The 71,507-nt window shown below is 41.5% G+C and overlaps 3 protein-coding genes across 6 annotated transcripts; 1 reads left to right on the top strand and 2 right to left on the bottom strand.

Annotated features, from left to right (window-relative positions):
* Positions 1-7,625: 7,625 nt before the first annotated feature.
* LOC103720261 (protein NRT1/ PTR FAMILY 7.2) lies at positions 7,626-14,989 on the bottom strand. Of its 2 annotated transcripts, XM_008809878.2 has the most exons (7): positions 14,246-14,989; positions 12,741-12,819; positions 11,254-11,304; positions 10,614-10,755; positions 9,738-9,955; positions 8,979-9,541; positions 7,626-8,720 (listed from the first exon to the last, which is right to left on the bottom strand). In XM_008809878.2, exons 3-7 carry the CDS (start codon positions 11,287-11,289, stop codon positions 7,874-7,876), a joined length of 1,806 nt encoding a protein of 601 aa, XP_008808100.1. In that variant the 5' UTR covers positions 11,290-11,304; positions 12,741-12,819; positions 14,246-14,989; the 3' UTR covers positions 7,626-7,873. The 2 variants fall into 2 exon arrangements, with proteins under 2 accessions (XP_008808100.1, XP_026665477.1); XM_026809676.2 differs by lacking the exons at positions 12,741-12,819; positions 14,246-14,989 and adding an exon at positions 12,166-12,361.
* A 12,174-nt stretch (positions 14,990-27,163) lies between these two features.
* LOC103720260 (enoyl-[acyl-carrier-protein] reductase [NADH] 1, chloroplastic-like) lies at positions 27,164-34,845 on the top strand. 2 transcript variants are annotated; one of them, XM_008809876.4, is made up of 13 exons: positions 27,164-27,392; positions 28,333-28,647; positions 32,139-32,248; positions 32,341-32,396; positions 32,525-32,609; positions 32,762-32,809; positions 32,990-33,064; positions 33,142-33,253; positions 33,572-33,623; positions 33,716-33,767; positions 33,880-33,937; positions 34,187-34,285; positions 34,379-34,845. In XM_008809876.4, the coding sequence occupies exons 2-13, from the start codon at positions 28,371-28,373 to the stop codon at positions 34,507-34,509; spliced, it is 1,155 nt and encodes a 384-aa protein (XP_008808098.1). In that variant the 5' UTR covers positions 27,164-27,392; positions 28,333-28,370; the 3' UTR covers positions 34,510-34,845. The 2 variants fall into 2 exon arrangements, with proteins under 2 accessions (XP_008808098.1, XP_008808099.1); XM_008809877.4 differs by having other exon boundaries at positions 27,205-27,392; positions 28,321-28,647.
* A 3,826-nt stretch (positions 34,846-38,671) lies between these two features.
* On the bottom strand, positions 38,672-50,203 carry LOC103720259 (non-structural maintenance of chromosomes element 4 homolog A). 2 transcript variants are annotated; one of them, XM_008809872.3, is made up of 8 exons: positions 49,957-50,203; positions 49,681-49,848; positions 49,470-49,550; positions 43,229-43,478; positions 42,938-43,028; positions 40,054-40,267; positions 39,873-39,964; positions 38,672-39,275 (listed from the first exon to the last, which is right to left on the bottom strand). In XM_008809872.3, the coding sequence occupies exons 2-8, from the start codon at positions 49,835-49,837 to the stop codon at positions 39,015-39,017; spliced, it is 1,146 nt and encodes a 381-aa protein (XP_008808094.1). In that variant the 5' UTR covers positions 49,838-49,848; positions 49,957-50,203; the 3' UTR covers positions 38,672-39,014. The 2 variants fall into 2 exon arrangements, with proteins under 2 accessions (XP_008808094.1, XP_008808095.1); XM_008809873.3 differs by having other exon boundaries at positions 49,681-49,880; positions 49,957-50,196.
* Positions 50,204-71,507: the final 21,304 nt, after the last annotated feature.

Raw genomic sequence — 71,507 nt, forward strand, 5'->3', positions numbered from 1 at the left:
CCAAAAACCGGTGTATTACACCAGCCGGGTCTTGAGGGATGCTGAGACCCGATACTCTAAACTGGAGAAGACTGTCTATGCCTTGGTCATCTCAGCACGAAGACTCCGGCCTTACTTCCAGGCCCACACAACGGCCGTGCTGACCGACCAGCCAGTAAAGCAGATCTTGCAGAGATCAGACCGCGCTGGCCGGATTACTAAATGGGCCATCGAGCTTAGGGAATTTGATCTCGAGTACCGACCCAGACCGGCGATCAAAGCGCAAGCACTCGCCGACTTCATAGTCGAATGCACCATACCAGACGAAGTCGAGCTTAAACCTGAGCTTACACCAACAAAGCAGACCCCTAGTCCGGCATGGGCCTTACATGTCGATGGCTCTTCAAACTCGGGGGGTAGCGGAGCGGGTCTCATCCTCACCAGCCCGGAGGGGGTGGTCGCTGAACAAGCCCTACGCCTCGAGTTTTCTGCTTCCAACAACATGACGGAATATGAAGCACTAGTCGCCGGGCTCAAGCTAGCCAAAGAGCTAGAAGTAAAAGACTTGGAGGCCTTCAGTGATTCTCAGCTCGTCGTCAACCAAATCCTGGGTGACTTCGAAGCCAGAGATCCTACAATGCAAAAGTATCTTCAGAAGGTACGGGATCTCACCTCGTCCTTGAATTCTTTTCACATCCAACATGTTGCCAGGTCGGAGAATCTCAGGGCCAATCGGCTGTCAAAACTGGCGTCCTCCCGCATGAGCGAGTTCCCCAAGACAACGGCACTGGAGTACCTCCAAAAACCCAGTACGGAGGAGCCCGAGCAGACCCTCTGCGTTGAGTCCGAGCCAAGTTGGATGGACGAGCTCATTAGCTACCTGCAAGATGAAGTCCTCCCCGACGATGAACGGGAAGCTCGCCGAGTGAAGCGCTCCGCCACCCGGTACGTATTGTACGAGGGAAAGCTTTATCGGAGATCTTTCACCTCTCCCCTCCTCAGATGCATCCGCCCAACAGAGGCTGACTATGCAATGAGCGAAGTCCATGAAGGGATTTGCGGAAGTCACCAAGGGGGACGAGCATTGGCCCATAAAATTTTGCGTCGAGGATATTATTGGCCGACACTCCAGAAGGATACAATGGACTTCGTCCGGAGATGCGACCGATGCCAGAGAAACGCCAATATCCAACGCCGACCCTCGGCTTCCTTAACCTCTATCAGCTCCCCTTGGCCTTTTGCCCAGTGGGGAATTGACATTCTAGGGCCATTCCCTCTGGCTACCGGGCAAAGAAAATTCCTGGTCGTCTCCATCGACTATTTTACAAAATGGGTGGAGGCCGAGCCACTTGCCTGGATCACCGAGCAGAAGATGCGGAATTTTATCTGGAAGTCAATAATCTGCAGATTCGGACTCCCCCGCATCCTCATATCCGACAACGGCCGCCAGTTCGACAACCTCCGTTTCAGAGAATTCTGCTTCGAGCTTGGCATCGACCACCGCTTCACCTCGGTCGCGCATCCCCAGACGAATGGAGAAACCGAGGTAACAAATCGTACTATTTTGCAGGGGCTCAAAGCCAGGCTCGACAAATCCAAAGGACAATGGGTCGAAGACCTATACAATGTCCTGTGGGCTTACCGGACTACATTCCATGTCCCCACCGGCGAAACTCCCTTCAATCTGACATACGGAATGGAAGCTGTCATCCCGTTGGAGATCGGACTCCCATCTCCGAGGGTAGAGCATCATGACGCCAGCTCCAACTCCTCGCAGCTAAGGAACAATCTCGACCTGATCGAAGAAACAAGGGAAGCCGCCCGTGTTCGCATGGCAAGGTACCAGCAAAAGACCGCCCAGTACTACAACGCCTGGGCTAAAATCAAGTCCTTCAAAGCAGGAGACCTTGTCCTCAGAAGAGCCGAGGCCTCCCGACCAACCGAGCAAGGAAAACTGGCTCCAAACTGGGAAGGACCTTACCGAGTCACACGCATCCGTCGGCCCGGAACTTATAAGCTAGAGTCTCTAGATGGGACTTCCATCCCACGAAGCTGGAGTTCTGAAAATCTCCGCGTATACTACCAATAGAATCCCAAGGGATCTCCCACTGTAACCATAAATTTTATTTGTAAACGGCTTGTGCTTGTTCAAACTCACCGATTCTCCTGTGTTGTCTCATGGTGCCAGGCTCGTTCTCCATCGACCAACGAGCTCGGCTCGTTCTCCATCGACCAACGAGCTCGGCTCGTTCTCCATCGACCAACGAGCTCAGCTCGTTCTCCTACCTTGACCATGGTCGGGATGCCCCCATACAGCGGGATGCGTCCACCACCGACCAACGAGCTCGGCTCGTTCTCCTACCCCGACCATGGTCAGGATGCCCCCATACAACGGGACGTATTCAACGAGCTCGGCTCGTTCTCCTACCCCGACCACGGTCGGGATGCCCCGATATTTCGGGATGATGTCCGTGAGATCGTGACGTGTTCTCCACCGACCAACGAGCTCGGCTCGTTCTCCATCGGCCAACGAGCTCGGCTCGTTCTCCTACCCCGACCACGGTCGGGATGCCCCGATATTTCGGGATGATGTCCGTGAGATCGTGACGCGTTCTCCACCGACCAACGAGCTCGGCTCGTTCTCCATCGGCCAACGAGCTCGGCTCGTTCTCCATCGGCCAACGAGCTCGGCTCGTCCTCCATCGATCACGGAACCTGATTCAGCTTGCTGTTCGTGATCAGCAAAATGCCCGCGACTGAATCGGATTTTTCTATCTTATCGGCGTCCCCAAAAAACGGACCCCGAGCAGAGGAGCGTCTTCAAGTAGCCAGGTGAAGTTCATAGCCTTGGCACAAGAGCGCTCACGGTACCAGGTACCCATTCGATTAATGTCTACATTATCTCATTTATTTTCATTCTTGGTTAATTAATCCGATCATCCGCTTCGGCAACCCGAGGTCCGGGCTCAAAGTTCGCCAAGGAATTTTAAGTCTAGTGGCCTTATCCTAGGGCTCGGTCGAATTCCGAGCTAAACTCGGAGAGCCCCCGAGCCCAAGCACGTCCTAGACATAAGCACCGCTATATTACTGGTCTTGGGACCCTAGTTCAGCTGTGCCGAGCCGTAACGCAAGTTCGGTTATATAGCGGACGAAGTTGGAGCCGTAGAACCTAATTCCTTAATATAAAAACGGATTCAAACGAAAGATCTTTAGTCAGCCAAAAATGGAATCAAAGCATAAGTCATAACAAATGTATATTCATTTCAAAAAGCCCATAGGCCAAGTACAAGAGTCCGGACTCGGCCTTAACAAGTATAGAGGCCATTCCGGCTTACAAAAAAAAAAAAAAAAAAAAAAAAGAAAGAGAGCAGAAAGAAAAGGAGAAAACTATACAAAGGGCTCAGGCCCGGCGACTTCAGCAGCGGTCGGCTCCTCTGCGGTCGAGGCCTCCACGATAGCCTCGGGAACCGCTCCGGTGACCTCAGGGGCAATCTCGCCCTCTCCAGCTGAACCCTCCTGGTCGGCCCCGCCAGAAGGTGGAGCCTCAGCCTCCGCCTCCGCCTCCGGGTCTTCGACCCCAGCTCCTGGTTGAAGCAGACTAAGGTCGAAGTCTGGAAGAAGTCGCCGCAGCTGGTTGCGGAAGTCCTTGAAGCCCTGGATCAATCCGTTGACGCCCTCCTCTTCCATTAAGTCGCGAAACTCTTCCGATTCACGGAAGAGTTTGACGGCGTCCTGGGCCTGTTCCCGGGCCTCCTTCTCCCGAGCCTCGTGGTAGGTGGCCTTCCGCTCCAAATTTCTTATTTCTCGTTCGTGCTCCGCGACCAGACATTGCGCGTCGAGCAAACGGATTTCGAGATCTTGGGCCTTTAGGTGAGCCTCCCTCACCTCCTGCTCGCGTGTAGCGAGCAACAACTCGGCCTCCGACCAGCGAGCCTCCGCAGCACGCACTTCAGATCTAGCCAAAGTGTGCGCGCCTTTCTCCTCTTTAAGTTCGGCGACTAGAGCCCGAACCTCGTCCTCGGCCGCTTCTAACTTCGATTGAAGCACTTTCCGTTCGGCCTCGGACGCGAGGAACTTTGCTTCGGCCTCCTCACGCCCCTTCTGATGCCTTCGGGCCCGGTCCCGATAGTCCTGGATGATGTGTATCATCGTCTCGGTTTCGTGGAGGCGCTGCAAGAGGGACATGTAAGAAATAAGTCTAATTCGAGACACAAACTTGACACAAAAATGAAAGTTGACTTACCCGGATGGAAGAGCAAATAGCGGAGTCCATGAACTCGCCGTAGTTCATGGACCGAATTTTGGCCTGGTCGGCCGGGAGCAGCGCGACCCGGAGAACTTCGCGCGCTACTTGTACATTATCGAGGGCCGAGTCGCCCTCGAAAACAGCCCATCCAGGAGCGTAAGGCACCCGCTCCTGAGGACCCGAAGAACCCGCCAGACCAGCCTCAGCTGGCCTGGGTGCGGCCGACCCCGTTGCTTCTTGGCTATTCCCCGGCTCGGAACTGGGGAATTGGGGGCGAGTAGACGGCCGACCTGACCGCTTCGTGGTAGAGGTGGGGCGTGCGAGCGCCAGATCTGTTGAGGTCCTCCCTCCCTGGTCGGAATTTGGAACTTCCCGCCGACCAGGGACTTGCGAAATCGGCACCGGACATGGAAGTGCCATCGTGGCTCCGCCAGAGCCTACGCCCTCTCCCCGACCAGCCTCAGGGCGCACGGGGCGAGGAGCGCGCGCCTCAACTGTTGTGGTCGTCGAGGTCTTCGCCGAGGTCTTTGCTTTCTTCCTCGGCTCGGTCGGTTCTCCTGAGAGTTCGGCCGCCCTCTTCTGAAACCGGGCGTATAGGACCTCGCTCTTGGTCACCATCTTTGCGATATCTGCAAGGACGAGCAGGATTAAAACTTAGAAACTGTAACAAAATGAAAAAAAACACCCTACTGCTACTCTTACCATGGGGACGCGCCGAGCTCAGCCCAACATTCACTAGAGCATCCTCACTGATGAGGCCGCTCAGTAAGATGCCGCCCCCAAGGCTGCGAATGGTGTCGAGGACCCCTTGCTCGCGCGAAGAAAGCTTAGGGACTTTGTTGACAGACTTGAGTTGGGTTGGCCCCCACCTAGGGTTAAATCCCCATGTCTGTTCAGACCCCAGGAAGAAGAACTTCTTCTTCCAGTCATGAATGGACGAGGGGGCACCCTGAAAAAGTGGCCGACCCGCCCGAAGGGCGATATAGAGCCACTCTCCGTCTCCCGGATTCGACTTTAACACAAAAAGTCGCCGGAAAACGTTAACAGAGGTCGGAATCCCGTGCAGTAAGCACAGCGACAGGAAACCGATCACTGTTCTCCAGGCATTCGGAGCGAGTTGCGCCGGAACCAACTGGTATTCCGTTAGCAACTCATTCACGAAGCCGTGAAGAGGAAACCATAGGCCAGCCCAGAGTGATTCCAGATACACTCCAATCCGGCCTACCGGAGGGTCGGTCACCCGATCCCCCTGCCTGGCGGGCTCCAACCGGAACCCTTGGAGAGGAAAGAACCATTCCTCGGTCATTTCCACCTCCAGTACACCCATGGTGGACTCGACTTCACTTGGACCGGAACCCATTAGGAAAAAGGAAAAGGGATTTTGGGAGAAAAAGAAGAAAAGGAAAAGGGATTTTGGGAGAAAAAGAAGAAAAGGGAAAGGGACCTGTGAGACGCCGGGAATAAAAACCTCGGACTGAGAAAAACTGGAGGAAGAAGACAATAAGAAAGGAGAAGGAAGCCAGGTGAGGGTTTATATAAATCCCTCCAACGGCCCAGATCAGCGAGAAAAAACGCTGCTCCCCATTCGGGTTACGACGCGTGTCAATCCAAAAGATAAAACGCCGCATTTATTCCGGGCTGACGCTTCGAACACAGAAGCGCCCTATCGAATCATACGGCCCCATCATGAGCCCACGACGCGAGGACGCTTCGGAGAAGGCGTCCCGATAATGAGGTATTCTCGGAAAAAAAGAAACGCCGCCTATTAAAGGCGTCTCAAAGCGCCCGATAATTCGTAAACGCGCAATAATTTTAAAATTTTCCATAATAACCCAACTAAAACTACTTCCCGCGCTCAAGCTGGTAGCCAGCTAGAACTAGGAAGTCGGGGCGTAGTGTTGGGAGATTACCCAAGTCACGACACCTCGGAGGTGCTCGACCGAAGAGCGCCGACCAGAGAGGCGCTCGACCGAAGAGCACCGACCAGAGAGGCGCTCGATTAGAAAGCGTCGACCAGGAGCAATCCCGCCACAGGACATTCCGCTAAGCGACCTGCTCGGCTCGGCACCTCCGCTAGGCCCATGCCTTAGCTGAATACCCAATCACTGCCTAATCCTCCAACAGGTCTGACAACCAAGTACGTAACTCCACTACAATCTGCCACCGTCCCTAAGTCATCAAGGCACGGGATCTCCACAGGAACTCGGCATGAACTGTCATTAATGCATAAGACCCCCTCGGGCCTCCGATGCACTCAGTCATTAAATGAACACAGCTCAAGACGATCTCCGGATCACTGAACCATCACAGCATATGGCTCACTCTGACCACCGGTTCACTCAGCAATTAATGCACTTACCATCTACGAACCTCCGGGCCTACCATAACCGGCGGTTCAACACACCCCAATGGGCCTAACCGACCGTGACAGCTCCCTGACTCCGGTCTGATCCGGCCTTATTCTCCACAACGTCATTAATGAGCGTGATCGCGTCCAATTATTGCAAAAGGAGACAAACTCCCCTGTCACCTCCCAGGTAACGCTATATCCCTCTATAAAAGGGGGGCAGGCTCTCCTCCACTACTTCACCCACAGATTAGCCCCTTCTGACTTAAGCTTCGGAGGGCCGGCGCCGGAGAATCCGGCCACCGGCTTTTTTTGCAGGACTACCCAGGAGGACACCGCCAGTCGGCGCACCGCCGCCCACCATCCCGGCAGCGGAGCTCCTCCCCCTCCTTGGTCCGCGGCAGCCCCCGGGTCCAATTTCCAGCAACAATTATATTCCCTCACTTTGGCATACGGTAATGCACGTCATGCATGCAGGTAGATCAGCCAGGTAGCTAAACTCCATGTATAGACGTGGCAATAGGAAATTAGAGAAGAACAATGTCTTAGACAGCCATTGTTCATCAATGCAACGATTGCAACTTTAAAAAGAAGAGATTGTACTGGCGTCCCATAAGTCATTCTATCACTCATCAAAGCTGTAGATGAGAGGGTGCTGCAATTGTTCGTAGAGCTGATGTTGCAACCATAAGTCGTTATATGGTCTCTAGATCACTGAGAACTTGATCACATCCATACCCTGTTGCTACCACTTGGGAGGTAAGCCTTTTTTCGTTTTGGGGGTTACATCAGAGGTAGAAGCATTCAGCATAGTGAAGTAAAAAGTGATGAAAAAAAATGAAGGCTAGAGATCTAGTGAGAAACATTTTAAACTATTTTCAACAAAAAAATAGTTTTTGGCTAAAAAACATTATTAAAATTGTTAATATGGCAAGCCAAAAGAATAGTCAAGAACATAATGCTGCTGCTGATTGCTGCATTCTAGCAATGTACAATTTTTTTCTTTAAAAAAAAAATGATAAACAGTACAAGAAGGTGCATAGAGACGGTGCATGCAAGAAGATCGTCCAATTTATTCAAGCTACTTGAAAGTTTCTCATGTAACAGCAAGCATAAAAAGTAGACTGAAAGAGCATCAATGAGCTTATTGCTCTTAATTGTTCTGAAAGAAACTCAAAACACCTAAAGCCACCAACTGAACTAAGCATTGATTAAAAGAAACAGCCCAATATCCAAATAGGCTTAAAAGGGATCCTTCTAAGCTTTCTGGTGCTTAAAAGGGATCCTTATTCAAGTTTTCTCTAGACCTTCGCAATCATCTCCTCTCCATCGTCATTGCTCTCCAGCTTGATGCACTTGTACCACTTAGCGCACACCACGTACAAAATGAAATCTACCGCCGTCAGAATGACAAGCAGGAAGTAGAACCTGTCAAGATGCCCGTGATTGAGGTTTCCTGGGATCCAACCAGGATTCTTGTCCCCAGAAGTCACAGTTGTAACCAAGTTAACGATCATGATGCTGACATAATTTCCAAGCGAAATGGAAGCCATGCTGAGGGAGCTCCCAAAACTCTTGATGCCATCCGGGGCCTGCCCATTGAAAAATTCCAGCTGCCCAACATACATGAAGACCTCCGATGCTCCAATTAATGCATACTGAGGGATTTGGCAGAAGATGCTGAGCGAGCTTGGCTCGTCGGGCACACTGACTCCTTTAAGCCTCTCGACTTCCACTAATCCTGCAGCAACCATGGCCAGCATCCCAATCACCAGGCCCAACCCCATACGTTGGAGCTCGGTAAGCCCCTTGGGGTTGTTGGAGAGTCTGGACAGAACTGGTGTAAGGACCCGGCGATATATAACAATGAAGACAAGAACACTCAGGATATCAAACACAGACATGCTTGCAGGTGGGATGTGGAAGGTTCCAATTTTGGTGTTCATGGAAGCTCCTTGCTCAACAAATAGAGAGGCCATTTGGGTGAAGACCACAGAGTAAATGATGGTGCAAAGCCATATGGGGAGCACTTTTAGCACACACTTCACCTCTTCCACCTGAGTCACTGTGCACAGCTTCCATGGATTATTCATCTTTGCTCGCATACAATAGTCGTCAGCCGTGAGGGTTGCAGCCTTGTCCAAAAACCTGAAAATTAATAATAGAAGACATGGTTTTAGATCTTTCGATCATAAGCCTCCAAATAGCAACTAAAACACCCTAACATACATGTTCATGTGTCATTCAACTTAAGAATATAAGAAAACGGTCAAAAAAGCAAGATAGAAATAAAAACATGAAGATAAAAATTCAGAGAAATGGACTATGGCGAATACATATTTCAGAGAACCTGGAAAAGCGATATATCAGACCTGGTCATACAACACATTCCTTTTTAAAGCTTACCTAAACTCATTGCTATGGAGGATCTTCCTACTCCCAGCAACGGCAGACTCCTTTCCCTCCACTTCATAGAGCATTATTTCATTGCTAGGGACCTCAACCTCCCATTTGCTAAAAGCAGCAAAAATGACCTGAGCTATCCGTGTCAATGGATTGCCAGATGGCTTGAAGTGCCTGTAACTTGGAGTACCTAGCAGGAAGAGCAAAAGGGCTAGCACAGCTGAACCAGATGAAGTCCAGAACCCGATCGCCCACTTACCCAAATCCTCATAGTACACCAAGACAGTGTTGGAGAAGAGAGAGCCAACATTGAGAGCCAGATAAAAGTAGCTAAAGAAAGCTATTTTGGAGTTCCTTTCATAAGGATCCATTACATCAAATTGGTCTGATCCAAAAGTAGCGATGCTGGGTTGGTACCCACCATATCCAAAGGCGATCAAGTAGATCGATAAGTAAAAAATGGCAGTTCCCGTCGTTGTTGGGGGATTGCATTCTAGTTCTCCATCTCCACATCCGGATGGCTTCACCAACAAGAACCATGATGCAGATGATAAAAGCATTAAACCCTGTTTATAACCCAACGAAATTACTATAAATCTGATGTCATGAAGATGTTAAACTGCTTATTCCTATTTAATCAATGTTCGAGCACAAGCATGCAGTCGAATGGAAGAAGGGAGTTACATAAGGAAGGTAGATATTTTCTCAATTGATGGAGCTATTATCATGTCATTTTAATGAATTTAAGTTTGTATATCATACCACCACGTAGATCAACTGAAATATTGCACAGGTTAGGTACCGCCCCCAATAAGAATCGCTTAGGAATGCCCCTATGAGTGAAAATATATAAACGGTGCCTGTCCATTTGCTGACATTATTTGCTGCATCGGCATTCTCTTGCTCCAGTACCCTCGTTAAGAACAGAACCAGATTCACACCAACTCCAAAGAATGCTAGTGTTGCAAGCCCGTAGTTCACTGAATCAGAAGACTTGAGTTACATCAAGATTAAATTTGCTTTGCAAAAAAGGGAAATACATGAGCAACTTAAAACATCATCCTATAGGAAAGATTAATGCAGTTGTGTAGGATCATTCCTTCAAAAGTTGAAGGATCAGAATAGATATACTGCCTGGACAACCAAGATCACATGGCCAGACTTGGTTTCCACTATGAAAGAAAGGTAACGATGATATAGGGAGAAGTCATGGTATTGATAGAGCTTGGAACAACAATAAAGCCTCCCAATTTCCCATTCAATCTTAAGCAGTGCTTCACATGCCGCTGAAAACATCCACCCTGGGTCCTCCGTCCCCGCCCTCCCCCACCCCACCCAAAAAAAAACCGAGAAAAGAGTTATGATAGCTGAATTCCAAGATAACCATCAGGACGTGACACTTCTATACTTCGTTTGACCCATCATATGCTGACAAGACGAGGAGTGCCACATTTAGAGTTGCATGTTTTGGAGTTAAGTCTTTTTGTTTGCGTGTGCATACGTGCATGCATGCGGTGCACGCACGTGGGCGTGCAGTTGTTGTGGGGGAAAAAGAAGAGGGTGGAAATTAATAGAGTTGATTTAAAAAATCTTTGTTTCTTATAAAAAAAGCTATGTTAACAGTTGATATCTACTTACCTAGCAAAAGAACTGCTGATTTCCACCTTCCTGTTCTTGCTTTCACTGCAGGGTTCCCACTTCGATCTACAGAGCCATCTTCAGTTATGGGAGAGATCACCTTATCTTCAGTGTTTTTAGAGTCGTTGGCAGCTTCTTCCACCTGCATCGCAGAAGGGAAGGAAATGAAAAGATAAAATGGAAAAAGTTCAAGGGTGCCACCTGGTATCTATTCCGCAATTAAATCACAAAACAAATCAGAATAATCAGCAATCAGGATGCGAATGGATCTCAGATCAAGCTTTTCTGATCCAATGTTAATCTGATCCTAACTTGACAACAGACTTGCCATTGATTAAATCAAAGCAATCAAGTTCATCCAGGACATACTCATGACTAACCTAATCCACTATAAGTGGGTCTGGCTTATAATTAGGTTCGATGCCTGGAAAATTAGAAGAACTAGCCGGCTCGGACATGAAGCAAATTGCATCCAGATTTGACCAAACCACTTGCATCCTAATTAATGGGGGATTTGATGTGTGAAAATCTTATTAACCTTAAGAAGAGCCTGCTCTTAGATCATATTGGTGCATCAACGACTCCACTGTTTAGCTATTTTGCTCTGTAATGAGTGGGTATAATTCTGCTTTCTACTCACCTTTGAAGGAATGCTCCTGATCTCTGAAGAAGCCATCGTCCAAAAACAAGACTGAAGAAAAAACAGAAGAAAAACGCAGTTAGAGAAAAATTCAAAACTGAGCTGAGACAAATGATAAGTAATTTTTCTGAGGAAGAAGACTGTAAACAATTCTAAATATCTGGGAAAAGGAACTAAATCGCTATCTTATTGGACCCAGAAATGGGCCTTTTATTTTTAGAATTAACAAACAACAGAAAACGAAAGGCAGGTAGAATTTGTAATCATATCATTGGAAAGAGTTTGAGATGCCTCTTTGTGTGTGAATGTTCTTAATGTGAGAGTGTTACGACTGGATGGCTTAACAACAAAATCAAGCCAAATGGCAGGAAGTATCATTATCACATGCAATAACCAAAAGATGGAAAGCGCTGCAGGGATGGTGTCTCTCAAGGCTAATTATTTGACTAGTCGCCCTTGTAGTCTAACTTGATTCGAAGGAATTTGCCATTATGACCAAGAAAATACAAATATCGTTATACAAGAACTAATGTACGTTTTGTGCTTTCTGATTTGTGATCACTTATCAATCACAATGAGCTGTGCATCTAAGCAAATAGGTTAAGTAGATAGCCTTTCTTTGTGCTTATATATATATATAATACAACCAGAAAGAATGACCAAATAAGAACAAGGAACAAGTAAGCAACGTAAGAAGGTTGTCAACATCATAATCACTAATCTTATGAGGAGTTTTCCTTGTTAAAATGTTTCCCAGGTGATGCTTACTTTTCATGTCATAGCCTCTCCACTGTTAGAACTGAAAGCAATATATAACCAAACCAGAAAAAGTCTGTATACCCCGAATATAAAGGAAAAATCAACAAGCTTAATGGTGATTGATTGTAACATGATAGATCCATTTCTCATCACCTCCATAAGTGCCGAACCTCAAGTGGGCTCTCCTCCAATACATGGGGAAGGCCTCCAAATATGTCAATCTAGCACTTCTCTCTGTAAAAATTACTTTGACTTGCACTTAGTAACTCTAACAAAGTCCTATTTATACAGAGAGAAGTGTTATACTACTAAAACCTGGAGAGCTTGTAGCCAAAATTAAGCTTTTAAAAGAAGATAAAAAATTTACTTTCTTAGATCTTATAACGCATTAGAAATAACAATCCTGAAAAGGGGTGTAGTATAGTAAGTAGAATCTATTGGAGAAACAAGAAACCACAAATTTCTACTATTTCCAGTATGAGAGGTCAAATGAATGTTCTTTCCCCTCCAGCAGGTAGCAAAGGAGTTTCTGATAGTCAGTGAAGATGAAAATGTGAACTTTCCTCTTGTTTATGAGCAAAGACATATCATGGCATATATAAATTATTATATTTATGGTTATAGTTTTCCTCCAAAAATTATGAAAGTTTATCCGTAAAATAATTCAAAAAAAAAAAAACATAGATACTACTGAATTCAGTTATGTTATAAATGGAAACAGTGCAAACCTGGCTTTTCTTCTTGTCCTCTTCCTTGTTCCTATTATCCGCTCTCTTATGATAACCAGTGGTTTGTAAAGTTTCCTCCCTGCTCAAAACCAGAGCATTACCTTGAAATTCATCTTCTCTATTGTAAATAAACAAAACCACAGATAGAAAAGTTCACTAAATCAGCCAAAACTTTCTTTCATGCATTTCCTTCTAGTGAAAGATATTTCGACTGCAAAGAAAGGTATATATATTAACTACAAACATTTCACTCTATCAACAAAAAGATGATAAATCACTTACTGTAAACTCAAACAAATACTCCAGCAAAACAGAGGATATTTAAAAACTTCAGCACTTGACTTAAGAAAGCAGGAACGCTGGTTATACGTCACATATATAGAAGCTAGAAGGTACAGGTTCTTTTGAAAATTTGATTCCTTGTGGTGACCAACAATTTTTTTCTAGAACTTACATGGCTAATATAGATGGATAGCTCCTCTTGGAATTGCCTTACCCACAAGTTAGCTTATCTATTATGAGCTCATTAAGTTCGAAAAGCTGATAATAGATTTATATCATTTTTCTCAGATTGATGCTCGATGACTTGATGGCATGCAAGAGGGCTTGAATGAATAGAAGTGCAGTCTAAATATTACAAATAGAAATTAGATAAATTACAATAGTAGCATATAAAGGCAGAAGATTGATTGGTTAACAGATATAGTGTGAATAATACCAATACCATAGCTGGGTAAAAGTATAATGAACTCTTTCGGCTCTTTTCACGCAGCTCATAATTAGTAAAACATTATAAGCTAAGGAGAATAGGTAAACAAAGTGACGTAACAACAGATCATTACAAATTAATCTTTGATTGAGCTCTCATTGTAATACAAAATATAACAGACACGGGAGTATGACTCCATTATACAAACAAAGGATTCATACAGTTCCTTTTTGATTTGTCCTATCAAACAAGAATTTCTTCTCTCCATCAAGAAAAATTGGCAAACAATGACAACCTGTTTTTCAAATGGAAAGAATAATAATAGCTGCATCCTATCTGCATTGTTTTCAAAACTATATATGCAAACCACCTTTGGCATGGGTAGAATTTTCTCTCTCTCCCCTACAAAAGTTCTACACAATATTCAATTCAAATAATTAGCAACGTTGTTATCAACTTAGGGTACTTTTCTATGACTGACATGCATCAATATCATCAGCAACAGGTCGTATGACTATCTTGAAACGTCTCAATTATTATTGGCGTCGTTACTTTTATGATAACCTTCAAATAATTAGCTTTCTTTATATCACATTAATATAAAATTCATCATCTTCTTAACAGAATTGAGTCAACATCAGATTGACAACCAGCTGCAAAATTTGTTAATTGGTTCAATCCTTCTATATATATAGTCTCCTTGACTTAGAGCAATGCTGCATAGCGCTAACAAAAAAAGTATGCCTTTTTATCATTATAGCCAATCCCACCACAACTTATAATGATATTATATTACCTCTTTCTGTTTATGGTGGCCTGTCGGATTCCGGCGAGGGGAAGGAGAGAGACGTCAGGAAGGAGGAGGCCGCCGCGGGAGCCAGTCGTGGAACGATCGGAGATGCCAACGTTGCAGCGCGTGGCTCCAGCAAACCTGTAGACATTTACGGCTCCCGACGTTTGATCGCCCGGGGGACGGAGAAGCTTTCTACGATCACCACCTCCCTCTCTCGGCTCTCTCTTATTGCTCTCTCTCTCTCTTCCTCCCTTCTTCGAGAAATATAATCTCTTACAGATTTGGTTTTGGATGGAGATTTCTGGCAGGAGTCGTCGTCTCGTTGCAGGAAAAGCGAGGTTGGCTCGGATTTGGATTGGGAGAGAGAGTACGGGAGGGGAGAGAGGGAGAAGGAGATGGTATTTGATTCGGAAGAGGAGAGGGAGGAGAGGAAGAAGAGGGGGCTCGGAGGTGACCGATTGAGGAGAAAATGGGGGTTTTTATCAACCCCCTCGTGACGGCTCTTCGCCGCAAAAAATCGCGGCGGTCAAGCGCGATCCGCGGCCGCGATTGGCCGCGGTGTGACCGGAGGGGGGATGCCGCGCGATGCCCGCGGTGCCTTGCCCCAAATGTCCCCGGAGGAGCCGGAGAGGATCGCCATCGCGATCCTCTGTCCGGTTCCTCCCATATCAGGATCGGGGCTGAAGTCGGCTGCCGCAGCCGACTTCAGCCCTGTATCTCACAAAAGAATAATAACAGCTGCATCCTATCTGCATTGTTTTCAAAACCATATATGCAAACCACCTTTGGCATGGGTAGAATTTTCTCTCTCTCCCCTACAAAAGTTTTACACAATATTCAATTCGAATAATTAGCAACGTTGTTATCAACTTAGTGTACTTTTCTATGACTGACATGCATCAATATCATCAGCAACATGTCGTATGACTATCTTGAAACGTCTCAATTATTATTGGCGTCGTTACTTTTATGATAACCTTCAAATAATTAGCTTTCTTTATATCACATTAATACAAAATTCATCATCTTCTTAACAGAATTGAGTCAACATCAGATTGACAACCAGCTGCAAAATTTGTTAATTGATTCAATCCATCTATATGTATATAATCTTCTTGACTTAGAGCAATGCCGTGTTAGATAAAAAATATGAGAAAAAACACCCAAGAAGAAAGTTTTGAAAGAAAATTTTCATTTAACTCACATCAAAACACAATTAGAATATATGGATATCTATAGAAACTTTAGATAGTCTTTTAACCTCTCTAATTGAATTAATCATTACACAATTCATAATCCAAAATAAATCTCAAATAACTCCCTCTAAATAAATTCCTTATAACTCCATGTAACTTCCACATGACCAAAAATCCAAAAGATATGTAACTCCTCACCATACTAATATGCAATTATTGAAATAAAATCATAAGTTACTAAATATTAAAAATTAAGTTTAGTAACCAACATGCTATATGCCATGGAGCTAACAAAAAAAAGTATATTTTTTTATCATTATAGCCAATCCCACCACAACTTATAATGATGTTATATTACCTCTTTCTGTTTATGGTGGCCTGTCGGATTCCGGCGAGGGGAAGGAGAGAGACGCCAGGAAGGAGGCGGCCGCCGCGGGAGCCAGTCGTGGAACGATCGGAGACGCCAACGTTGCAGCGCGTGGCTCCAGCAAACCTGTAGACATTTACGGCTCCCGGAGTTTGATCGCCTGGTGGACGGAGACGCTTTCTACGATCACCACCTCCCTTTCTTGGCTCTCTCTTATTGCTCTCTCTCTCTCTCTCTTCCTCCCTTCTTCGAGAATAATAATCTCTTACAGCTTTGGTTTTGGATGGAGATTTCTGGCAGGAGTCGTCGTCTCGTTGCAGGAAAAGCGAGGTTGGCTCGGATTTGGATTGGGAGAGAGAGTACGGGAGGGGAGAGAGGGAGAAGGAGATGGTATTTGATTCGGAGGAGGAGGTGTTGGGATGCTCTACGTCTCTGGCGAGTCCGAGGGGGCTTGCGACACGTAGAGGGGAGGAGCCGCCACCTGTATTTTGGCAACCGAACACTTGCCGGAAGATCTGGGCCGCCGTGAGGATTCGTTCCTAAGAGCATGAGGCTTGTGACCTGGATTAATTGAGGGGTTGGCTATTCATTGATCTGCCCAACTACCTTCTTGACCATGTTTCCAACCAGTTCAGCTGCAGATCTCTTCTTACTTGTTTAATTTGGAAGTGTAGTATTTCTCCTCCGCAAAGAAAATAATTAAAGACCTTGCCTACGTGGTGTAAGCAAGAGAGTATATTTCCTACTTCATCTTGCATTAGGACAACGTTACCTCCACGGAGGATTTTGCTCATACCTCACCGGAAAATTGGTGAAAAAAATGCCACGGATATGATGTGTATAAGCATAATGTTAATCCCTTGATTAAACATTAGGATTAGAGTTGGGCAACGGGCCGTGCCGGGCCGGCCCGGCCCAGGCCCACCGGGCCCGAGGTCTAAACGGGCCGTGCCGGGCACGGCCCGTTCAGCACGAAACGGCAGCCCGGCCCGGCCCCAGGCCCGTCTATTGACGGGCCGGGCCGGGCATGGCACGAGACGGGCCGGGCACGGCACGAGACGGGCCGGGCACGGCACGAGGCACGGCCCGTTTGGAACCGTTGCGGGCCGTGCCTGGCACGGCCCGTCTGGTGAGGGGGGAGAAAAATAGCCATTTCCAACGGCTATTTTGGGAAAATTCCAATTTTACCCCTCCCAACAATCCAAAAACGGCTAAATTGAGGGGTATTTTGGAAGAAAAAAAATTTGGGCTTCTATAAATAGCCCTTTCCTCCCTCATTCTCACCACACCAAACCAACTATTCTCTCCTTCTCTACTACTATTATTTCTCTCTTCTAAAGTGCTCTTCTAGCAATTTAATTTTTAGTTTGCATTTAGCAAGTGTTCAAGTGCTACACAAGAGGAGGTTCCTGTTGAGAAGAGAAGGTCACTCCTGTTGAGAGCACAAGAGGAAGCTCAGAATCTCGGCTCTGCCTCTGCCCTCCGACCCTCTACTCAATTCCTCCTTGTGGTTAGTTTTTATTTTTTGAATTCATCAATTTAGATATGTCATCTTTTGAGGAAAGTCAGTTTGGCATTCTTCCTGTTTCTGAGGGAGAAGAAACTAATCCCCAACCCCATATTTCTAGTTCCTCTAGAACTAGTGAACCGAGTGAAGATCAAACCTCTTCTCGTAAGAGGACTAGTGCTGTATGGAATGAATTTGATAGAGTTATGGTTGATGGAGTCTGGAAAGCTAAATATAAAAAATGTGCCAAACTTTATAGTTGTAGTAGTAGTGGGAGAACAGGGCATTTAAAAAGACATCAAGAGAGTCATAGGATGCATGATTCTCATGCTCAAACTCAAAGTACCCTTAATATACAAGGAGGATTACTTGTAGGTAATTTTGCATATAATCATGAAAATCAAAGAAAAGCACTTGTAAAATGGATAGTTAAGGATGAATTACCTTTTAGTTTATGTGAATCTTTTAATTTTGAAGAATATGTTCAATTAAACCTACAACCTGCTTACAAAAGAACTAGTAGGCGTACATTTAGAAGAGTAGCTATGACTAACTTTTTAGCAATGAAACAAAGTTTAATTGAAACACTTTCTACTTTAAATATAAAAATTTCATTAACTTCTGATATTTGGTCAGCATCTGTAGGTAGTAATTGTTTTATTGCCAACTGCTCATTATATTGATAATGATTGGCAATTAAATAAACGTATTCTTGCTTTTCGTGCTTTTAATTTTCCATATTCTGGGCAACAAATTTCAAATATCATTTATCAAACTGCATGTTCATATTATAAAATTATGTCTATTACTTTTGATAATGCATCTAATAATAATTCTGCTGTTGCATTATTAAAAGACTCATTGCATCCCATGTTAGATGGAAATTTATTGCATATTAGATGTGCATGTCATATCTTAAATCTTTCTGTTCAAGCTGGCATGGGCATGATTCAAGATGTGATTGGTAAAATTAGAAATGCAGTTTCTTTTATTCATGCTTCAAGATCAAGACTTCAAGAATTTAAGGAACTATGTATAAATCATGGTAAACATTTTAAAAAATTTAAACTTGATGTAATTACTCGTTGGAACTCAACATATAGCATGATACATGATGCATACCCATATAAAAACTTATTAAGTGCATATATTAATGATCGTGGATTAGGCTTTACATTGACTGAAACTGATTGGAATAAAGGAAAAATTTTGGAAGATTTTTTGCTTAGTTTTTATAATGCTACCAATGTTCTTTCTGGTATTTATTATCCAACTTCATGTTCATTTTTACAACAAGCATATATAATTAGTCAAAAATTTGCAGAACATAGATATGATGATGTTTTAATGCCTATTATTGACCTAATGGAATCTAAATGGAATGAGTATTGGGACAAGATATGTCCTATGCATAACTTAGCTTTTGTATTTGATCCTAGAGTTAAATTGAATGGCGTGCTAATTTTACTTGATGCATACTATGAAAATATGATTAAAGATCCTGAACCTGCTAAAAATGTGGTAAAACAACTTCTTTATGATATTTATGCTATATATGATGAAAAAATTCGTGGATCTAGAACACAAATACAAACCTCTATTTCTTCTTCTAGTAGTTCTCGTTCGTCATCTATTTTTTCATTCATTGCACAGAGAAGACACACACATGCTTCAAGTTTATCTTCATTTTCTTCATCTTTAAGTAGTGAACTAGAATTTTATTTACGAAATGATCTTCAGTCTGCATATGATGAAAATCAAATAGAGAATCTAGATGTATTATCTTGGTGGAAGAGTGTTAGAAATCAATATCCTGTTATGTCTGCAATTGCACGCGATATTTTAGCTGTGCCGATGTCCACGGTAGCATCGGAATCCGCTTTTAGTGCAGGTCGGCGTGTTCTTGACGAAAAGAGAAGTAGGATGACGGGCGAAACGGTGGAGATGCTTCTCTGCTTCAAAGATTGGTTGGATGCTGAGGCAAGACTTCAAGATAAAGGTGGACATAATACAACATCCTCTGATGATGATGATACAAACACTACTGAAGACTGAAGAGTGAATACTGATTCACTGAATCACTGATGATTAGTAAGATTTCTTAATTTTTTATAATTGTATATTTTTATTGTATTCTGGAGGTCAGACCAAGGTCCAAACCTCGGCCCTTTCTTATTGTATTCTGGAGGTCAGACCAAGGTCCAAACCTCCCTTCATGTACCATTTTGATTTAAATTAATAAACTGGTAGGGGTCTATGCCAAACCCCCCACCATTAAGGTGGCTTTATATTCATAAATCCTTAGTTTTCAATATTTATTAATTTATTAAAAAAATTTATGAAGCATTAATTTTTATCGGGCCGGGCCGGGCCCAGGCCCGGACCGTGCCAGGCCCGCGGGCCAGCCCGGCCCAGGCCCTTATGGGCCGTGCCGGGCTAGCCTGCGGGCCGTGCCGTGCTTGGCCCGCGGGCCTAGAGCGGGCCGTGCCGGCCCAGGCCCGAAGCGGGCCGTGCCGGGCTCGGCCCGCGGGCCAGTAACCTGTGACCCAGCACGGCCCCCTTAAATGGGCCGTGCCAGGCACGGCCCGGCACTGTAGCTAGCGGGCCGTGCCAGGCACGGCCCGCTTCGTGCCGGGCTGTGCCGGGCCATGGGCGGCCCGGCCCAGTGCCCAACTCTAATTAGGATGCAGGACCTTTGGGGATTGAGCTAAATTCTCTGTTGGATTCATGGTTAACCAGCTTATTTGAGCATGTCCGTACTAATCCAGCACTCTCCGAGCCCGGATCCTATAGGAGTAAAAAAAAAAATTTAACCTGCTGAGATTTTTTTTCTCTCTATGAATTACAAGCCAGCTCACTCTAAAATTATTTCTGTATATTTATAAATATAGGCTTATCCTAACTTCTAATCCTAATATTTTAGTTGTACTAACCCAATCCACAAATTCTATAGGATTTTCAGCCCAATCATCCAAACATGTTCTTAAGGATTTTACCAATAACCTATAGAAAAGTGTAGGCTAGGCGAGCCAACAATCCCGATTCTTGCATAATATTTATGCAAGAATATTTAAACATATCATAAAGTGATTCTTTTCAAGTTTTTCAACTTTCTATATCGGCTAACTTATCAAATTTGTCGACTAGTATAGAACTAATTTCTTATTATTTCCATTCAAATTCCCGATCTTTTTTATGCATCTGAAATTTTAATTTTTGGAAGTTAAGATATCTACCATCACAATGCCAAAAAACCTTTATATTCACAAATCTTGCACTAAACAGCCCTTTCATATATTCTCTTTCAAAAAGAAATATCATGCTTTTTTTTTTGAACATTTGTTTTCTGTTTCCATAGGAAGGAATTTCTAAGAAATTCTTTGTTGCTCCCACAACAGAAAAAACTGTTATTTCCGACATTCAACTGCCGACGCTAGGAAGAAGCGTCGGCAATTTAAAAGGCGTGCCAAAATTTGCCGACACTTGTAAATAACGTCGGAAGATATCTGACTTAGATGACACTAAAAAGCATTGTCGGAAACTAAAATGCCTTCGGACGCTAATTCCCCCAACGACGCTTTCTAAAGCCTCATCGGAAGGCCATATCCCCTTTTTTTTCCTTCTAACGACGCTTTAGAAAGCGTCGTCGGAGGCCATTATCTCCCCCCCCCTCTCCTCCTCCTTACAAATCTCTAACCCCCTGCCTCCCGATCCCTAACCCCTCCAGTCGCCCCCCTTCCCTTCTCTCTCCGTCGCTTGCCTCCCGCAAGCTTGCCATGAAGTGGCACCCCGACAAGAACTCCAACAACAAGAAGGACGCTGAGGCCAAGTTCAAGTAAATCTCTGAAGCCTACGATGTCCGTCTCTCTCTCTCTCTCTCTTCAAGCCGTTGCTCTTCTCTCCTTGACCAAAAACCCTATATTAAACCCTGGAGTTCAACTCGCTTTTCTCTTGGTCCTTCTTGAACCATTTAGGGACGCTTTCCAAGAGCGTTGGCAATTTTTTTTCCACTCCTACCTAGCCGACTTTTTTTGCGATGCTTTCTAAAGCGTCGACGGAAAAATTACCAAAGCTTATAAGCATCGGTATAGGTTTTAAAAAGCGTCGAGAGAGGCAAGTTTTTTTGTAGTGTCCAATATCACTACTATGTGTTAATGCATCAAACCCAAGTTGAGGCTACATATTGCTTATGCTTCTTAATATAGTGTATATTTGTCAATCTGACCTTGATGTAAATCAACATATCTGACCTTAGTATTGTCCAAAAGGTTGGTACCTTAGTGCTAGTGGAAGTCTCATTCTCGCCCAACCAAGCAACGGAGAAGAGCCATATGTCTCTCATTGAAGACCGTTTATGGGCAGTTAATGCCTATTAAGAGCATGGCTACGATTTAAGTGGCAGTTATGCCAACTCAGCCATTATTGCATGATTGAAATGGTTGTCACCACATGCATAACATAGGAGTCGTTATCCAGCAATTATCTCGATAACAGACATCGACCCATCCTATATAAAATAGGGACTAAAGGACCTTCAAGTAAGTTTTTCTCCTCTATGCTCTCTCTCTCTCTCTCTAAAACTCCACCTCTCTCTCTTCCACTATTTTTCTAGAATCTGACTAACTTAAGCATTGGAGGATACCCCGCCGAACAAACTCCGGTAAGAGGACTTCTTTTTCTGAATTTAGGTCAGTCTGGGATCACCAAAGTCCAGTTAAAGTCGTCGCCAATTCTCCATTCATCGGGGAGCTTGGAGCGCAACTGACCTCAAGTTTTCACCTTGGTCACCTACCGATACTTCGGTTTGAATTCTAGTGGCAACAGATTTGCACTAGAGGAAGGGCATCTTTGATCCCTATTTAGAAATTCGAGAGAGATTAAGATTCCAATCATGAAATCAAGAAGGACTCGAGGCGTGTCAAGTGCTTCACACCAACAGGTTCACCCTGAATCAAATGCCTTCCAACAAAGTCCTTACCGAGCTCTCCTACCTCAGCAATCGTCACTAGTACATATTACAATTGAGCAATTTAACCTACTCGTGCAGTAGGTGCAAACATTTATAGTGGTTATCCAAGGGCTGTAGCAGGTGACAACCAACCATCAACAACCGAATGAGCTGAATCCAACTCCATCTCTAGCTGCTCCTAGCCACCATTATCATCCATGAAGCCTCGGACGAGCATAAGAAAGCCAGCATTCCTATCCGAGGAGCTTGAACGGAGTAACATGTATCATTCATCTAGCTCGCACTTCAGCAAAAACGCTACTCCAAGTCATTCCTCTCCCCACTTATCAGAAAGAATTTCTAGGTAAGAAACCGACCTTGAACAGAAGATCGAGGAGATCGATCCTAGGACTGAAGCCCTGAGGGGAAGGGCATCAGGGCTTTGAGATGATTTGGAGTTCACCTCAAAGCTTTCTTTTTCACAGAAGCTGGAGGAAGTGCTTCCACCTTGGTTCAAAATGCCTTAACTAAAATCCTACAATGACATTTCGGATCTCATGGATTACTTAGAGAGCTTCAAAGCTCTCATGTTGCTCCAAAACACCACCGATGCCATTACCCAAGGAGAGCTTCGAAGGCAGTTACATCATCTTGGCCAATATTGCACGATTGAAATAGTGGTCACCATATGCGTAATGTGGGAGATATCACCCAGCAATTATTGCATGTCCTGTTAGTCTCGGTAGCGGACGCCAACACCATCCTATATAAAGAAGGGACGGAGAATCCTTAGGTAAGTTTTTCTCCTCTCCACTCTCTTTCTAAAACTTTGTCCCTCTCTCTTCCACTGTTTTCCCAGAATCCAACTAGCTTAAGCATTAGAGGGTCCCCCACCGGATAAACTTCGACAAGAGACTTTCTTTTTTGATTTCAGGTTGGTTCGGGATCACCAAAGTCTAATTAAAGTCGTCGTCGGTGCTCCATTCGTCAGGCCAACTCTTTAGCTTGGAGTTAAAGTGACCTCATCTTTTTACCTCGGTCACCTAGAGACCTTAATACTACGGTTTAGATTCTAGCGGCAAACTTCTCTTATATTTGTAGATGTATTTTTATTGTTTAGGTGATGCTTAGAAAGAAATATAATGTTAACTTATTCGAAAGGATATATACTTAGACCTAATGACCCATTTGTCATTCAAAACAAAAGGAATATAAACTCGAAAAGAGAATCTTTGAAATTGCACGAGCTTTGGACTCTCAACACTTCATTGTCCTGAAATGACTAATTGACGAGGAAAGATTATTAGTTTCAAATCACTGTTGGTTTTTAATACAAACATGGCACAAATTCTATAGTTTTAACTAGTTAATATATTTCTTTATTATGTAAAATTAATGCATTTTATTGTTGTTGTCTCTCCATTTATCCTATCAACTATTTTCTCAAAAAAAATATAATGCTATCGACTAATAATGGTGTTGTCAATAATATAATATGTAAACTAGAGATCTTAGTGCACTAAATAAAATATTAAATTATAATATATATCCTATATAAAAATATCAATAAATTCTATCTAGAGACAATTCAGCCCTTGGATCTAAAAGAAGAAATATTGACAACTAACTTATCATAAAAAATTCTATCTAAATTAATAAGAGAATCCTACTTTATAAGCCATATGTTGTATCAATAACTGATCATTTGATTTCCTAATCTAATTTGGCTCTTTGAGTCGTATCTCAGAGGCTCCCAATTTCACTAAATAAGTCCACTTAATTCTCATTTGAAAATCATAATTTACAACCTATCCTTTCTTAGTCGGTGAGTCCCATTGGAAGTCTATAGGATAGGGAGTAAATATTTTATATGGACTCAAATTTTTCTCTAGCCCAAGTAGGATTATGATAAATTTTATGCATTATATATGACCAAAATATTATTTCATGCTTGGGTTATAGCTTAGAAATTATCTTTAAAATTTCCAAAGTGCTTTAGTTAAGATTTATAAGTCTAATTACTTCGGATCTATTAGGGAAATCCAACTAGATTGGATTGGATTTCTTGTTGGATTCATGGATTCGGCAATCTACTTAGGTAGGAGAGAAATTCTATAGGAGAGAAAAAAATGATCTTGATGGTTCATTATTTCTTTCTGCAGAACAGTAGGCTCCAAAATAAGATTTAGGCTAAGATTAGGATGGACATTAAGAAGAATACAGGTTTAGCAGGCTACTTCCGATCTCTGTAGAATATTTTTGTGGAAATTTTCAAACAAATCCTTAATGTTATTTCAAGTAAGGAAGAAAAATAAAGTCAGCATACAATTTTTTTTTTTAAGAATGCATTTCTTTAGCATTGCAATTGTTAAACTCTAATTTGCACTTAGTCTCCATCTTTACATAATAAAAAGGAAAATACATAAAAATCTTAAAAAGGATGAGAAACAAGTAGTTAATTGCATTTAATGAAATCTCTCAATTAAAATTTCATTCTAGTGATTACTGGGGATCGTTCACGAGTATCACACAAATTCATTTGTATTCAGTTGGTCTAATATAATGCTCACGAATTTGAAATCATTTCCAATTAAAAAGCCTTACTCTATTGTCGCATCCAAGGCTCCAGCCAATACCGACCTCGACAGTCAACCAAGCTGCCAACCTCGACAGTCAACCAAACTGCTAACCTCAATATTAACGAAACTACCAACTTGAGTTGTCATGCTGATATGGGTAGATCGATTGACCAGCAGCAATGAGTCACATATCTTTGGACTAAAACATATTTAAGATGGTTAAAGCCCATTTAAGGGACGATTATGATTCCGTGCATTTATGAGGCACATTGTGGGACAATTACAACACGTGGCAGGATAGTTACAGCTTATCACACACATGGAGCAGTTAGTACACGTTCTAAGCAATTAAGCCCACGACGTGGCTCACCGAACAGTTAAAACGCATGCCTGCTTTTTCTGATAACCGACATCAACCTCATCCTATATAAAGGATATTCGAAGGATCTCTAGATATGCTCAATCTTATACTGATACTTTTTTACTATTCTCTAGTCTCCATTGTCTCTTCAAAAATTTTGCCTGACCAGGCCGTTGGACAAAATCTGGTGACTTTGATATTGCCTTCTATTATTTTCAGGTTGGATATAAAGCTCCGAGCCGATCAGACCTCACCCTATTCTTCAGCTCGTTCCGTCTTCTTCTTCTGATTTTGGCGGCAACACCACCCATTCTATTCACGCGCTATTCATTCAAGTGGCCCACTGGAATGGCCAGAGGGTGATTGGACCATATTAGATCCAGAGAGAGTCTAAATCAAAGAAAGGATGTGAAGTTGTGAAGACTTTATCGGACACGGCTTATGCATCCATTGCATAATTTGCGCCCACTGCAGCACTTGATGGGAAGCAACTTTTCAAGATTCAAATCACCAGATTACGAATTTTCTTTTTTTTTAATCCAATCATGTTTTGCAAAATAAATATTTAAAACAGTTGGTAAGCAAACGTTAATATGTAGCATAAAAGTACAAAAAGAGTCATTAAGCAAACATTATTTTATATAATACATTATCAGTACAAAAATAACTACAAATATTTCTTTTAAGGGGTTATATAAGATCTGTAGGCGATTGGACAAACTCAAATGATCTTTTCCTTTTCTTTGAGCCAAAGTAGCCTCTTCCTACACCTCCAAACCTGTTCCATCTTAATGGTAGTATATTAGAGCATATTATTTTCTATAGCAAACCGTATCTCTCTTTTTTTCTCCTCCTCCTAAATACATCTCTGTCTCTTCCCTTTTCCATCCTCAATCGATGCCATTGAAAGCTATATATTGATACACATCTTCAGGTAAATTGATATATAATTTCTAAAATATAATATTTACGATTACACCATCCATGATCAGCCGATATAATCGGATCAAATTTAACCCACTTTAAAACTCATTTTTTCGTACATGGCGAATTTGTCATCTGGCGACCTAATACACATGTTTTGACAAATCGATGCATAATTTCTAAAATATATTATCCATCAGTACACAATGCATGACTAGCTAACATACACTTAGCAAGTTAGTTATCCACTGACTTTATATACACCTCTAGTGCTATTGATACATAGTTTTCAGAATACGGTGTTTACTAATATACAGTATATAGTCAGTCAATACACATATATCAAATTAGTCGTCTAATAACTCAATACATACATCGACTGAGAAAGATTCTAGAGGAGGAGAAAGAGGAGAGATGTGACGAGATAGACAAATAGATTTTTTTAAAAAAATAATCGGACAGAGGGACTCCATTAGTAGGAGTCCCCTCCTGTCTTTCCTTTTTATTTTCCACTGAAAAACCCGTGCCAAGGGTTACATGGCAAGAAAATAAACGGTCCCAAGTGCTGGTACACGCACTAAAAGATTTTTGTTCGTTGCATAACGAGACAAGGTTAGTCCATGCAATAGGGCTACATGGGCCTTCTACGAGATGCAATGCGATCGCGTGCTGGCCCATGAGCATATAGCCTTGTGCCCACGAAAGCACAATGACATTTATTCACCAAATTTTACTCGGAAAAGAAAAACACGTGTCAATCAGTAACACAACAACTACGAGTTTCGTTATTGGTAGCCGTCATCAAATCTCACGCTCTGATCCCCAGTCCTTGCAGTAGCTGAGCAACCCCCTAACCGTGACTCACCTCTCTCTCTCTCTCTCTCTCTCTCTCTCTCTCTCTCTCTCTCTTGAGTTCTGGCTGTAGTTTTCCACGTGACACCCACGTAGAGCGAGCCAGAGTGAGCTCAGCCCAATTCGGCTATTCGAATCCAAATCCCTCGCTGAGCCCTAACCCTAGCCACGGACATGGGCTCGCTCGCTAGCCCGCGCCCTCGATATCTCCGAACCGCCGAGCCTCGGTCTCATCGAAACCGATTTCGGCCGTTGCTTAAATCCTCCCTGTCGTTGCTCCCCTGGCTTTTAGATCTCGGAGAACTTCGAAGGAGCTTGGCGTCGACAGCAACGAGGAGGGGAGGGCGTTCTCTCTAGTTCTAGAACAGATCGGAGGAGAGAAACCCCGCTTGGGGCGGCGCGGCTTCGTTCGAGAGGTAAAGTCTCACCCATGTTGGAATGGAGAAGTTTTATTTACGTATATATGTTTATGGTGATGGTTTATATTTGGTCTTTTTCGTTCTTTGGATTGACGAGAAAAATGCGGTTTTGAGTTAATCCGTAGCTTTAAATACTGGTTAATTTGGCCTTTTTGTGTTATTCGGGGTTTCTTGGGGGCACTTGGTTTCTGTTTGGCAAACGGATTCGCGCGAATTCTTACTCCTTGTCAAGTGTTCTTGTTCTTTTATCTCTGTCATGTTTTATACTGTATTATTTTAGAGTTTGGATTACTTTGGAGCAAGTCTGAGGAAAAAGTTCTTGAAAGCCGTAAGCTCGTGTTTTTTAATGTGGAAGATGTTGGTTACGTGGTAACTTAATCCATTATTTGCGAACAAATGAGAATTTCTTGAATCTGCTGAACTTCCAGGTTTTTTTGTCTATTACTAAAGTGATGCTTAGTCTGGCATTTAAATAATTTTCACATTCTACGTAATTTCACTTGCGGTACGCTTACAATTTCTATGGCGAATCATGTTTTTTTTTTTTCCTTCCAAATTTATTTCAACCTTAAACAATTTTATTATGGTGATAAGTTATATCGTGGTTTAGCATTTTCCTTGGACATTAGGAATTGGTGTTTCGGGTAAAGTGATACGTTCAACTTAACGTGAATATTCCAATATGTAACATTAGTTAATCCATGGATGTAGTATGTTATTTTTCTTTATAATATGTTCTTTATGGTGTGATCTAGATTTTGATATAATATGTTTGCATACATTTTTTTCCCTCATAATTAGTTTTTTTTTCTTTTGTTCATAATGGATGCTGTTTTCTTTTTCTACTGATGTTTCTCCAGCATGCATCATTTTTGTTGAGTTGGCAGGGAAACAAATATATTGTGCTTACTATTCCTTACGGCAGGGTTTTGTGCAGATTCACAATTTTGTAATCAGAACCTTATCTGATAGAAAATGGCGACAGTGGCAGCTGGGGGCCTGCAAATGGCAGCCACAAGGCCTTGCATCTCTTCTTCCAGTAGAATGTTCATGTCAGGTGCCACAATTTTAGGGGTGGATGTAAAAGGAATGTGCCAGGCTAAATTTGCAAGCTCTTCTCATGTCTCCTCTGTTAAACCGCTTTGCCAAAGCTTCACGTCTGCTCCTCTGAAGTTCACTAGCATTGTTACAAGGGCTATGTCTGGTGAAACTGAGAAAGGGGTTGCTTTGGGATTGCCTATTGATCTGAGAGGTAAAAGATCTATTGGTTATTTACTTATTTTCTTATACTCAAGTAGATTTTTGTGTTGTTCTTTTACTTACTTTACTGTTGTAACAACCCAGGACCTCACCCAAAATAGCTAGCTAATAAGTATTTTTTAGATTCCTTAGTCTTATATAAGTATCCAAGTTTTTCTCGATGAATAATCGATATGGAACTAAACACACGCCCGCACGAGTCCTCACATACTTCCCCTATTTAATCTCTAACGTCCTCGTTAAATTAAGGGTCCAAATCCATTCAAATCTAATTACAAACACCATGATCAGCCCATGGCAGTCTCAATAAGCTCGTGCTGCAATGGCTCCTAGTTCACATGGACCATAGACCGAGTCCGCTCTGATATCATTTGTCACAATCTAGGACATTACTCAAAATAGCTAGCCGGAAGGTATTTTTTTGGATTTCTTGGTCCTATATAAATACCCAAGATCTTTCAGACGAATAGTAATATGGGAATAAATAAGTGCCCACACAGATCCTCACAACTGCATGGCTTAATTTACATTGGGTCACCTTTCCTTAGCAGAGACTTTAATTTTTTTATGGATATTTGGTTTATTCTTGACTGAAAGAGACTTTTGGAATTAAACTTGTAATGCTTGCTCCAAATTGGATTTTCCAAGCAGTTTCATGTAAATAATTTAATGTGAACATTTAGCAGTATTTAATTGAAAGCTGCAACCAGTGGGGAAAAAGGCTTGATTTTTATGGTTACATTTTAAATGAAACCATACAATGTGGCTTTCTGTTATTCCTCTTTCCCCTTTATTAATTAACAAATAAGATGATAATTCAGTGAATGTGTTGTGTGCCATGCTGAATCTTTAATGTTTACATGACCCAAATCATATAAAAGTCAAAATGGGTCTCAATCCAACCTTACATGCCTAGTTAAGAATCCATTATCTCTATCACCAAAAAATAATCTGTCATCTTTTCTGTCTCTTGCTGCTCTTAATTTGTTGTCCCACTCTCCTAAATCCTTGTCATCACATCATTGTTTATTCTTTTTTCTTCTTCCACAAAAATATAGCAGGTTAAAAATATGAAAAATGAAAAACCTGGAAAATGTGAATATTGTGCACTCATTATGAGAAATGTTCATGTCTTACTAAGTTTCTGTTCTCCTTAAATGCATTGCTTTCAGTATTTCTGAATCTGCTAGGATTTTACTGTGATATTGATGCAAACTTGTTTGGTATTAATATGATATTGCTTTGAATTTCCACTTATGACTTATGTCTCTTTTTCTTTCCCCCTGTCAGGCTGTTTCTCTTTTTTTTCTTCATTTTCCATAATTCTATGCTTTTTTTCTAATAAGAATTGATTAACTAATAAGAACTGATTAATTCTCTGGAGAGCACAAAATGTTGAGAAGAGCTGGAGAGGATTCTACTGCCTTTGTTTCTGACATGTACCACATGAATTTCACCATGTTGATGGGAACTCATCACCAATGATATTCTACTGCAGCTCCTTAGACCTCTCAACTTACAAATATCTGCTTAGCCTTTCTCAAGCCATGATTACCTATTCCTTTATATAAAAAAAGAATTAAAAGAAATTTTACAATGCTAGACAAAGTTTTTTCCTGATCTGATTCATTGGAATAGTAGATTCTTCGTCATTACACATTGTGGATGATTTCTCCCAGATGCTAATTAAGAAGCCCCAAAGGGTTGACAAGCATTGTTTTCTACAGTCAGTTGCAGTGGCAAATCCAAAAGACCATGTCTCTATTTTGATTGATAATTCCTCAATAAGGATTATGTTCTAGGTCATATAAGCTGATGAAATATCCAATGATTTTTTCCGGCATCAAACTAGTAAGGAAGAGAAATTAAAGTTTCTTAAGCATTTGGTTGTTTGTTTTAGTTAAGAATTTTTTTTCGATGGATGTAGTAGATAACCAAATCACCTTTGTATGTTTCTATTTGAATATACCAAAAACACAATGATTTTGTCCTAGTGCAAGTTTCCAAACTTTTGATCAGCTTTATGAATGATCCCCTTTTTTCTTTTGCCAATTACACTTGTTTTATTTTCACAATCACAGGCATTAATACCTTTCATATCCATTCTTCTGGGTCCGCATTATGTATCCAACTGCAACATTGTTTCCAATTTGTTGCACGTTTTCCAAATGAGAGATGCTTGCAAATTGCAATCTACTACTGTTATTAAAACAAATCAGTATTTCTCTTCTATTTTTAGTTGGAACAATCATTTAATGAGTTAGAGTTTCCAACCATATGTTGTGTTTTCTACTTGGAAATTCTGCAATAGATTTTCCAGGAATAATTACTTAGTGCAATCCATACAGGTCAAAATACAATTTCGGGCAAAAAACTTGTTGACTTGAGTTCCTCTAAATGCCAAAAATTCCATAGGTGTGGTTTCTATCGTCATGCTTATGTTTTTTATCTGTTTTGCAACTTGTCTCGGATGGTAGTGAAACCATTAGTACATTCACAAATATGTACTATCTAGTTATTCCTATTATGGGCTCTTTTAAAGGCTATATTCTCTGCTAAGAATTTTCCAAATTGTCACTTGGCAAACCACTATTCATGCTTCTTATTTGCTGTGCTATTTTCCCATCTGTTCATAGTTAAGCCCTTCTCCCTATTGAAACATCTGCCAGTTTTTGTTGAAAATGATCTTCTCAATCCATTCTTCTTTAATTTATTTTCTACACGTGCCGTTTCTAAGCTACTTCTATTGCACTAAATTTCTAATGCTATCTTTGTTTTGTTACCAATCCACATAACATACCCATCCTTGAGCTGCTCATCCTATGATTGCAATATCTGTATCACCTGAAAAGATGACATGGTACATCATTGTAGGCCATTTTGATGTCATACAAATAATTCCCTGCTGTGATCCCACATATTTTATAATATCTGGACTAGGAAATTTTACCCTCAACTTCATTCTTTACAGCAGGATTTTTCAAATAGCACAGTCTGCAACATTGCATTAAAATTAATTTCAAAGAAGGATTCCGGAAATAATAGTTGGAGCAGATGTTTGTAATTCTTTGATATTCATGTCAAGGAGGTGTTTGTCACTGTTATAATGTAGGGTACAAGTAAATATTGATGATTCTGTTATGATGTTCTCTGAAGTCCTGCTGCTTAGGGAGATCCTTATGAAGCTAATATCCTGTACCCTTCTCACAGCTTTGGTTTCATTATAAAGTTGCCTGTTTGTTAGTTGAATGCTCCTGATGGCTGCAGTTCTGGTTTCCTTGTTGTCTTCATCCAAGTATCTGCAATTATCTTTTATTTTTTTGCTTAACCTGGTCAGTTTAAGAACATGTTTTCACCACAATTGTTTTTTTTTTTTTTTACTTATTTCAGTTGCAACCTTGTTGTATCATACAAATGATTATGCATAGCAAGATGAACGACGAAACTTTGGATTATAGTTCTGCATGTTTTCTTTTTCTTCAGGTAAAAGGGCATTTATTGCTGGTATAGCTGATGATAATGGCTATGGCTGGGCAATTGCTAAGGCTCTTGCTGCTGCTGGTGCTGAAATTCTCGTTGGTACATGGGTGCCTGTATGTAATCTGCATTCTGTTATCTGTGGCTATAGGAGGTATTGAACTAGCTTTTATTGTTTGACTCATATTGAGAACTTTACCAATTGCAGGCACTTAACATTTTCGAGACTAGCTTAAGACGCGGCAAATTCGATGAGTCACGCCGGTGTGTACCAAGCTTTCTATGTTATTCTACTATATTTGCATAGTTAGATCTCCCCGTCGAGTGGTAGCACAAGTTGGTGAGGACATTGATTTTACATTGTGAGATAGGTGATGTTTCTCATGTTGCAGGTTGCCCAATGGGTCTCTTATGGAGATAATCAAAGTATACCCATTGGATGCAGTTTATGATACTCCTGAGGATGTTCCTGATGATGTAAGATGGAAAAGTCCTTTTTTTTAATTTTATTTTGCTCCCCCCACCACCCCACCCCACCCCCCCACCCCAAAAAAAAAACACCCTTTCTTTTTCTTTACCCTCCATCTGGTTGGTTGGCTACGAAGTCTGCTTTGCATGTTTTTGTACAGGTCAGAACTAATAAACGTTATTCTGGTACCTCAAGTTGGACTGTGAAGGTAGGGTAATACATCCTTGCTTTGATTCCTTCAATATGTTCATGGAACGCTAGGGGCTTTTCCATCATTTTACAACCATATATCTTCATTCTCCGTGACCACTTAATTTTATGATGAGGATTCCCAGGTTATTCAGATGCCTTTGTCAGCTTCTTACCATGCAAGCTCCCTTCTTTGTAGGAAGTAGCTGAATCTGTCAAGAACGATTTTGGAAGTATAGACATTCTTGTGCATTCACTTGCAAATGGACCAGAGGTACATTAGGTCGCATTTCTTTTCCTTTTTCATTTTGAGCATCAACTGTATATGTATATATGGTTCCGCATATGCAGGTTACCAAACCTCTCTTGGAGACATCTAGAAAGGGATATCTTGCTGCTATATCTGCATCAAGTTACTCTTTTGTATCGCTACTTAAGCATTTCCTTCCAATAATGAATCCAGGTTTGTTAAAGTGGTTCCTTTATTGTTTTTCCTTCTTTGTTTGTTGTTATGGTCTCCTATGCTTCTTGAATTCCATATTATGTAATACTTATAGGTGATTAACTGCCTGGATTAGCCCTTCACCTTATTTTATTGATCATTTACAATCATCACCATGGGTTCAGAGGCTTTTACTATAGGCTAAATTCTCTGGAATTCGGGAACATTATTGTGGTCTAAAGCCAATTGTCAGCACTCAGCATAGCAATATTTACCTGTTCACTCTTTTGCTAGATGATATAGTGCAAAATTAAAATTTTATCATTGTACTTACTGCAGGTGGTGCTTCAATCTCCTTGACATACATTGCTTCTGAAAGGACCATTCCTGGGTATACTCTCTTAACTAACTGAAGAAGCAGTTAAGGCATTGAGTGTATGTCTTCAAGGCTAGGTATGATGCTTTTGTGTATAACTTTTGCAGGTATGGTGGAGGCATGAGTTCAGCAAAAGCAGCCCTAGAGAGTGATACCAAAGTATGTTCATGACTCCCGTACCCCCTTCAGATGGTTCATATTCATATTTTACTGCTGATTGTTTTAGTCTGTAACTGCTTTTTTTTTTTATGCATACTTTTTGGTTATGCAGGTGTTAGCTTTTGAAGCAGGGAGGAAGGGCAAGATTAGAGTGAATACAATATCTGCAGGTAATTCTCTTGGAATTTTCCATATGGCAGATGTCAAAAGGAAACTGCTGGATGTTTCTATCAATCTTCCTGATAAAATTTAATTGTGTTATGAACGCAAGCCCCTGATGTGATGGATGAATTAGTAGCCTTATGAATACCATTGAAAGGTTTGGTTAGAGTCTTGATTTTGGTGTTTTTCATGCACAAGTGGCTCTTCTGCTACTGAGTTGTTTGATTTACATTTCAAACTTAAAAACATACTTTCAGGCCCCTTGGGAAGCCGTGCTGCAAAGGCCATTGGATTCATCGAGAAGATGATAGAATATTCTTATGCCAATGCACCATTGCAGAAAGAACTGTTAGCAGGTAAAAAATTGCAAGATCATCCTAGTGTAGCTCTTCTTTTTTTCTCCCTTGAAGTTTCAAATGTACTTATTCTCGTTTGGGGCAATGGTACAGATGAAGTTGGCAATACGGCAGCATTCCTTGTGTCTCCTTTAGCTTCAGCAATAACTGGCTCCGTGGTTTATGCTGACAATGGGTTAAACACCATGGGACTTGCCACTGACAGCCCAACGCTAGCAGTGTAGATTTCAGGGACATATTTATTAGGTTGTCAAATGCCCGGCTTCGGTTTTAGTGTCCTGTTCAGAGGCTTTGTATGCCATGAATAAAGAGTGAGTTAGGGTTTGAATTTTATCTGAGATGACAAGCACCTACTTTCTTCAGATGAACAGGATTCCAAAAGCTCAAGTTTTGTCAGTAGCTTCATATGAGAGAGTAAAATTTGGGAGGAAGTCATGGCCGGTGTTCACTTACTTCTTTTGGCTGTGATTTCAGGTTTGAGTGCTTCCAAACTCAGGCTATACTTCACATGATTCATCCTTCTGATGTTCTTAGAATCTTCAAGCTTCTTTAGTTTAATATCTTGAGCTTGTCCGTGTTGCAATAAGTTGGGTAATAGACATTAGCTTTACGTTTAAAGTGAACTAATAAGAAAATGTGAAGAAAATCCTACAGGTTCAACAAAGTGAAACAAACAAATCGTTTTTGTGTTTTCTAATGCCAACTTCTTAAATTTGCACAATTAATCAACTATGCAATGCCCTTATTGACTAAATGTATGGCCACTTAATTGATATCTTTTATTATGAAGCAACCCATGCTCTTTCGTTTGGAAATCTGAAGTAGTCGCCAGGAAGGTTTTACTTTCAAAATTATATGGTTATAAAGGACCAGCTCAGTTTCATTTGACTGAATCTGCTGCAATCTCAGTTGCTGCAACTAGCGTATGATTTGAGATACCTCACGATTAATTTTAACTATATATTTGCGCCAGATGGTAGCATTCCAGCATTTTGCGAAATTGGCTGTTTATTGACCACAGTGGTTGATCACATCAAAGCAACGTGAATTAGCTCGATATATTACTTTTTGAGGGAAACTAATACAATGTAAAATAGTTTCTCCTATTATGATTTTAATACTATGTCAAGTATAATACAACACACACGCACGCATATATATATATATATATATATATGAATGTATCATAATGCATAATATTAAAACTTAATGCAAGAAGAATTTATTTTTACATTTTTTTTACCATAACATCAGAAAAAACGGTCCCTCTTGAACTTATTTGCCCACACCCTAAAATGAATACAAACATTTAGATTAGCATTGTAGTGCTTTAACCATCCAGAACTGATATGTTTGAGAACAAACTAGAGAAAGCGTGCATGGTATGCCCTTCGTTTCTTTTGTACTGTTTGTATACTTTAGAAAAAAAAAAACTGGAGAATAAAAATTATCTAGTAACTGCGTGATGCACCATGCGATTAGGAAAAAAATCACTCTAGTTTTTAGCAGTTTCGGGTATTTGGATATTAATTGGAATATTTATAAGAAATAATCTCTGGGCAGAATTAGCTATTATAACAGCTAGCAGTACCTTTTATAACTGGCTTCTAAGTATGATCGTTACTCCTTAGGCTTTATGAAGTGTACTTTCAAAGTTGAAAATCCATTAATTACTAATCATTGCAACTAGTCATTTCAATTAGCCATTATAAATAATCATTCCAACTAGCCATCATAAACTAGTTGTTTTAACTAGCCAATAACCAAAAAAGATTAGGTATCTGTATATATCCTTCTTTCACAAATATCTGACTCTCCCCTCTAATAGTCTAATATCCTCTACTGCCTGCCTATTACTAGAATTTCTTTTATCCAATATGGATATGATTCTGTGAATCACAGGCAAGGAATAAACAACAACTATAAGATGTAAATCACTTTCCCCAGATTATACGAAGGTGTAACAAAAAAGTGACCTTATCACACCTCAGTCTTGTCAGGTGTTACACATATCAAGGAAGTTCTTGAAGCTCATTTGGCGATGTAAAGGGAAGTTTCATTTGGAAACTCTATGTTTGTCAAGCACTTGCACAATGTTTGATGACAAATAATTTCTTCTGTCATACTAGCATGCTAGTGTTGAGGAGCAAGCAATAATGTTTATGAATATATTATCAATGAATTCAAGCAACAGCACTACTGTACCAAAGCAATTACAGCATATAGCAATGAAACTATAAATTGACACTTTGGGCAAGTTTTGGACCCTATCGTGGAGCTTACCAGATACTAATATATGTCTTCCATTGACCATTAACCTCCACAAATTAAAAACAATCATAAACCTCTTTATTTTGAGATATATCTTTATTGATGAACCAAATGTTCATTTTTTATAGGCATGTGATGACTTTTTATCTTGCACTGTGGGACTCCATAAGTGTTATTGATGATATACTTACGTCCATGATAGTTGGGGTAGGTAGACATGCAAGAACTGTAGCGTAATTGAAAGCAAACTTTATCTCATATTGATATGGTTGTATGTAATTTTCACTTTTGTTTTCATAAATGCATGGGCTAGTTAGGAAGGCTCAACTTTCGATGCTAGAGTATTGCAACATGCACTGGATTCTAGTATCTTTCATTGTCCACATAGTAAGTAGGTAAGTATTATTTGGTGGATTATAAGGAAAAAGTAAAGCCAGGCCTAATAAAGCATTCAACTTTCAACATGCACAGCTTAGAATTCATATCTAGTATGTTATTGAAAGATGCATTTTCTAATTTTATAGATGGCTACACATCATCCAATCGACTCAAACTGATAGTGTAGTGGCGTAATTGATGCTATGTAACTCTATATGTATTTATATTATCAATGATAGATGGCTTAACAACAATATTATTGATGTTGATCCAAGCAAAATTATTAATGCACCTAATGATGAACAACCGCCAATATTGGAATTATTAAGCAAGACCAAATTGGTGAAAACATATGAAAAGATAACACGACTGAAAGAAGGCGTAAAAAATCTAATAAACTACTGTGTGAAGTTAGCTCACTAATTTCATGCATATTAGTTATTCAGTACCTATTATATATAACAAAAATGTTTTGAGAAATTTTTCAATAAAACCATGATTAATATTCGCTACAAAGTAGGAACATCAACTATCATAGCATTTAATGTTGCGCACTTACTTAATATTTGGAAAGAAGCAAGGCAATCCAAATGCATTAGAAGAGTGCAAGTTACAACCATTTCTATCCTCCATCAACCAAACCGCTCTCTAGTCCTCCCTCGGAGATAAATATCTCACGATTATCTTTGCTGTTTTTGAAGATTTTATGGCCTTTAACATATCTCAAGCCAAGAAATCTAGCAGCTCATTGAAAATATTAGTACACCTACTGATGGAGTAAATGGAGCACTCACCAGCAGGTTGGCTATTCTTCTCCATAGCCCGGATGCATTGCTCAGAGTCCTCAATCCGCATAACTAAATACTCCAGCTAAAATTTAGTTACTACACCAGCTTTAGTCTTGGTCTTTTTTACTACTCCCTTGTTAACCACTATAGCAGATCTTGGGGTAGGTAGTTGTTAAGTGGCAGGTGGTTGCACCTACAAGATGGGAGGATTCATGTCATTCGACGACCCATATTCGATAATCACCATCTTACAACAAATTTAGAAGTTAAAAACAAAAATAGGAATCAATACTAGGGATAGAACAACCTAAGATGGATTGAATTCTTGGAATGTTCCTTTGGGGACAGGGTGGTTTCTGGCATCCACACGACGACACCATTATGGCCAGAGAAGGCTGCAATGTTCACAACACCAAGAAACCGCGTACAAGTATTTCCATTAACAGACTTCTAAAGCAAACCCGAATTTACAAGCTTTTGCCACGAGATTAACATAGTGCAAAAGCCATTACAAAAACTGTGTCAAGTCCATTATTTTTTCTAGGTAAACCAGGAGATTGTAATAAAGGGTATATGATCCCATAGAGTCAGCCAACAGGAGAAGATTGGAAGGATGATTAGAAGCAAACAGATACGTCATGATCAGCAACAAAATTAGCGACACAGTCTGCCGGAGTAATCAAGTAGTCAGTTTTCCGCGCAGCTTTTTACACCAACGAGATGCTTCTGATCTTACAGCTCATGCTTTGCAATTGGCTGCCACCATTGCCTGACGACTAGTTAGGACATGTCAAAAATTTAGACATAATGAATCTATAGAGAGAGATCGATCCACTATCACCAGCTTTTGTGAAATTAGGCATACAAAGTGACAACTTATAAAAGATACCAGAAACAGAAGGAAACATTTACTGCATCGTAGAATTCCTCCCAACAAACTCATTGCAGATTTGAAATTAGGAATGCAAATGGACAGCCAGCAGGCCCATCGAAAATTGTTGAAATCCTTGGCCCTGAACTGGGATATTTGCATCACTATTCGAAACATAATTAAACCGCATGACATCGTTTTAGAAAATGAATTCGACAGGATTCCACTGTTTCAACAGAAGAACCATGTAATAATATAGCAAAAGAAAAAAGAAACAATATGGCAATGACAAATAGGTTTATGGTAATGACTAATGGGTACATGCTAATGACTAACACATGTACAAATGAAAACCACACTGCATGTAAGTTAGAATAAAGTAGCTAACGAAACAGAACAGCAGAGACATGGAGGTACATTGTCAAGGGCCAACACAGAGTCGCCTACCCTTGCGCCTGGGTGGAGGTTCACCTGAAGGATCTTTTTCTGGTGTATCCTCAACAACTGTTTCTTCTTGTATTATCAAGCCCCTATTTCGGGTCAACTTTCTGATAGGCGTTGAAGGTGCAGCAGACTGAGAATCCCCATCTGGTGGCTCTGCTTGTAAAGAGGTGCTGCACATACTTGGGCCACTCCTATGAGGCATCAGCTCTTCCCCAGACCCAACACTATCCATCATTAACTGCAAAGCAGGATAACAAACAAAACAAGCATATAACGGATGAGTCATGAGACTATTTGCTCCTGCAACAGGGAGGAAAGAAGAGGAAGGGGGATCAGAAAGAAGTAAATTTTGGCAACAAAAGCAGGGGCATTTTCCTACAGTACTTGTGAGGCAGCTCCTTGCAAACTCAAATTTCACAATGATAAAAAGGAAAGATAAGTTTAAATATAACAAGAAAGAGAACAGGTGATCCTTCAAATTTTGAAAATTTTCTTGTGGGTCGCAACCTGAAGGCCATGTACTTGGACAAAATTGAGAAGACCAACAAAAATCAAGATCTTCACATAAAGCAATCCGTTTCTGTAGGATATTAGGATTCCTTTTATCATTTCTCACAACATTGTCCCTCTTTTGATGCTATTCAATATGAACAGTTTCACGCATTGGCTTCACTCCAGTAGCTACGCTATAAATCATACCATTTGTTATCTCTTTACAAGTTCGAAAAAGAAATCGCTTTCATGAGCACTAAAATTAGGTATCCATGACCACTTTAAATAAATAAATGATGCAAAGAGTAATCAAATTCCCAAGAAAGAGTTTGTCTTTTCATACCTTCCAATCTTTAAAATCAAATCTGAATACGAAATGGTTGTAAGAGACATCCCCTGAGGCTACTGCAGTAGCAGCAGGTGCATTCCTTGGAGCTAAAAGAGACATATTTTCATTAGTATCAATACAAGAGAAACTTAAATAGAGTGGTGTGAAAAGCCTAATTTTGTTTATAAAGACTTACAAACAAAATGATGTCCATCATTCACAGATATTTCCGCTCTCCCATCTTTCACCAGAAATGACAGGGCAAATATGTTCTCCACAGTTTGCGCAAAAGATACTCTGTTTAGAACCAGGTTCTGAAGTCCTACACGTCTCTTCTTTCTCAATATGTTGAACATGGTTGCCATGTTCTTATCAGTATCAGTTTTTTCTTCTGGTTGAGCCTCATCAAGCTGAAAAAACAGAAAAAAATTGTCATCTAAAAGAAAACTATGTCATTGATTACAAATCATGAAACCATATTGTTTTGGAAGCGCGACCAGCCCAGTAGTTTGCTCTTCCTGGAGGTCTTTTTGTAAAATCTCATTTTACAAGCTTCAATATTCCAACATGGTGCTGCTCCATGGCAGATGTGATGTTTTTCTGGTGGCAATGCCAGGCAGCGCACAGAGGGCAGCTTGTTGGGAGGATAAGCACAAACAGCAAATAATGATGCTTAAAAGGGCCTCCAACATGGGCTATCGATAGTTCACAAGGTGGACTATGGGGCCCTTGTGACCTACATGACGTAGCCCATTGCTTCAAGGGTCAATCTTGATTTGCTAATAAAAGAATCAAAAAAAAAGAACAAAGTTAACCTTGTACTAAAAGGTAATCCGTATGGCCAGGTGTTATGCTGGAATTGGTGTTCTCAATCACGGCTTGGCCCTGTATCCTACAAAGCCCTTTAATTATACCATATTCCTCATACTATATGGCATTGCATTTTCATTTTTTTCCCATGATTACATACGGCAGCTCAGAGAATCAGAGAATCATTTTTTTTTTCATTAATTGAAATGCCACCAAATGGCTACTAGGTAGACCAGTTTTTAAAATAAAAAAAAAAAAAATCAGTGCCTTCCTAAACGGTCTTGCACATTCTTGATTTCTCCATTTTTATGGAATCATATTGTTGCCGCCAAAATCCAAGTCAAAGAGATCGGACAAACTTTAAGCTGAATAGATTACACGAGCTAGTGAATGGCGAGTGCCCGACTATGGATGTGCTTAGATGAAGAGATATGCTAAGAGTCCAACCTAAAAGTAAGAGAAATAACACAAAATGTTGCCAGATTTTGCCGACAAGAAATCTTTCGATGTCTAAATCAGACAAGAATTTTGGGGAACAGTAGAAATTTAAGAATAGTGAAAGCAAGAGTGTTAGCATGAGACAACGTACGGTCCCTCGAGTGTAGATTGTATAAAGTGAGGGTCAACGCCCGTTACCGAGTAAGGTAGACATGTGCCTTAACTGCTTGGTAACCACCCCCTCATTATGCATGTCGTTGGGCTTAACTACGCGGGACATACGTTCAGGAGCCGAGCTGTAACCGTCACCAATTGGAAGAGTTTTAAATGGCTTTCTGGTGAGATGCCATTTGTTGGTTTTATTATGTCGGATCCAATGCATATCACATATATTTATGGTAATCTTTTGCCCTTGCATTAATCATATGTTTACATAATAACTACAGTTGATGTATCATGTGTAACACTACATAAGATAGTTTATGGCAATTATGGCCCAATGATAGTATATTTTGTGTCCTTGTTTCCAAAAACCATATACTAATAAAGTTATAGGTGCCATGTGGAACAATCCAAGACCTCACCAGCTAATTGAAAGGTGTTATTTGGCTTCTTTGACCCTAAATAAGTACTCAAGATCTATCTAATGTATAGTCAATATGGGACTACAAACACACCTACTCGAATCCTCACATACTCATCCCATTTAAGCTCTCTTACTATGCTAAGGGTCCAAATCCATTCAAATATAATCTCAAGTACCACGATCGGCCCATGGTTGGCCCTAATGGGCCCATATTGCAGTGTTCCTCTAGTCCACATAGGTAATGGGCCGGGTTCGCTCTAATACCATTTGTAGCAACTTAGGATTTTATCCATAAAAGCTAGATAGAAAATATTATTGCTTGCAATCTAGAATTGAAACCTAACTCTTTGTAGGACAAGATGATTTGTGCTAAATATAATTTCTCAACATCTTAGTAGGCTATAGTATACCTTGTGGATGCTCTCTTATTGAATGCTTAATTATGTAGAACCATTTCATTTGGATGGTAGCCTCTGATGACCAGGTAAATGTCTATCATGACCCTTGGATTTCTAATGTTGCTTTAAAGGTTTGGCCTACTTTTTTCTAATGTGAATGTGGATGCTGGGAATTGGTAGGCAACTGATTCCATAAGTGATGATAGAGTTTGGAATAGAAGGAAATTATTATCTGCCTTCCTAGTTGAAATGGTGGATAATGTTTGTAAAATGCCTACGCCTAAAAGGATTTGGCCTAATCAGCTTTGTTGGGGTAAGAACAGACAGGTCAAAGTAATAGCTCTTATTTTACATAAATTTGCAAATTACATACTATCGAGAGGGTAAAAATGTTTTGGTGGACACCATTGTGGTGCAGAATTTCTTGCAAATTTGGATTGCACAGAAGACGAGTTCTTAATGCAAACTCTCTGTCCTGTGCTTTGTACCCGGACTATGAGGGGTTACTCGCTGATATTTTAGACGAAATAAAAAAATATATTTTAGGACCCCCAGAAGAATGTTTTAACATCTAAAAGAACCCTCATTTTGCATTCATCCTACAAATCGTGAAGATTTTTCTTGCAACTGCATATGCGATGGACCAGCAGCAAATAGAAAGTACTTGCCACTTGATTGACTAAGTAGGGAACAAACTTGAGAGATAACAGATAAGAAGTGACAGTCATTAAAAAAAAACTAAATAATTTTTTAAAATAGGTCGGCAACTAAAACAATCTTAAAAAAAGGAAGAAACTCTGTAAGGTACAAAGAGAGATAGTGGGAGCTAGACTCTTGGAGCAACTAACCTCCTCAGGACGACTGTTTTCAGTTGGCCTTGTCGGTTTTCTGTGAACCACAGCCTTGCGTTGTTTCATTTGAGTACTCATAGGACCAATCCTACATCATATATAACAAGGAGAGAAAAGTTAATAGACCGAAACAATTGCATATAAATCAGAGAAAAGTTAATAGATAGAAACAATTGCATATAAATCAGTTTAAGTTCCTCAAAATCCAGCCCCAGCAAGCTAAATTCACCAAAAAGAGAAACAATATTTAATACCTAAATTGGTATAACGGTTAGGAAGGTTCCTTACATTGTGCAGCATCCAGGGACCTTTCTAGAAATATGAGATACAGCAATGCCAACTTCTGCCCAAGAAATCATGTTGTGAGCACTATCAACATTCGCACGTCCATCTCGTTGTCCGAAGTTCCTGAGCAATGCAGTTACAAAATCTGCTGGAGTCACTCCATCATTGCTTTGAGACCTAACCGATGTAACCAGTGTGTTAGCAATGTCCAATAGAGCCTCCGCATCCGCCACTTGTTCTCTAGGCTTTTGAACTGTGGCCACATGAATACAACGAGAATGAGGAATTTGGCAGTTATTACATGATCATCTCATACCAGTAAAAAGGTTGCAAGTGGAAGAAAGAGAGAAAGAATGGCGGGGAAAAGAACAATGAAGTTCTAAAAGAGTAAGGGTTCAATGGGTCAGTGCAAAGATCAAAATACAGCATTCTGTGTCTTAGCTCAGAGCCAAATAGATTTATTGATCTCCCAAAAGCCACTAGGAGAGTCCCCTTTTCACAAGGCTTGATATAATGGGTTTCTTTTTTTTTTTGCTACTCCAATGAACTAGAACATGCAGCAAGGGATAGACTAATGGTGGTTCATGAATCATCAGACTCTTCAACCATGAGTCATATCTAACATAATCTAAGCATCAATGGAGCCAGAAAAATATTAAATAACCATTATGTTGATAAGAATGAATAGAAGGGTTAATTAGCAGAGTCATAGGGGGTGTTAAAAAGAATTAGGAAATGTGGTTAGAGAGCCTTGTACAAGAAAAGCAAGTGTAAAAAAAGTTCCATTCTGCTCACAGGTGAATCAATAGGCCAGACTTAGACTTTTTTTTTCAAGAACAAGGACAGGAGAAAATGGACCTAGGGTATTCAAAGTAATAAAAAGGCAAAGTCATTGCTTCAGTTTTAAGAATCATAAAAACCTTCAGTTTTAAATGAATCCCTAATTGTAGTTATTGATCATTTGACAATATTTTAGCATTTCCTCTGTCCATGAAATTATCTTCCACTGACATCAGAACACCAAATGTTCTAGCAAAGTCATAATATTCTGCTTTAGGATAATCAACAGCGGTGTGGTTGTTGTCCATTACAAAATTCATATACAGGGTAGGCAGTAAAATCATATCAAGATATTCATGCTTAAGACAGTAACCCATTTGTTCCCTTGGGGATTGCTAAGGTGCATTTTTTCACCATTTTTTTTCAAAAAACGAGACTAATCTTAGCCGTTCATTGTTTGGGATTATAATAGAAAATTTAGATTAACTAGTAGAGCCAGTGTCCACCCGCGCCATGCAAATCAATGCGCTTTCCTCCCATCTCTCACCCTCGTCCTCCATCCTCAATTCTGTTTTGCAGAATTTCTCCCATGCTGTTCCCAATGTAACCCTCCCTCCCTCCATTCCCTTGTCAATTGCCCCAAACCCCTACAAGAAATGGCTTCGCAAAGCTCACCCACTACTTCTTCGACAATGCCCGTAACCGCCATGGTGCTGCCGCCGTCATGTTGGAGCCCTATGACAAGGGCCTTGGCCACTCTTTATACTACATCCACCTCGACGCCCCCGTCTACCACCGCCTCCTCCAAGGTCCACCACTCCAAGGAAACCATCACCTTCTGCACCATCTTCGGCACCTCCATCAGCGCCAACACCACCCCTTCTCTCTCCACTACCCTCGCCGACCTCGACATCAAGCAAGCTGCCGACATGGTGCAAGGAAGCAACGTCGGAGCGTTCGTGGGAGGAAGTAGCATCAAAGCGGATGAAGAATGAGCTTGTTTTCTCATAAACACGTTATAAATTAATCTTTCAAAAAGATGATGAAAATAAAATCTTCATTAACAATAAAGGGTGTCGTACCACAAACAATGATAGCTCATTCCAAGTTTCTTCATGGTTTTGAAACCAAAATGTTTGATTCTTTTCGAACTTAGCCTTGGTCTTCTTGAAAGCCTGCTCTGCAATGATAGCTTCACTGCCATTAGCTTGTTTGATCTCTAAGTGGGATTTTTGATAGAATCCAATACCCCTTAGGTCCCGTTTGGCAAAGCTTTTCGAAAGCTAGAAAGCATTTTTTAGCCCTCCAAATGCATTTTTTTTGGGGGTCGGGTCCAAAGAAGAAGAAGGAAGGAGGAGTCGGCTGGGTGTTGAGAAGAAGAAACAGAGCAGTGCTCTGTTCTTGGGAAGAAGAAGAACATAAAAAAAAAAATATTTTATGTTGGAAGTCCACCGTGGGAGTGGGAGAGAAAAAAAAAAGATATTACTTATTTTTATTTTATTGTTATCTGTAGAAGAAAGAAGCATTAGGCCTCATCTTCAATCTTTTTACTTTTTGTGATCATTTCTTTTTATGAAATCTTTTAATGCAATCCATTAATTTTTCTTTTATGCAATTCATGTTTTAGGTTAAGTTTAATTCTTGCAGTTTGTTTTATGCATTCAAAAATTCTCGTTTTAGTTGCAAATTTATGAAATTTTCTTTCATGCAGTCTATGTTCCAGGCTTTAATCTCCCTAAGCACTGTTTTCATCCATTTTAATTTATGCAAAAACTCTTCTTTGATTGATTAAATAAATGCTTTTCGAATTTAAGTAATTGTCTTTCTGTTAATTTCAATTAGAAAACATTCTCTGGTAGTCCAGGGAATCATTCAACATCCTCAAGATAATGTTTTCCTTTTATCATTCAAAAATCGATTTCAAATCCGAGTAAACGTTCTAATTTTTAAGCAACTCCAATCGCCTCCCTGTGGATCGACCTCTTACAACCACTATTCTTCGAGTAGAACAGGTAAGAGTAAATTAAATTTAAACTTTTGTTCGTCGGTTCTAACAACGATCTGTCTAGCATATTTTTAGGTAGACAGGAATCGGACGAACAATGATGGTGTTTGGTAAAAAATCTGGAAGCTATTTTGGCTTCGCCAAAAAGCTGAAAAAGGTCTACTTGGGAGAAGCTCGATTTTGAAACTTCTCCCCAAAAATGCTTTCGGACATATGTCGGAAAGCTATTTTAGCTTTACCATAATTTTTGTAATGACCAAAATGCCCATGAACAAATGTATACTTGATATGATATTATGTTATATTATATTATATCATATCATGTACATTATGATACTATAAATATATTATATTATGTTAGTACATTATTATATTATATTATACTATTATAATAATATAATCATACATTGCTATATTATATTATAACATATCATGTCATATCTTATTATATATCTTGTATAATAATATTGTATCATACTACATTATATTATAATAATATATTATGCTATATATTTTATGCAATTATATTTTTGATATATAATAATAAATTATTATATTTTAGAATGTCATACCTTTTCATATTATATTATTCTACTATACTACATAATATTACATTATGTTATAATTATAATACAATATTATATTACATTACATTATAATAATATACTATGTAATATTATTATGTTGCATTATAATAATATTATACTATGCATTAGTACATTACTATAACATATCATATCATATTATATTATGTTATATTATTATACTATAGTATATAACATTATATTACACTATATTATAATAATAATATATTATATTCCAAAATATGTCATAATATATTACACTGCAATAATATTATACTATGTCATAATGTCTTAAAATATAATAATATATAATATTATATTATATTGTACTCCGCTATACAATACTATGTAATATCCTTCATTATCATTTTATTATGCCAAAAGCATTTTAGCGGTTTGGTTATCAAATATATGTTAAAGTTCCACGGCACTTCGGAAATGTAGTGACCAAAGAGTAATTAGCTTTTTGTCAAAGCTTTACTTCCAAAAGCTCTACTTCCAAAAGCTCAAAAAACTCTACTACCAATAGCAATCCCAAACAGGGCCTTCATGTATCGGCAATAAAATCATCAAACCCAAAGGCTATTGCCGCCTCTACCTTGGCTCCGTACACTTGGAAGATGGATCCTCATCAAAGCGGGAAAAAAATCGCTGCTTATAACCATCCCGTTGTGACCCCTAAAAGCCGACTAAATTACCAGATTATCCACACGTTTTTAGCCCATGGATTTTGTCCAAACTACAATACTTGCCATCTGTACCTAAACTTTCCACCAGCTATAATGGGTTGCTTTTGAGAAAAATATGCATTATTCATCATCCAATAAATGGTGAACAAAAATTAAGAATCTATTATATATAACATTTTAGGAAGCATTGTAGCAAATCCCTTGTTCCCTTAAATCAATATGGGACCTTACTCTTTCTTGCAGCCGAGAAAGGACAATCTAAGGCCTTCTATCCAATAAACTGTACAAGAAATAAGTTGACCAGATAACTTTATTGAACAAAAATGACCAATTAATATATCATTCACCGAATTATATAAGCATGGGCCTTACACATTATAATGACGTAAACTTGTCAAACAATTTATGAAAGGTTTTGTTAAACCCTTGAAAAAGCAAGAATAAGAAAACAATCAAATACGTTCAGAATAGAAAAATCTAACTATTTGGCTAGCTCTCCGCTAGTCATCAACCATTGATTTTCAATTAGATTCAAGATTGTCAGTACCCTTCTACCTTCTTTATCCTGCTTCTCTTCTACTTATTTCTTGGCTTCATCCCCAAACTATCAAATCCATTCCCCATTATTTTCATTTAGTTTTAAAAAGCTTAGAAAGCTATGTTTCTAGTCCAAATGCATATTAACTTGATGGTAAAAAAACAAATGGACATAGAAGCATCTAGTAAGATTGCATAATTATCCCTTCTTTCTTTATTTCCTTTATTGTTAGGCCTAAACCTTTTATGTATATCACCAAGAATATAGGTTAACATGTAGAACAACATCCAAAGAATACAAATTTTCAATGGATAACCACATGGTTAAATTATTTCCAGCTTAATTCTCTAACTGACAAAGCCTGTAAGTATAAACTGAATTAAAACACTAGCGAACACAGTTTAGATGGGTGGTTAATTAGAGATGCCAACATGACCTTAACTCACAGAGTCTAAACAATTATGGCCTCAATTGAACCTCCACATGCACCTCTTGCCCTCTACCCAAAGGACATGGATAATATGGAGAGATGCCAACTGACTGAACAAGGCCAAGCACAGCAGGTAGTGCTGCTTAATTAGACCATTATTGTTGAATGCAAGAAACATATCAGTTCAAGATAAGAGCTCTCTCAAAACACAAAGTATCATTAATGAGTTAGAGGGGAAAATGGATCGAGCTGATATCCATCCAAATCTGTTTGTGTATCCAAAACAATCCAATTTAGTATGCAGATTTCAGCATCTAAACTACTTCTGCACCTATATCTGTAATCCACCAAATAGAAGCAAGTAGAAATGTGGATAAACATATTGCCGATCTATAATTGAACCATTAACATTGAGACTTCTAACCCAAAAATCTACTCTAGTCGTGTTTTTAGGATTTAGTAAAAGGTGATGTGATTAAGTGAATGTAAGCAGCTTCTTGTGGTTTTTTATAGTTTATACAATGTTAACTGGAGTCCAGCATGTGCAAGCAATCCAGTATTTCATTTCTCTTCTATCAAGAGATGCATGTTGAAAATGGAAGGGATCAGCCAATCCTTTTTTTTGTGCGTGTGTGTTTGTGTTTTTTTTTTTGGAAAAGGAATTTGTATTTTCATTAGTTTTTTAGAACAAAAGAGAGAACAAATCCACCAACAGCCACATCCAAAATTCCAATCCAACTAATAGAAGCAGATAAGGATATGCATGTACCAATCCATTCAGCCTTGTAACATATAGTCAAGTAGATTTCAGTGCACAACAACCAAGACATAGGCGATCTGAGTAATTGTTTATATGGTCACCTTCCAATTATGGCTTCCCCTTGTTGCAATCCAATCTTTCAAAAGCTTTCTCGTTAAGTGTACTAACCAATAAATAAAAGCCTATCAAGTATGTCAATTGTAAAGGAATGCCAGCAATGATACTGAACCTTTTAAAACAACAATAAGTTACCTAATCTGAAGCTATAATCTGCCTGCTTCCTAAAGTTAATAAAAATTCAGCAAAACTAATTCACAGATACTATACCAGTTTAGCTGAGCTAAGGTCATTAGATTCACCGAAAAGAAGCATAGTACAGAGACATACAATTTCAATGTTTTTCTAAAATTCTACAAGTAGATACAAGATAATCTGCAAACAAATTTAAAAATACGTGCCTAGATGATGCAGATTCTCCACTTCACTGATGATCGAATTGAACTTGTCAGAATCCACTCTGCTAATATCCTCCCTCTCATCTGCAAACGACACTAACTGATTGGCAGCAAAGAAAACAACCTAGAAACCAGAGAGGAAGAAGAACAAAGGGAAAAGAAAAGAAAGACTGATACAAACATAAGAACTCGGCAGAGGGACTCGAATACATACCACTGATTAGATTCCTGACGGCCAAGTATCGAGACCTAAGAACCCGCCGCTCCGTCACCCCTTGCAAACCTTTCCCCCTGCTGCCCTCCCCCGCTTCCCCTTCCCTGGTCTCCTCTCTCTCTCTCACCCCCGTCTCCCTCTTCACGGCCCTCACCATGGCTGAAGATCCTACGACCACACAAAGTAAAGCCGGAAAAACACTAGAATCAAGAAGCAGAGTTACAGGTCGATATCAAGAGAATTACACGAAATTAAGCTTGGATGCGAAGCTATTACCTTGGAAGCTCGATCTCGAAGCCCTAACCCTAACCCTGACCCCAAACGTTGAGATTGGGACGGCGGAAACGGAGAACGGCAGGAGAAGCGTCGAGGTTTCGAGCGCGCAAAGGAGTGCTTAACGACTTCGACCCTTCGAGGGATCGAAGTCAGGTATCCTTGGAAAAGATTTCAATGGCGCGCGCGCTCTCCGCTAGAATTTTTTTTTAGAATTCTGGCTGGCTGCGAACCGTGCCCGTGGAGGCTCTCTCCTAATATATACCCTATGATTTAAATTAAATAAAAAAATATATATTGGGTTTGATAGATGGGTCCCACTCGAGAAAGATCCGAAATAGAAGGGCGTTTATCAAAGATCCGACGGGTTTGAGAATCAATTGCTCAAATGCGTGGCAGAGGTCTATTTGCTACTCTTCAAATCTTTTTCCTTTTTTTTTTTTTTTTTTTTTTTTTTTTTTTTTTTTTTTTTTTTTTTTTTTTGCTAAGTTGGGTGGATTCCATCTGAAAAATACGAATGCATCCAATAAGATTAAAAAAATAATAATAAGTTTATTCGCGTATACGTCCCTTGCCCTCTTGAGGTGTTTAAAACTAGAAGGCAATGGAGTTTGTGTAACATGGTTGGGCTCTAAGAATAAAAGTTCTATGATGCGCACATATATACAAGGCAAGTTTCTATTTTGCTATATTTTCTTTGGCTTCACTTTAAAAAAAACCCCAAAAATTAAATTAGGATTGGCCTTCTTGTACTAACGAAGTTCATTTGCTCTATAATTAAAAAAAAGAAAATCGCAAGCATGAAAAGACGTCATCGGTTCACATCCTCTTTTCTTTCTCGTCGAGTCTCTCTCCACCCATTCTCTTTCTAGTCAAGCCATCTCTTTCGTTCATGAGGCATTCCTTCTCTTCTCCGTTCTTTTCTCATCCTCCAAATCCTTCTATCTTTTCCAAAATCAAAGAAACTTACAATATGTATAAAAAAACCAGCGAGTCTATATCATCTAGTCATGTATTATGTAGCAATGAACACCATATTCTAAAAATTGTGTATCGATTTATCTAAAGATTCTTTCTTCTTTTCTTTTTTTTCCAAATCTAGTGATTTATCTCACCAAGATTTGTTCTTTTTCCCAATTTTATCGGTTTATTTTGGCAAAAATTGTTATTGTTATTGATATCACGCCCAATGGATTTACTGTTATTTATCTTGCCTTTTGAGTGATATGAATGATAAGTTATCCTTCAGTCTTCTCTGCTTTGTTTATCAATCAATTTTGTTATTTTTGTTATTTTTAATTCTTGGTATTTTTTGTTGTCAGCTTAATTTGAAGATAATCGTTATCATCGACTACCCAAACATTGGTAACAAGTTTTGCCTCACCTTTATGGTTGTTTCCTTTTTTTTCTCTATGAAGCATTCTGTTTGTAAATTAGCATGCCTAGTTTTTTTTGGAAAAATGCGTATAACCTCATCCAGTTTTAAAATTTGGCTGTCAATCAAGTTTCAGCAGGAAATAATCCAAATAAATTTTGTGTAATATCTCAGAAATTATTAATGTTCTCTTGTTGTGTTTCTCGTGTGCCAAATTCTATCTGCCTGTAATCATATTTATTTTGCATTTTGTTAGCATTCCATTGAGAGCTGACTATAAAAAAATAAAAAAAATTGCATCGCCATTTGAATCTATACCTGTCAGATTTACCTAGAGACTAGAGTAAAAATTCTAAGCATGCCGCTATTGGATTACTCTGGGTTTTCTTTGCATATATATGCTGAAACAATGTCCAAATAGATTCACTAAAATATTTGTTTAGTTCAACATTCTATCATAACATAAAATAGTACTCCTTTGGGTTAGCCATGGGTTATCAATGTCGATGGTTAAATTTAGTTTTGTGTGATGTGGGTATAGTATTCCTTACTTTTGTGCTACAAAAGCCATGATCTATTTGTACCGCTTAAATCTATGGTTGTCAATCTTGCATGTTGAATAGTTAGCTGTCGGGGCAGCAGACTGTGTAGCTTCTTATGTGGCTAACCATTCTGAAAAAACTTTCTGGCTGGAAGAGGAGGAATTACCTGGAGCACTTCGGACCTGTTAGTTTTTGACTTTTTTGGGTGTATTCGTACCCGTCAGGCATGGTACATCCGTTTCAGCACAAAAAAAAAAAAAAAAAGTTAGTTGTCCACCTTCTAATTATTTTTCATTCAGATTTTGAATGGATAATATGAAGTGTTTGGATGATCTCGATGCATCAATATAGTAGTTGTGCAGCTAGGATGTTGCACCTATTGATCTGACATTTAGGTGCCAAAATTGGGAGAAGAAGCGGGCATAGGTGTGGACCGTGTGGTTGCAGGTGCAGTGAAGTGGATGCTTTAGAAACACTGCGGATGCCAAGTTACTTCAATTCAACCACAGTACCCTTCCTTCAATCCCACACCTTCTGTTTTGCATCTCTTTTATTGTTTTCTGAACCCTTGGTGTAATGACCGGGCTCAATACAGACCGGGCCCAATATTGTAGGGCCCAGTTAAATAGTATTGGGCCAGGGAAGGGTTAGCAAGGCCTTGCAGGCCCAGGAAGAGCAGTCTGCCATCTTCCCCGAGGGCTGAAAGGACAGGACCACCAGATGGCCAACGGAGAGACCCCCACGAACATGCAAAATGGGAGCCCGCCACCTCCTCTTCCCCTCGGCAGGCGAGCAGTGAGCTGGCCTGAAGGGGAGGGGCAGCCGGTGGCTCCCGGAGCCCTGAGGAAGGAGAGGATGCCACCTCTCCTTGGGGTCAAATCCTAAGCCAAGCATTTATAACCCCTAAACCTGCTAACCCCTGGTTTTGTTATACCCTCCTACAACCTCTAACCCTCTGGAAGTTGCTGCACCAGAGAGCTAAACCTTGGAGCTGGAGGCAGAAGGGATCCCGCAGCCTTAGGAGAGGAAGGAGGGAGCACACCAAAGTGCTACTGCACAAGTTCGACCGGCCACAGCAAGGTAAGAACCACTGTAAGTAGGACTTACGCAAAAAAAAAAGGGGGGGGGGGGGGGGGGGGGAGGATGGAGAAACCCCTCTGTGGGGGGGTGTTCTTCTCTCTGTTTCATCGATGAAGCAGAGGGGAGGAGACCGGCACAGGGAAGAGACCGGCATAGAGAAGACTGGCACGAGAGAAATAAGAGGAGGATCGCGGGCCGGACCCACAGGCCGCGGACCGGCCTGAAGACGGCCCAAGCCCGGGCCCAACGGCCACCCGGGCCGAGCCCAACCGGACTCAGCTTGCAGGTGACCAGCCCTGGCCATGGCCGCCCTAGGGCTGAGGGGCAGCCGAGGGCCGCCAGGTCTGGCCGTGCCGGCGACAGACGCGGCCCCTAGGCCGCTAGCCTCAGCCGAGCCCCACCCCTCCGCCGGCCGAGAGGTGGTGGCGCGACTTCCACAAAGAAAAGGAGGAAAAAGGGGAAGAAGGAAACAGAAAAAGAAGAAAGACAAAAAAAAATAAAAATAAAAATATATAATAAATACCTACCTTGGACCACGGCCTTACCTCGCCGTGGCCGGAGCCGGAGAGGACCCTCCGGAGGAGATCTGGCCTCGATCCCACCTCCCGACTCCTCTCCTCTCCTCCGGCATCACCTTAGAGGAGGGGAAAAAGGGGCCGGCCTTACGCCACCGCCACCTTGTAGGGAGACCACCGCCTCGGCGGGTAGATCGGGGGAAACCTCGCCTCCCCGGTCGCCTGTGAGAGGAGGGGGAGAAGGCGGAAGGCGGCGAGGAGGGAGACCGGAGGTGAGGGAGGCCGTGGAAGGGGTTCCGGCAGAGGCAAAGAGGGAACGAGGGAGGCGGAGAGACCGAAGAAGGGAGAGGGGCGAACGAAAGAGGCCAAGCCTCTGGAACCCCCTGGAAAGACCCTTAACGGGTCTGCCTAACGGGTCGGGTCCGAGTTCGGGTCTGGAACCCGCTAGGCTCAAATAGTTTGAGCCGGTTTGGGTGAGACCAGTAAAGGATTGAACCAAGCCCAAATAGTATCGGGTTTGAACCGGACTAAGCCCAAACAAACCCAATTTAAGCAGATTGAGTTGGACCCAAACCCAATTCAGCTGGGTCCGAACCCTGTTTATGACATGATTGACCCCAGTAGGCCCAATTAGTCCTAAATCAGATCCAGACAAAGCCCAATTAAATTGGCAGAAGGCCAAATTGGCTAGAAAAGGGTAGACCTAACCACAAATCCGACCCAACCCTTTCATTAAAGGCCCAATTAGGCCTTGTAAACCCAAATTCACTTTAATTAAACCCAAAGGCTTCAAGTTGGGTGAATTGAACTAGGCTAAAATCCTTGGTTGGGATACAAACAAGTCCATGGAAAGATGAACGAAATTTATGATGATGAGAGGGTAATGGGGGTCTTGCAATGTGATTTTAGGAATCAAAGATCCGTCGTCCGGATCCATCTTATAGTAAGTAATCTATCTTAATCTTATCGTAGATCTTGTATTACGTTTTATAAGATGAACCAGTGTTTTTCATACAATTTGAATTGTATACATGATTTGTGAAGAAAGTAAGTAACCTGTTCTAATCCTGTTATGGACCATGTCATGTTATTGATGTTTCCTCAGTTTTTTAAGTATATATGTTTCATGCATGATATGTTACAATGCATAAGTAACTTGCCTGATCTCAGAAGCTATGGCCATGTATGCAACATGATTATGCTGATATTTTAATCATGCATGTAAGTTTATACAGTCTTAGCTAGCCAAGAGGCACTATAATGGGCTCAAAGATGCTACTGATCAAATGCAACTGAGCTGGCCTTGCTAGTGGCCGAGAATAACTTCGCTGGCCTTGCTAGTGGCCGAAAATGACTAGCTGGCCCCGCCAGTGGCCGAATGAACTTCGCAGTAGCATCCGAGAGAATGGACCACGGCATGCCGGGGGCACGGTTAGATATGCATATTTTGTGACTTGCAATACTGCTTTGTTTAACTTGCACACATATTATGCCATGATAATTGTTAGATAAACATGCATGTCAGCTTCTCAAACCCTGATAAACATGTTTAGCCTACTAGTCGATCCGGTAAGATTATGCAGGATTATTTACTGAGCCGTATAGCTCACGTCTGTTTATTTTTCATTTTCTTTCGGATCCTCACCAGTGATTGCCATCAGATGTATTTTTATTTTGTTACAGAGCTTCGTTATTTTTGGAGAAGCTTATATACTTTTGTACATCTGAACAGCATAGAAGTTCTGTATTTTTGGTATCAATCTTCAAGGTTGTAATGCAAATATTTTAATATATGAAAGTTTGAAATCTATTGGCTACCTGTTACCTCTGTACGAGGCTGCATGCTATTGTGGGAGGTAGTCGGCAATAGTACGGCCGTGTCACAGATCCGGATCCGGGGTGTGACATCTTGTGGTATCAGAGCCTTAGGTTAAATAATAAAATAACCATAAAATACCTGAGGCAATGGGTAGTTAAGAATGTCACCGTCATGAAAAATACTATAATATGCTAGTTTATCATAATCTTACTTTAAAAATTTTTGACTGCTAGGCGATCATCTGAAAGATATGGACGACGACAGGAGACCACCCTCCCCGGAGCCTAGTGAGCAGTCAGTCCCCCCGGATACTCCACGGTCTGCAGCAGGTCAAGCAGGCCTTGCCGGAGTATATCAGCTCATGGCACAAGTGCTGCAACAGCAACAGATGATGCAGCTGGCCGCTATGCCTTCGGCAGACTCCTGCTACGAGAGGTTCCGCCGACTGAACCCCCCAACCTTTGAGGGTGGGCCTGACCCCATGGCGGTAGAAGCATGGATCCGGAAGATGGAGAAGATGTTCCGAGCCCTCCACTTTCCCGATGAGGTGATGGTTCGACTGGCGATCTCTATGCTGAAAGGGAATGCCGAGTACTGGTGGACGGCCATGGAGACGGCTTATGCCGTCGACGGACTCACCTCGAGGGACTTCAAGAGGCTGTTTTACAACCAATATTTTTCGGACTTAGTCCACCAGGCAAAGCAGAATGAATTCTTGGCGCTGACCCAGACCGACCAGACGTCCGTTCTGGAGTATGCCAATAAATTCAACGAGCTGGGACGATTTTGCCCCCAATTCATGGAGGAGGAGAGAAGTAAGGTAAACAGGTTCGAGCAGGGGTTGAGGTACGAGATTCGGTCCCGAATATCCTCCCATCTGTACTCGAGCTACCGGGATGTGCTGGACCGAGCCTTGAAGGTTGAGGCTGACTGATACGGTCTGGAAGAGAGAGGGAGGACCTGAAGAGGACCCGATCGTCGGGAGCACAGAGTAGCGGGTCCGGTGGCAGCAAGAGGTCTGTACCCAGGAAGAAACAGGGCAGAAGCTGCCCCACCTGTGGCAAGAACCATAGTGGTACCTGCTTGAGCAAGACCGGGGCTTGTTTCTCTTGCGGGCAGACAGGACACATCGCCCGCAACTGCCCGAGTCGAAAGAAGGACGAGCCCAGACATACTGCACCAGAGGACTAGAGATCGAGGGATAACCCTTAAGTTTTCGCACTGACTCGACAGGATGCCAGTGCTAGCGATCAGGTGGTGACAAGTACACTTCTGGTCAACTCAGCCCCTGCCCTCACTCTATTTGATTCTGGTTCTACGCATTCTTTCGTGTCAGTTGGCTTTTCTAGACAATTACATAGCATACCTGAGAAATTAGTGGAACCATGGCAAGTTGCTACACCCCTTCAGAAAACCGTAATTGTTGACACTAAATATAGAGACTGCATAACTCAGATAGGGGAAAGAGAGTTAGAGACAAATCTTCTGCAGCTTGACATGTCAGATTTCGATATTATTTTGGGCATGGATTGGATGTCTCAGTACCACACTCATATTGACTGTTATCATAAAAGGGTGGTATTTCGGATACCTGGGGAGCAAGAATTTTTCTTTCAGGGCGACATACTCCTTCAAGGTGCTCCTACACTGCTCTTCATTTCTGCTTTGAAAGCTGGAAAGGCTCTGAGAAAAGGGTGTATGGCCTATCTGGCCTGTGTAACGGATACTCAAAAAGAGATCAAACTGGAAGACATTCCAGTAGTCAGAGAATACCCGGATGTCTTTCCGGAGGAATTATCAGGATTACCCCCAGACCGAGAGATCGAATTCACTATCGACCTCGCACCAGGGGAGGGGCCAGTCTTCAAGGCTCCTTATTGGATGGCCCCTGCTAAGTTAAGGGAATTGAAGATACAACTACAAGAACTCCTGGACAAAAAGTTCATCCAGCCCAGTGCGTCGCCATGGGGAGCTCCTGTCCTGTTTGTGAAAAAGAAAGACGGGAGTATGCGGCTATGCATCGATTACCGGGAATTGAACAAGATAACCATAAAGAACAAATATCCCCTACCCTAGATCGATGACCTGTTTGATCAGCTGCAAGGCGCCCAAGTCTTCTCCAAGATAGATTTGCGGTCAGGTTACCATCAGTTGAAGATTAAAGCTGATGATGTGCCAAAGACTGCATTTCGAACCAGGTATGGGCACTATGAATTTCTGGTTATGCCTTTTGGACTGACCAATGCTCCGGCTGCATTTATGGACTTGATGAATAGAGTCTTTAGGCAGTATTTGGACCAGTTTGTGATAGTTTTTATCGACGACATTCTAATCTACTCAAGGAGCAGAAAGGAGCATGAAGACCATTTGAGGGTGGTGCTACAAACCCTTCGAGAGAAAAGGTTGGACGCCAAGCTGAACAAATGTGAGTTCTGGCTGGACAGTGTGGCGTTTCTCGGCCATGTGGTCTCTAAGGAAGGGGTGTCAGTGGACCCCAAGAAGATAGAAGCGGTGGTGGATTGGCCTCGTCCCACCAACGTCAAAGAAATTAGAAGCTTCTTGGGATTAGCCGGGTATTACCAGCGACTTATGGAAGGATTCTCCAAAATAGCTACTCCCTTGACCCAATTGACTAAGAAACGGGCCAAGTTTATCTGGGACGACAAGTGTGAGGAAGCTTTCAGGAGCTTAAACAAAGGTTAGTTTCTACCCCAATTTTAACATTGCCATCCTTAACTGGAGAATTTACCATCTATAGTGACGCTTCCAAGAACGGGCTAGGCTGTGTGCTGATGCAAGATGGCAAGGTGGTAGCCTATGCCTCGAGACAGCTAAAACCCTATGAACAGAATTACCCGACACATGACCTGGAGCTGGCCGCAGTGGTGTTTGCCTTGAAACTTTGGAGACATTATTTGTATGGCGAACACTGTGAGGTGTACGCCGACCACAAGAGCCTAAAGTATATATTCACCTAGAAGGAATTGAATACGAGGCAAAGAAGGTGGTTGGAACTCCTGAAGGATTATGACCTGAGTATTAAGTACCACCCAGGGAAGGCCAACGTAATGGCTGATGCCCTAAGTAGGAAGTCAGTAGTAGGCTCCGCTGCATTACTCACCACTCAACCATAGATTCAGAAGGATCTCGATAAACTGCAGGTTGAGGTGGTTACCCGAACTGCAAGAAGTCTGCTGGCCACTTTGAGTGTACAACCAACATTGATCGACAGAATAAAAGTTGCCCAGCAGTCTGATGAGCATACCTGTCAGCTCAAGGATGAAGTGGAGAAGGGGTTACGACCCGAGCTCCAAATCCACTTAGATGGCACCCTGAGGTTTGGCCACCGATTGTGTGTTCCGGCAGATGTTGACCTAAAGAGGGAAATCATGGAAGAGGCCCACCAATCCCGTTTCTCTATTCACCCGGGCAGTACTAAAATGTACCGGGACCTTCGGGAACATTACTGGTGGAAGGGGATGAAGAGAGAGATAGCTGAGTTTGTGGCCCGATGTTTGACCTACCAGCTAGTAAAAGCAGAGCACCAGAGGCCAGCAGGGTTACTAGAACCAATAGAAATTCCAGAATGAAAGTGGGAGCACATCACGATGGATTTTGTTACAGGACTCCCCAAAACGGTAAGAAAGAATGATGCAGTATGGGTGATTGTTGATCGCCTCACAAAGTCGGCTCATTTCCTACCTTTTAGAATTGGAACCCCTTTAGACAAGCTGGCCCAATTATACATCGACGAGATTGTACGCTTGCACGGAGTACCCGTGAGCATCATTTCTGATCGCGACCCCCGATTCGTGTCCAGATTCTAGAGAAGCTTTCAGAAGGCTATGGGTACCAGACTGAGGCTCAGTACAGCATACCACCCCCAGACTGACGGCCAGTCAGAGCGGACAATCCAAACTCTGGAAGACATGCTGAGGGCATGCACTGTGGACCTAGGAGGAAATTGGATAGTCATATACCATTGGTGGAATTTGCTTATAACAATAGTTATTATTCCAGCATCCAGATGGCCCCATACGAAGCTCTCTATGGGAGAAAATGCCGATCCCCCTTACATTGGGATGATGTCGGGGAGCGGAGAATGTTAGGCCTCGAACTGGTCCAGCACACCAGAGACAAAGTACTACTGATTAAGCAAAGGCTTCAGGCTGCCCAGGATAGACAGAAAAGATGGGCTGACAGAGGAAGAAGGGCCTTGGAATTTTTGGAGGGGAACTTTGTCTTCCTAAAAATTTCTCCATCGAAGGGTATTACCCGATTCGGAAGACATGGTAAGCTAAGTCCTCGCTACATTGGCCCATTCGAAATTCTTGCCAGAATAGGCAAGGTTGCCTACAAGTTGGCCCTACCCCCAGAGCTATCCGGCGTACACAACGTCTTCCATGTCTCTCTGCTACGGAGGTATGTCCCGGATCCCAGCCATGTGGTGCCGCATGAGCCTCTGCAATTAAATAAAGATTTAACGTATGAGGAAGCCTTCCCTGCGCATCATAGACAGAAAAGATCAAATCCTCCGAAGGCGCACCATTCCCTACGTTAAGGTCCAGTGGACCAATCACACTGAAAGGAAAGCTACCTGGGAATTGGAAGAAGAGATGCGACAATGTTACCCTCAGCTCTTCGAGAACCAAGGTATGTTTAATTTCGAGGATGAAATTTATTTAAGGGGGGAAAGATGTAATATCCGAGCCCAATACTGTAGGGCCCAGTTAAATAGTATTGGGCCAGGGAAGGGTTAGCAGGCCTTGCAGGCCCAAAAAGAGCAGTCTGCCATCTTCCCCGAGGGCTGAAAGGATAGGACCACCAGATGGCCAACGGAGAGACCCCCACGAACATGCAAAACGGGAGCCCGCCACCTCCTCTTCCCCTCAGCAGGCGAGCAGTGAGCTGGCCTGAAGGGGAGGGGCAGCTGGTGGCTCCCGGAGCCCTAAGGAAGGAGAGGATTCCACCTCTCCTTGGGGTCAAATCCTAAGCCAAGCATTTATAACCCCTAAACATGCTAACCCCTGGTTTTGTTATACCCTCCTACAACCTCTAACCCTCTGGAAGTTGCTGCACCAGAGAGCTAAACCTTGGAGCTGGAGGCAGAAGGGATCTCGCAGCCTTAGGAGAAGAAGGAGGGAGCACACCAAGGTGCTACTGCACAAGTTCGACCGGCCACAGCAAGGTAAGAACCACTGTAAGTACGACTTAGGCAAAAAAAGGGGGGGGGGGTGGAGAAACCCCTCTGTGGGGGGTGTTCTCCTCTCTGTTTCATCGATGAAGCAGAGGGGAGGAGACCGGCACAGGGAAGAGACCGGCACAGAGAAGACCGGCACGGAAGAAATAAGAGGAGGATCACGGGCCGGACCCACAAGCCGCGGACCGGCCTGAAGACGGCCCAAGCCCGGGCCCAACGGCCACCCGAGCCGAGCCCAACCGGACTCGGCCTGCAGGTGACCGGCCCTGGCCATGGCCGCCCTAGGGCTGAGGGGCAGCCGAGGGCCGCCGGGTCTGGCCGTGCCGGCGACAAACGCGGCCCCTAGGCCGCCAGCCTCAGCCGAGCCCCACCCCTCCGCCGGCCGAGAGGTGGTGGCGCGACTTCCATAAAGAAAAGGGGAAAAAAGGGGGAAGAAGGAAACAGAAGAAGAAGAAAGACAAAAAAAAATAAAAATAAAAATATACAATAAAATACCTACCTTGGACCACGGCCTTACCTCGCCATGGCCGGAGCCGGAGAGTACCCTCCGGAGGAGATCCGGCCTCGATCCCACCTCCCGACTTCTCTCCTCTCCTCTGGCATCACCTCGGAGGAGGGGAAAAAGGGGCCGGCCTTACGCCACCGCCACCTTGTAGGGAGACCACCGCCTCGACCGGTAGATCGGGGGAAACCTCGCCTCCCCGGTCACCTGCGAGAGGAGGGGAAGAAGTCGGAAGGCGACGAGGAGGGAGACCGGAGGTGAGGGAGGCCGGGGAAGGGGTTCCGGTGGAGGCAAAGAGGGAACGAGGGAGGCGGAGAGACCGGAGAAGGGAGAGGGGCGAACGAAAGAGGCTGAAGCCTCTGGAACCCCCTGGAAAGATCCTTAACGGGTCTGCCTAACGGGTCAGGTCCAAGTTCGGATCCGGAACCCGCTAGGCTCAAATAGTTTGAGCCGGTTTGGGTGAGACCAGTAAAGGATTGAACCAAGCCCAAATAGCATCGGGTCTGAACCGGACTAAGCCTAAACAAACCCAATTTAAGCAGATTGAGTTGGACCCAAACCCAATTCAGCTGGGTCCGAACCCTGTTTATGACATGATTGACCCCAGTAGGCCCAATTAGTCCTAAATCAGGTCCAGACAAAGCTCAATTAAATTGGCAGAAGGCCAAATTGGCTAGAAAAGGGTAGACCTAACCACAAATCCAACCCAACCCTTTCATTAAAGGCCCAATTAGGCCTTGTAAACCCAAATTCACTTTAATTAAACCCAAAGGCTTCAAGTTGGGTGAATTTAACTAGGCTAAAATCCTTGGTTGGGATACAAACAAGTCCATGGAAAGATGAACAAAATTTATGATGATGAGAGGGTAATGGGGGTCTTGCAATGTGATTTTAGGAATCAAAGACCCGTCGTCCGGACCCAAGGAATTGGAATACTACTTATAGTAAGTGTTGCCCAGATAGACAACCCAAGAGGGGGGGGTGAATTGGGTTTTAAAATAATTTTGCAATTAAGACGTTTGTGGATGACTAATTAATACCTTTGCAAGATGATTAATTAGATGCTATGTGCTGTGAATGAAATGAAAGTAAGAGAGAGACACAAGCAATCACAAACACAATGATTTTATAGTGGTTCGGAGCTATCCCTTGCTCCTACGTCCACTCCCCAAGCCTCACTTGGGAATTCACTATAACCCCTCGGATTACAGCCGGTTGTTTTACAAGCTCACAACCCAACTTGTTGTTTTACGAGGTCACAACGAACTCGGTCGGTTTTCCCAGGCTCACCGACTAGAACCACCCGATTATTTTTTCGGGATCACAATCGAACCCTTACACGTTGGTTTCAACCTAGGATCACCAACAAACCTATATACCCTTGATTCAATCCCCTGATTGAATTAAGTAAAGAACAGGTAGTCTAAAACAAACAGAAAAAGAAAGCTTCTTAAAAGCGTATTTAACAATTTAAGCAAGGAAGAGTAAGAAGCCCTCAAACTATTTTTGGAGATGAAGGAAGGGGCTTTTCAAACTCTTTGACTCCTCTTGAATTTGATGTAGACTTGCTGTCAGGAGGAGAGCCTTGAATATAAGGAAGAGAGTTGGAAAGTTGACTTCAATGCACTTCTTCCTTCTTTTTCGTGTAATCACTCTAGAGAGCTCTTGGTTGGTGGGGATCTCTTTTGCTTTGAATGGAGTCTCTATTTTCTACCTTGCTACAGTCCTCTATGGCTATTTAAGCCATTCCCCACGGAAACTAGCTGTTAGACACACTTTTCTAGCCGTTCTGCACATTCTGCACATCCTGACAATATGTCCGTTGGGATCGGAGTCGACTCGCGCGATCTGGAGTCGACTCGACTGTAGCAGGAGTCGACTCATGCTTTTCTGGAGTCGGCTCGGCAACTGTTCCGGATTTGAATTAAAGTGGTCTTCTCGACTGGGAGTCGACTCGACTTAACCCGGAGTCGACTCCCCAAAGTCTGGAGCTGACTTGGCATTTTTGGAGTCGGCTCATTCCACGGAATCCAAGGATGCATTCTTCAACTTGGCTCACTCGAGTCGACTCGTGAATTCTGGGAGTCGACTCGGTACTCAGAGCCCGAACTCCCGATCTTCTGTCTTTTGGCTTGTCCAGTCTTGGAGTCGACTCGAACTGTTCCGGAGTCGACTCGGCTCTCAGTAGCCGAAAAACAGTCTTCTGTCTTTCTGGAGTCGCGCTGCCTTGGAGTCGACTCGAACTGTCTTGGAGTCGACTCGAATCTCAGAGACAAAAACACTGTCTTCTGTCTTTTGGTGTAGCGCTGTCTCGGAGTCGACTCGGGCTTTGCGGGAGTCGACTTGGCTCTCAGTGTCCGAAAATTGCTCTCTGACTTTTGCCTTGTATTACACTGAGAGTCGACTCTCGCTTTCTTTGGAGTCGACCTGCCAACCATCGGAGTCGACTCGCGTTCCTCAAGAGTCGACTCGGCTCTCAGGGTCCGAAAACTCCTCTCTGACTTTTTGTCTGTAACTCCCTAGAGTCGACTCATACTACCCTGGAGTCGACTCGGCTAGCATCGGAGTCGACTCACGCACTTCAGGAGTCGACTCGCTGACAGGTTCTGAGTTGGGTCTTTCTGTTTGTCTGTCTGTTCTTAGTCGGAGTCGACTCGTAATATTCCGGAGTCGACTCGAGCCTGTGCCAATGCTTCTGATACGCTTGGAGTCGACTCGTACTATCCCGGAGTCGACTCGAGTCTCAGACCATGGTTCATATAGACTTCTTAACTTATCCAAATTGTCTTGAACCAAATCTAGAGACTCTTAACCATAAATTTACAGGAATATCACTGAAACACTAGATTGAATTCATTAGTAAACATAAGATATACTCAAATACTTTGAGCTCATCAAAATCAAATAGGGTTACAATCAATCACTCCACAATCTCTCCCTTTTTGATGATGACAAAACATTGAGTATATGTAAAGTGAATTGCTCAACAAACAAGAAAATTTATAATACAATTTCGAAATGAATTCAAATGTCTGGTTATTTAATTTATCCAAACTTGAAAGGTGTGAAACAATAAATTTTGGAGTTAAAGCTCTCCCTTTCATTTGGAATTATATAAGCCTTCATATCATGCAATCAATTGTTTGGCTTATATATATTTAATGATTTTGCTTTCTTAAAAATTCAGATTCTCCCCCTCAACATATGCATTCAACTTTGTTTTGATTCTCTGAATTTTCTTTTAGTGCATTGAAACTTTTGAACTGAAATTTTTGATTTTTAGAGGGAAAATCTGTCAATTTGTTCTTGAATAGGATTCAACTAATCTCCGAATATCCCTTGAATAGATTCTGGAGATTACTCCATTAGGAGCCCCAACAGAGAGATAATGAGCCTCGAGGTATCAAATCCACTAAGAACAAATTATTGTTTGTTTTAATTTTTTGATTTTCATTTTGATTTCTTTTACATATCTATTAAATATTTCTCCCCCTTTTTGTCATCGTATCAAAAAGGAGGTAAGCAAAACACACAAGCAAGTAGAGATAAATGTGCACAATATTGAAGAAAATTGTCTACTCATTGTATTGATGTATATGTATTTGTGAATACAATAAGTAAAGCAGTAAATACATGTCAAAATACAAAAAGAGCTAAGGCTTCCTCGAGGAGGATGCGGCTCTCCTGGGCTGTCTGGACTGTTGTTCCACGAGTAGGGTGACCGCATCGGTGACGTGCTCTAACTGTCTGATAATGGCCGAGGTGGCCCTGCTGTGTGTCGTGTCGAGCTCGGTCACAGTCTGCTGAAGTGTGTCCAGCTTGGCGATAAGCACATTCGCCAAGCGCTCGGCCCCCTGACTAGTGGTGCCCATATCATGTCGGATGTCATCTCGCATCTTCCGTGTGTTGCTTGTGACATCGCTCATGTTGGAGAATTGGGCTTGTATCAGGCTCCTGACATTGAAGATCTCCTCCCTCAGATGAGCCGTCATCTCGGTCACGGCTGATAAGGAAGGGACCAATGCAGAAGAGGGGGCAGTGGAGGGAGCAGTCGCTGAACCTCGTAGCTCCCTCAGCAGATCGTCCCGAAGGTCCATGACGATCTCCTGTCGCAACTCCCGGAGCTGCTCAGGTGAAATCCGAACCTCCATCGGCTGAGTGGGTGGAGCTGAGGAGGAGGGTCCGGCAGAGGTGGATGGGGCTGAGGTGGAGGGAAAGGTAGGGATGTCTGAATCAGGGTCAGGACTGGGGGAGTGCTGGTAGTATGTATGGAGGTAGATGGTTTCCTGACCCAAGTTCCCTCTACCTTATGAAAATCCATCCGGTGCAGGGTCCCCTCACCCATGCGATCTGTCCATCGCAGACCGCGAGAGGGTTCCCCCTCAGGAATGGGGATCCCGGACTCCCTAAAGATCAAGGTGTACAGCATACCATAGGGAAGGGTGAGCCTAGGCCTGTCTAGTGGCTCGCATAGGTATCTGTACATGAGTTTGAGGAAGTTGATTGGGGTGTCCTGAAGGAGGTAGAACATGAGGGCTAGGTCCCTCTCAGACACGAAGTCAAAACGGCCGGTTTTAGGAAAGAGTGTCCTAGAAGTAATGCTCAGGAGGAGCCGCATCTCAACGGAAAGTGAGCTAGCGGACACCTCATCTAGGGGGGACTGTGGTGGACTCCCTAAAATGGCCGTAAGGGCCTCAGTCCTGTCCTCGGGATGAGTGGGAGATACCCCTACTTGGGGAAGATGGAGGATTTGAGCAATGAAATCCTCCGAAATAAACAATGGGACACCCGCTACTGTTCCCTCTATCCCACCATTTCCCCTATGTACTGTTCCATAGAACTCTCTAACTAGACCGGGGTATGTGGGGAGATCTCAGGAACAAAAGAACTCTAAACCCTGGTGGCCCTTAACCTCTCACCTATGGTGAAGCCCTCCCGGGAGAGATAGTCAAAGTTGACGTATCTCCCGGTGGAGACCGCCTTCCCGGCGCACGGACGCGAGGGAACGGGCCTCGGCAGGGAACGAGCCGGAGGTTGTGGCCTCACGAGATCGTTCCGAGCCTTGGACCGTCGCTCGGCACCGGTCGCGGGTTGGGGCCTCTTCCGGCTTGGGACAACGGTTTTTCGAGGCATTCTAGACCTAGAAGAAGAATGAACCCTAAGGGACGGAAGAGGGTCGAAGGAAAAGCCCTAAGGATGGTCGGAGACGACGTAGGAGATGGTCTAGGGTTTTTGAACAGTGGCGGCGGTGAATAGAAGTGTTGATTAAACGCTTGGATTAGGGTTAAAAACCCGGATCCCGACCTCGAGTCGACTCCACTGAGTCGCGAGTCGACTCGACCTTGAGTCGACTCCAAAGTATGCGCGAGTCGACTCCCCTTATGCTTCTATTGGCCTCGAGTCGACTCCCGTCAATGTGTGAGTCGACTCCTCCTTATGAGCCGACTCTGAAACTTACTCGAGTCGACTCAAACTCTGGCACGCACCTAAGAAGCATGCTATTTTCGTACCAACCCAGGGACAATCATTAAGTTATGATCTGATTTGATGATTATGAATGAGAAACTCCATATTTAACACAATCTCATCATCAAAATCAATGAAACTTAGAGGAGAACACCACTAGGATGGATCAATCACTCCTAATCCCCTCCTAAGCACACTAAATCTCTCTTCACTTAAGGGTTTTGTAAAAATATCAGCTAATTGATCATCAGTGCAAACAAATTGAAGTGACACATCACCATTCAGTACATGATCTCTTATGAAGTGATGTCTTATCTCAATATGTTTAGTTCTTGAATGCTGAATTGGATTTTTAGTGAGATTAATGGCACTTGTATTATCACAATTAATGAGAATTTTGTCTTGTTTAATGCCATAGTCTTCAAGTTGTTGTTTAATCCACATGATTTGAGCACAACAACTTCCGGCTGCAACATATTCAGCTTCAGCAGTAGATAATGCAACCGAGTTTTGTTTCTTGTTGAACCATGAGATTAAATTTTCTCCTAAAAATTGACATGACCCGCTGGTGCTTTTTCTATCAAGTTTACAACCAGCAAAGTCTGAATCTGTGTATCCTATTAAGTTCAGGCTAGATTCTTTAGAATACCATAAACCTATATTCTTTGTTCCTATTAGGTATTTAAAGATTCTCTTGACTGCAATTAGATGAGATTCCTTAGGATTAGACTGATATCTAGCATACATGCATACACTAAACATGATATCAGGTCTACTTGCAGTGAGATACAATAAAGATCCTATCATACCTCTATATAACTTTTGATCTACAGATTTACCTGATTCATCTTGATCTAATTTGCATGATGAGCTCATGGGTGTGCTGATTGGCTTGTTTCCCTCCATATCAAACTTCTTAAGCATCTCCTTGATGTATTTAGCTTGATTGATGAAGATCCCCTCTTTTGATTGTTTGATTTGAAGCCCGAGGAAATAGTTCAGCTCTCCCATCATGCTCATCTCAAACTCACTCTGCATCAAGTCAGCAAATTCTTCGCAGAGACGATTGTTAGTAGTACCGAAAATAATATCATCAACGTAAATCTGCACTAATAACATATCTTTGTTTTCCTTCTTCAAAAATAGTGTTGTATCTACATTTTTCCTAGAGAATTCATGATCTAGTAGAAATTTGCTAAGTCTTTCATACCATGCTCTAGGTGCTTGTTTCAAACCATAAAGTGCTTTGTTCAATTTATATACATGATTAGGGTATTGATGATTTTCAAAACCAGGAGGTTGTTCTACATATACCTCCTCATTAATATACCCATTTAAAAATGCACTTTTTACATCCATTTGAAATAATTTGAAGTCCTTAGAGCATGCAAATGCTAGTAAAAGTCTAATTGCCTCAAGTCTAGCTACAGGAGCAAAGGTTTCATCAAAATCTATACCTTCTTCTTGATTATAACCCTTTGCTACTAGTCTAGCCTTATTCCTTATTACAATTCCATTTTCATCAAGTTTATTTTTATAAATCCATTTGGTACCTATAATTGAATATTCAGAAGGTCGTTCAACTAGATTCCATACCTTGTTTCTAGTAAATTGGTTTAATTCTTCTTGCATTGCTTTTATCCAATTTACATCTTTTTCAGCTTCTTCTATGTGTTTGGGCTCAAAATGTGAGACAAAAGCTAGATGATTATTTAAGTTCCTAAGAGATGCTCTAGTCCTAACAGGTTGAGATGGATCATCTAAAATCAATTCTTTAGGATGCCCGTGAGCATACCTCCAAGCCTTAGTTAGCCCATGATCCATCATATCCTCTTGGCTTGATGATGCATTTCCAATTAATTTTTGTTCATCATCTTGTAATGTCATCTCATCAATCTTTTCTTCAAGAATTTCCGTATCATCATCAAAATTAACTCTCTTGCTAGAAGAGATATCACTAGAATCATCAAAAACAACATGTATGGATTCTTCTATAACTAGGGTTCTTTTATTAAAGACTCTATAGGCTTTACTAGTTGTGGAGTACCCCAAGAATATACCCTCATCAGATTTAGAGTCAAATTTTTCTAGATTATCTTTCCCATTATTATGAACAAAACACCTACATCCAAAGATATGAAAATAGTTCACTTTTGGTTTTCTATTTTTCCAAAGTTCAAAAGGTGTTTTCTTTATAATGGGTCTTAATAAAATTCTATTTAATATATGACATGAGGCATTTATGGCTTCTCCCCAAAAGTACTTAGGAAGATTACTTTCACATAACATGGTTCTAGCCATTTCCTCTAGAGTTCTATTTTTCCTTTCCACAACTCCATTTTGTTGTGGTATCCTAGGTGCAGAAAAATTATGAGTTATCCCCTTTTTACTACAAAACTCATCAAATAAATGATTTTCAAATTCGGTTCCATGGTCACTTCTAATAGCTATGACTGAAGTATCTCTAGCATTTGTTACTTCTTTATGAAATTTCTTAAAAATTGAAAATGCTTGATCCTTATGACCTAAGAACATGACCCAAGTGTATCTAGAATAATCATCTACAATAACTAGACCATATTTATTTTCACCTAGACTTGTGGTTCTAGTTGGTCCGAATAGGTCCATGTGTAGTAGTTCTAGAGGTCTAGAGGTAGAGACACAATTTATAGATTTAAAGGAGTTCCTTGATTGTTTGCCAAATTGACATGCTTCACATATTTTATTCTTTTCAAACTTTAGTTTTGGCAAACCTATCACGGAATCTCTTTTAACTAGTTTTGATATTGTGTCCATGCTTGCATGACCTAACTTACGGTGCCATAACCAACTAGCATCATTATCCTTAGTTTCATTAACAACTAAACATGGATTATGTTTGGCAAGATCCTCAAGGTCTACAACATACACATTCCCACGTCTTATTTCTTTAAAAACTAAACTATTGTCATTTGAGTTGGTTATGATGCATAGTGATGGTTTGAACAAAACATCAAAACCTCTATCACACAGTTGACTAATGCTAAGTAAATTATGCTTAAGACCATCAACATATCGAACATTATCAATAAAGGTTGAAGGGGTAATTTGTACTTTACCTATACCAATGATGTGACCTTGGTTATTGTCTCCAAAAATCACAGCACCTCCCTTCTTAGCTTCAAGGGTGAATAATTGATCCTTGTCACCCGTCATGTGTCTTGAGCAGCCACTATCCAAGTACCAACAATTTTTGTCGACCTTGGCTGCAAGATACTCACAAGCAAATCATATAATCTTAGGTACCCAAGTTTTCTTGGGTCCTTCATGGTTAGTAATGTTGGTTCCTTTTGGAACCCAAACCCTTTTAATTTTTCTTTTAGTTTTTTCTTTTCTATAATCACATACATTTGCTTTGTGTCCTAATGTTCCACAGCAAAAACATGTTATTTTCTTAATTTTGCTCTCCCCTGCTTTAACAAAGAAATTACTAAGGAGTTTTTGCTTATTTTTTGGTTTATACCCTAGACCAGCTCTATTGAATACAGCTCGTTGACTATTAAGTATCATATTCAATTTTTCAGAACTATATGTAAATTTTTCAACCAAAGGTTTGTATTTTTCAAGTTCTTTAGTTAGTTTTTGTTTTTCCATTTTTAGAATGTTTAAGTCTTTTGTGAGATTCTCGTTTACTATTTGTTTATTGTTTTTAAGTTCTGAAATTTTCTTAGTTAGTTTTTCATTATCCTTAGTTAAGGTATTAGATTTTTGAATCAACATTTGATTCCTTATTTTAAGTTCTACATTTTCTTTAGTGATAAAGTCCTTATCCTTAACTAATTTATCGTATTTGTGGAGGTGAGATTGATTGGTTAGTTTTAGCTCTTTATTCTTAAGATTTATAGCCTTATATTCAACCATTAATTCATTAAATGCATCATACAACTCATCAAAGGTAAAATCTAGATGCGTTTCGGATGTTACCTCATTTTCATTTGCCATGAAGCAGAAATTGGCCTTTTCTTCTTGTTCCTCATCCGATGATGATGATGATGAGTCGGAGTCCGATAAGGTGGAGACAAGGGCTTTCTTTTTCTTGTACTTGCTCCCCTTCTTCAGCAAAGGACACTCGGCTCTGATGTGCCCTGGCTTCTTGCACTCATAACATCCAATCCCCTCATTTTTCCTTTCCTTACCTTTATCCTTGTGATAGGAACTTGAGGAGCCTCTCCTTTGATGAATGGTCTTCTTACGGTTGATGAATTTTCTGAACTTACGCACGAGAAGAGCCTCATCATCATCTCCTTCATTGTCTTCCTTTTCACTGCTGCTGCTGCAAGATAAGTCTTTATTAGTAGAAGTAGATTTGAGAGCTATTACCTTTTTCTTATGGGAGGACTCTTCTTCGCTGTGTTGTTTCATTGTGAGCTCGTGCGTCATTAGCGATCCAAGAAGCTCCTCAAGTGGAAGCTTGTTCAAGTCCTTAGCTTCTTGGATTGCCGTCACCTTGGCTTCCCATGACCTTGGTAGACAGCGAAGAATCTTCCTGACAAGCTCACTGTTAGTATAGTTTTTGCCAAGGCTTTTTAGGCCATTGACAATATCAGTAAATCTAGTGAACATGCAGGTGATTGTTTCATTAGAATCCATCTTAAATAATTCATACTTATGAACTAATATATTTATTTTGGATTCTTTGACTTGATTCGTGCCCTCATGGGTCACTTCAAGTCTATCCCAAATCTCTTTTGCAGAATTGCAAGTAGAGACTCTATTGAATTCATTTCTATCTAATGCACAGTAGAGCACATTCATTGCTTTGGCATTGAGTTGTGCCTTCCTAAAGTCATTGTCATCCCAATCCTTTTCAAGTTTGGGTACAGTGACACCCTCTACATAGATGGATGGGATGTATGGTCCATTTAGTATAATGGTCCACATCTCATAGTCTTGGGCTTGGATAAATATTCTCATCCTAGTCTTCCAATATGAGTAGTCGGATCCATTAAAGAATGGGGGTCTTTGGGTGGACTGGCCCTCAATGTGGGAAGATCCAAATGGGGTTGTCATTTTGAT

This window comes from Phoenix dactylifera, unplaced genomic scaffold (genome assembly GCF_009389715.1).
Source record: "Phoenix dactylifera cultivar Barhee BC4 unplaced genomic scaffold, palm_55x_up_171113_PBpolish2nd_filt_p 000064F, whole genome shotgun sequence".
NCBI classification, from domain to species: domain Eukaryota; kingdom Viridiplantae; phylum Streptophyta; class Magnoliopsida; order Arecales; family Arecaceae; genus Phoenix; species Phoenix dactylifera.

Bases quoted from the DNA above. Each gene is read 5' to 3' on its own strand.
- LOC103720261 (XM_026809676.2), bottom strand. The intron at 9,956-10,613 runs GTAAGTAGATAT...CTTCTGATTCAG, and splicing joins ATCAGCAGTTCTTTTGCTAG to TGAACTACGGGCTTGCAACA. The intron at 9,542-9,737 runs GTATGATATACA...GGTTATAAACAG, and splicing joins TTCAGTTGATCTACGTGGTG to GGTTTAATGCTTTTATCATC.
- LOC103720260 (XM_008809876.4), top strand. From the start codon at position 28,371: ATGGCGACAGTGGCAGCTGGGGGCCTGCAAATGGCAGCCACAAGGCCT. The intron at 32,810-32,989 runs GTAGGGTAATAC...CCTTCTTTGTAG, and splicing joins CCTCAAGTTGGACTGTGAAG to GAAGTAGCTGAATCTGTCAA. The intron at 33,065-33,141 runs GTACATTAGGTC...CCGCATATGCAG, and splicing joins CACTTGCAAATGGACCAGAG to GTTACCAAACCTCTCTTGGA.
- LOC103720259 (XM_008809872.3), bottom strand. From the start codon at position 49,837: ATGGTGAGGGCCGTGAAGAGGGAGACGGGGGTGAGAGAGAGAGAGGAG. The intron at 49,551-49,680 runs GTATGTATTCGA...TGTCGTTTGCAG, and splicing joins CGTCAGGAATCTAATCAGTG to ATGAGAGGGAGGATATTAGC. The intron at 39,276-39,872 runs GTATGAAAAGAC...CCTGCTTTGCAG, and splicing joins TTGATTTTAAAGATTGGAAG to TTAATGATGGATAGTGTTGG.